The sequence below is a fragment of the Castor canadensis genome, chromosome 12, assembly GCF_047511655.1.
Source record: "Castor canadensis chromosome 12, mCasCan1.hap1v2, whole genome shotgun sequence".
NCBI classification, from domain to species: domain Eukaryota; kingdom Metazoa; phylum Chordata; class Mammalia; order Rodentia; family Castoridae; genus Castor; species Castor canadensis.
In genome coordinates this window covers 3,627,105-3,699,193 of record NC_133397.1, presented here as the reverse complement: position 1 = coordinate 3,699,193, position 72,089 = coordinate 3,627,105, and the positions used below count along the sequence as shown (strand labels likewise).

Here is a 72,089-nt window from a genome sequence, read left to right as displayed (position 1 = left end):
TCTGAAAAACAGTAAAGGTAAAAGGTCTGGGGGTGTGGCACAAGTGGTGGAATGCTTACAAGCTTGCAAGGACCTGAGTTCAAACCTCAGGACCACCAAAAAAATACAATAATACAAAGAAAGAAAGAAAAAGAACTACCCTAGTTAATAAGTTAGGAATCCACTTTTTAAAAGTAGGACAAGTAACAATGATAGCAATGGTTATGGTGATGGCAGTAACGATGACAGCTGTGTGGTGACAGTTGTGTACTTCTATGTTCTGAGCCTGTTCATAAACTCATTGTACTTACCTATTGCTGAGTCTTCATGGCAACCTAAGGATAGGGGTTTTATTGTCTCCATTTCATAGATGAAGGAACCTGAACTTAGAAAGTGTAGATGACTTGTCCAAAGCTACATGTGTATTCAGAGGTAAAAGCTGGCTGAGGTTTATGCCCAGCTCTAACTCTAGAGTCATGGTCTCCCTTTTTTTTGATGGCAGTGGGGTTTGAACTCAAGGCCTCATGCTTATGTGGAAGACACTCTTACTGCTTCAGCCATTCTGCCAGACCAAGAGTCACAGTCTCAACTGCTGAAGTTCTTACAAAATCCCTACAAGTGAAGGTTTCCATCTCAACAGGACATTTATCCAGTGATTCTAAGAATACCAGAGCAGACTATTACATGTCTTTTTAACAATCAACACATATTATGTTTTTCAGATATGCATATAACTTTTATTTTTTCATTACTATCCCCACATATACACAAGATTCATGGATTAGTCTAGAATGCTTTGCCAAGTACATACAGACACTGAACAGGACCTCACCTCGCTTCTGACTAGCAAGTGATAGCTTCATTGAAACATCAACTGAAAATCCTGTGTGTGCACTGATTGCTAAGGTAGAATGTCATGAAGGATGTCAGGGCTGAGATGGCCGGGGCACTTGAGAGCAATGAGAAGGTTACGTAATTCCATGACAAATCAAAGAGAAAAAACAGCTCTAACAACAGAAAGCAAACAGAAATGAATGGACATGTGAGTAAATCAAGCAAAGAGCATATTTAGAAAATTATTAAGGAATTTTAAAACCCAAGAATATCAGAGGACAAAAACAAATACAAACAAATATCACACTGTATTTGGTAGTCTATAACTTGGTTTTATCATATTAGTTCTACAACCAACACTTACTGCTCCTTACTATTCTATATTTTGAGTTTACTATTCTTATATTTTGAGACTATGATATGTAACCATGATAGTTCCAATAGAATAAAGAAAATAAATGTTTATGTTAACATAATTAAAAATAAAAATTATCATACAATAAAAGAAATTCAAAAAGAACACAAAATTTAAATAAGAATCAAATCATGCAATCTACATGAATTACAAAATTATTATGAATGCATGATTTTTCTTTTCTATGAAATACATCATACTAATTACAAGTCAGTACCAATCAGCCATCTATGGAATCTAATTCTACTTCCCATTGCAAGGAAGCAAGGCTCCTTAGACAAACAACTGGTTCCAGATTGAGGCTGAGTATGTGATATTTTGAGCTGTGTGAAACTGGCTCTTTGTAGGTCTAAAATGGTTGAATATTGGCAATTTTAAAAGGTTTCACTGAATATAGAATGAGCCTGTGGCATTTGTTCATGTTGGAAGCAAAGAACTTATCACAGACTAACTTGAAGCTGTCCATGTGAGAGACATCATGAAAAACTGGATTCCCACTGGCCTATGATGAGAAAATGTGAGCCACCCAGAGAATGGTAACCTCACAAGATTGAGCTATACTGTCAAAACATCAGCATATACACACACCCCCGTGTCCATTCATTCATAATGAGAAGTTTTTTAAAGGAATGACCTTATGGATCAACTGTGGAGGTTTCTAGGGCATCCACTCAAAATTCTCAACATGGTTAAATAAAAGAAAGTGTGACCATTTACCCTGCCCTGAAGTTATATTTGTTATAAAACATTATCACTAATAATTGTAGGTCTTTCATAGTTTAGAAGTGACTCTCTGGCCACTCCCCACAAAGCGCTTGTTTTAGATGACGTGTACCTGGGAAAACACACTGGGAAGACAGGCAGGGAAGCCTACCATGAACGGAGGAGGTGGACAACACCTGAACCCAGGAGTGACTTCACTGTCTCTAATCCCGCCGTGTGACTGTGCGGGGCTCTTTGCTATGGCATCGTATCTAATGCGTCCTTATATACCTGCTGCATTTAATCAGGCATCTAGACTTAGCTGTATTGTTCTTATGGAATAGGTTATTAAAGGGACAAGTTAAATAACACCATACGTGCTGAGGCTGAATCCAGACTTTGGAAAATTCTAGAAGTGCTTCAAGAAAGAAAAAGCATGCTGAAAAATGTGTGGGAGAGGGTGGAGGCTTGAATATCAGAGGAAACTTAGGTCCTAACCAAGCAACAGCATAAGAACCTTGTCCTAGCCTCACTGGAACAAACCTGAAAAGAGAAGGTGAAGAATAAAAAGTGACCAAATATTGACAAAGGCTGAGAAGCTGGACATGTCCATAAATACAGGTCTTAAACACTCAGAGGTGTCTGAGTGTTACCCAGGAGAAGGTGACTGTGGAATCTTCCGGGACCAAGGGGAGCTTTATGGCTTGTCATCGGGAGGATTACGAGCAAGGGGACCCATGTGGGCTGCACGGGCATCTGGAATTGCCCGGTGAGCAGGTGGACAGTGGCCTGTCAGAACTGCTGGGACTTCAGCTGCTGGGTGAGGAAGGTCCCGGAAAGGAGCAGGTGTGGCGAGCAGAGAGGCACTTGTCACATGGAAAAGGCAGCATATCAGCCTGGTACCCCTTCGCTGTGAAGTTCACCCCGCCTCTCAGACTCCAGTTGTCATTTGGAAAATGGACAGACCATGTCTACCTTGCAGCATTGTCAGGGTGACCAGAGGAGAAAGGGGAAGTCATTTCTACCTCCAGGTGCAGTGCTGTTAGACTTGTACACACGCTGACCACTGCACCCGGAAACAGCTGCTGATGTTAGTAAAGACTTGATTCAGATCAGCTTTGGTTGCTGTTCTCCGATGGGAAAATCACTTCTGAATACTCTAATACTCTCTGAATAATCATGAAATTGGAATGACCAAATAACATTTTCTTTCTTTCACTAAATACCAAATGTAAAGAGTTTGAACATATTCAGAATTAAGAAACTACTTTACAAGAAACTGAATTTCACCATTGTACCCTGAAATAAAGTTCACTCAGTATTGGGGTAAGTTCATCTGAAAAGTACTTATAATTCATTTATAAAATTGTTAATTAGATTTTCAAACAAAACACTATCCTTATTACAAAGGATTATGGGAGACACATAGGAAGCAACTGAGCTCGGAATCATGAAGAGAATGTTAAATACCTTTATCTGTTACTGTTATTACATTTTGCATTAAATTGACTATAATATTTTCTTATGCATGAATCTGTGTGGATGGGTGGGCAGCCATTCTCTCCACAGAGGCTCCTTGGTTTGGGTCCCAGCTTAGGGACATGTGGTGAGTTCTGATATCCACCACAGTGGCTGTTCAAATCCAGCTGTCTTTACCTTCTTAGCAGGCCCTGAGGGTCACAGGCAGCCCCCATTAAGTCAGCCTTCTCTTTTTTTTCACGTTTCACATAATCATGACAATGAACCAGGAAGTTGCTATTTGAGAAAGGTACAATAGGCTGAATCAATTTATCAAGTTCTGTTAAACGAAGAGTCACAGTCAAAACAAAACTGCCCAAGATGGTCCAGCCTCCTGGGGGTTAAGAAGAGCCACAGTAGCCAGACAGGATGACCAGCTGTGGCCTTTGCCCAGAGCACAGGACAGTTCTGGAAAAGGCTCTGACTACGTCATGGGCTTTGAACAACCATGGACAAGGCATGCCCTCCCTCACATAAGCACAGGCACTGTGACTTGATCTCTGGGACACAGGGCCCCTGGAAATAGATCTGAGAGCCTTGGTGATAACCAGAGGAGGAGGGAGATGGTCCTGACCTGGCCTGAGCTGCAGGTGTCAATCAGTGACCAGCTTCAGAGAGCACCAGAAGACCAGCACCCCATCTTACAACACAGAGCTGGAAAGACACTCCTCCCTAAAACACGCTTGGCTGGACTACAAGATGCGTCTCAGTCTACCTTTGGATGCTGATGAGAGTTAATTTTCTGTACTGAGACCTGATTCTGTCTAATTTCCATACATCGGCATTAATTTTACTCTCTGGGATCAAACAGAAAAATTCTATATACACCTTAAATATTCGGAGACATAAGTCAAATCCTGTTTTTTTATTCTTCTAGCTAACTATCTGCCGTTTTTCCCCTTCAGAGCACTTGCTGCCTTACTACATCATCTTGACTAGGTTCACCTTAATTTAGTGTTATTTGCCACGACAGTGTGTGTAATTTTTGTGATAGGAGTCGGCTATGAGCCTTCAGGACACCAAAGGAAAGTGGGAGACAGTCAGAAACATAAACTTTGTGTCCTGAGAGACGCGATGCCAGGGATCCTGGTCGCTGGGATTGAGAATATGTCCTCATGTGGAGCTTGCACCAGGAGAAATAGAAGAGAGGCAATAAAGGTTTTCTTCTGCAAAACTATTCCCACAGTTAAAAAAAGAATGCCGGCCAAATTTACCCCTTAACTATAAGTGTACAGTTAAATATATGCACATTTCTGTGACCCAATCTCTATGACTCTCATCCCCTAAAATTAAAACTCCACACCCATTCAGTCAGGACTCCTAGCCCCCTGTGTTGAATTTCGTTTTTCTAGGAATTCAATTACTGCAGACACCTCATAGAATTGCAGTCATATAGTATTTGTCTTTTTGCAAGTGGCTTATTTCACTTAAAATGACATCTTTTGGGGGTGAGCCATATTTCAACATGTGTCCGAATTTTCTTCCTTTTCTTTCAAAGACTAAGTAGTCTTCTGTTTTTTATATACTTATATCTGTATGTATGTGTTCATATATGCATTTTGTTCATCCACTCATCCATGCGTGGGCATTTGGGCTGCTTTGGCCTCCTGGCTTCTGTGAATAGTCGTTACTGGAGCTGCTTGAGCAAAGGGCTGTACCTCCATCATCTGGGTCCTGCTTTCAATCTTCTGATGCACAGAGAGGAATTGCTTGATCCCCCAGTGGTTATTATTCTGCGTTTATCCACATGGCTGCACGGGTATCATGACTGTCGGCAGTGTAGATCACCCCTGCCAGCACTCATGATTTTCTTTTTTTAATAGTAGCCATACTAAAGGCTATGAGGTGGCATCTGTCTTGCTTTTCCATAATAATTAATGACATCCTTTTATTTTCTCCCTGGGTATTCACATGTTTTCTTTGGAGAAATTTCTATGTGAGCCCTTTGCCCATTTTCAAAACCAGGTTATGTATTTTGGTTTTTGGCTTGTAGAAGTTCTTTCTAATGTGAAAATCTAATGCTGCATTTCTTATGATAGTAACTTAGAACACATAAAGGAGAAGTTGGGTAATTACAAGTCTTCTGATATGCCTGATTTTATGTTTGTCTCTCTGTTCTACAAGACTTTCATTTGAGCAAAGAGGTGCTTTTCTTTTCTATCACTTTATATTAACTGTGTGAAATGGAGGTTTCATATGCTGCTTTCATACATGTGCACATACATGTCCCACATCATATATGCTCTCCCACATATTACCCTGTCCTCCTCCCACTGGTCCCTTCCAATTTCCTAATAGCTCCCATTCTACTTTCATGCTTTTTCTTAGATTCTACATGAGAGTCTAAAAACACACAAGGCTCATCTTTCTGAATCTAGCTTATTTTGCCTAACATGATACTCTCCAGTTCCATTCATTTTTACTGCAAATGGCCTAATGTTATTCTTCTTCATGGCTTCATAAAGCTCCATTGTGTGTATTTGCCACTTTTCTTTTTCCTTTCACCCATTGGGGGGCAACAAGGCTAATTTTATGTCTTGGCTATTTGTCTATGTGCCACAGTCGCAGGTATGTCTCTTGTAGGCTCACTTAGATTCCTTCAGGTATTTCCAGCAGACCTATAGCTAGATCACATGGTAACTCTTCCATGGATTTTTTTGAGGAACCTATGTGCTGATATCCATAGCGACTGTGCAAATTTACATTCCTGCCCACAGTGCAGGAGGGTTTCTATTTCCCGACCTCATCACTGACCCTTGTTTTGTTATTTTCTCAATGACGGCCATTCTGACTAAGGTAAGAAGGAATCACAATGTAGTTTCATTTTGAATTTCCCCAATGGCTGGAGAGGTTGAGCGTTTTTATGTATTTCTTCATTGGAAGAATGTCTGTTCATTACATTTGCCCATTTATTGATTGGACTGCTTTTTCCTCAGTTTTCAATTTTTTGAATTTGTGGTGTATTCTGGATGTTAATACTGCATGGAATGAATAACTGACAAGGCTTTCACCATTCTGCAGGCTGCATGTTCACTTTCCAATTCTTTCCTTGTGCAGATGGTACTTTAATTTCATGCAATCTCCCTGTCAATTCTTATTATTTCTTGAGCTATTGGAGGACTGTTTAAAGTTATTGCCTGTGCCTGGATCTTGAAGAATTTCCTCTATGGGTTCTTCTGTTGTTTCAAAGTTATATTAAGGTCTTTGATGGATTTTGTGTTTATTTTGGTACACAGTGGGAAGTAGGAATCAAGCTTCAGTCTTCTACATTTGGATATGTAGTTTTCCTAGCACCACTTGTTAAAGAGGCTGCCTTTTCTCTACTGTATTTTTTGGGCATCTTTGTTAAAAATCAGATGGCTGTAGTTTCTTGGGTTTATCTCTGGGTCTCTATTCTATCCCATTGGTCTTTATGTTTGTTTTTGTGCAAGTACCATGCTAGTTTTGTTACTGTGTCTCTGTAGTACAATTTGAGGTCAGATATTGTGAGACCTCCATCATTGATTTTATCATTATCATTCAAGTTTGCTTTGGCTAGTCACAGTCTTCTGTATCTATTATGAATTTTAGAATTCTTATTTTCTAGCTCATTAAAGAATGTCATTGGTGCATTGATGGGGATGGCATTGAATCTGTAGATAGCTTTCAGTGATATGGCCTTTTTCACAATATTAACTCTACCAATCCATGAACTTGGGGTGCCTTCTTCAATTTATTTCTTCAGGGTTTTATAATTTTCACTGTAGATGACTTTCATATCTTTGGTTAGGTTTATTCCCAAGTATTTTATGTTTTGTGTGTGGTAATGAAATGGAGTTGTTTTCCTGATTTCTTTCTCATCAAATTTGTTGTTGGTGTGTAGAAAAGCTAGTGATGTTGACTGTATTCTCCTACTTTGCTAAAAGCATGTATCAAATCTATAAGTCTTCTGGTGGAAACTTTAGAGTCTTAGGATACTATCATATCACCTGCAAATAGGAATGGTTTGTCTTCTTCCTTTCCTATTTCGATCATTTCTATTTCTTTCTCTTGCCTTATTGCTCTGGCTAAGATTTCAAGCACTATATTAAATAAGCGTGGTGATAGTGGAAATGCTTTTCTCATTCTTGATTTAGAGGAAATACTTTTAGATCTTTCTATATTTGGTACAATGTTGGCTGTAGCTTATCCACATGTAGACTATCACATTGAGTTACACTCCTTCTATCCCTAGCTTCTTCAGGGATTTTACCATGAAGGGAAGCTGAATTTGTCATGGATTTTTTTCTGCATCTCCTGGCATGTTTGTGACTTTTGTCCTTGTGTGCCCTCGTGTGCTTATCTCTTGGCACGTGTTGCACCATCCTTGCTCTCCTGTGAAGAAGGCAACTTGATCACAGTGAATAATCTCAGCAACGCATTGCTAAATTCATTTTTCAAGTATTTTATTGAGGATTTTTGCACCTGTGTTCATCAAGATTATTGGCTATGGTTCTCATTTTTGTTGTGTCCTCATGTGGTTTTGGTATCAGGGTAATATTAGTTTTGTAGAATGAGTTTGGAAGAATTCCTTCCCTTTCTACTTTGTGGAATAATTTGCAGATCATCATTATTTCTTCTTTAAAGCTCTGCTAGAATTCAGCAGTGAATCCATCTGGTCCTGAGCTTTTCTTGTTGGAAGACTTTTCTTTGCTGCTTCAACCTCATTGCTCATTATTGATTCAATTGGTTCAATTTTGGTAGGTCATTTGGTAGAAATGTATCCATTTCTTTCACATTTTCCAATTTATTCAAATATAAGTATTCCAATTATTCTTTAACAATTCTCTAGATTTTGGTGGTGTGGTATTTATTGTGACATCAACTTTTTTATTTATTATATTATCAGTTTGTGTCTTCTCTTTCTTTTGCTTAGTTTGGTTAAGGGTTTGTCAATACTATTTCTATTTTAAAGAATCAGTTTCTTGTTTCATTCACATCTGTAATATTTCTCTTGTTTCCATGTCATTTAATCTCAGCTATGTTCTTTATTATTTCTTTTATTATTCATATGTGCATACAAGGCTTGGGTCATTTCTTCCCCCTGCCCCCACCCCCTCCCTTACCACCCACTCGGCCCCCTTCCTCTCCCCCCACCCCCCTCAATACCCAGCAGAAACTATTTTGCCCTTATTTCTAATTTTGTTGTAGAGAGAGTATAAGCAATAATAGGAAGGAACAAGAGTTTTTGCTGGTTGAGATAAGGATAGCTATACAGGGAGTTGACTCACATTAATTTCCTGTGCGTGGGTGTTACCTTCTAGGTTAATTCTTTTTGATTTAACCTTTTCTCTAGTTCCTGGTCCCCTTCTCCTATTGGCCTCAGTTGCTTTTAAGGTATCTGCTTTAGTTTCTCTGCATTAAGGGCAACAAACGCTAGCTAATTTTTTAGGTGTCTTACCTATCCTCACCCCTCCCTTGTATTATTTCTTTCTTTGTATGAGTCTTTGGATTGACTTGTTTTGTTTTTCTAAAATTCATCATTAGGTTATTTCTTTCATATGTCTCTGATTTTTCAAAGAAGGCATTTATAGGTGCAAACTTCCCTCTTAGAACTGTTCTCATCATACCCCACAGGTGCTAGTGTATTGTGTTTTCAGTTTTTGTTTTACTTGAAAGAATTTTTTCACTTGCCCCTATTTTTTTCAGTGAGTCACTGATTACTCATAGGTCTGTTGTTCAATCTCCATGTGTTTACATTTTTTGTAGTTTCTTTGATTTCTGCTTTTATTTCATTATTATCTGATAAAATACAAGAAGTTGTTTCAATTTCTTGGTATTTTTTAAGGCTGGCTTATAACCTAAAACACAATCAGTTTTGGAGAAAGCATCATGGACTGCTAAGAAGAATATGTATTCTGCATTTGTTGGGAGACATAGTCTGTAGATGTCTGTTAAGATCTTTTGATCTATAGTATTGTTTAATTCTGATGTTTCTTTGTTAATTTTTTTGTGGTACTAAGGTTTGAGTTTAGGACTATACACTTGCTCAACAGGCAATTTGCCACTTGAGTGATGCCCTCAGCCCTTTTTTGCTTTAATTTCTTGCACAAATATCCTTCTATTTGTGTCTTTAATCTGGTTCATCAATGTTTTCTGATCTTCATTGTACAAGTTGTTGTCTCCTTAGTTAAGCTTATTCTAAAATATTTTGATTGTTTTCTTAATTTCCTCTCTGAATAAATGTTACTCTGTAGAAATATAATTGATAATTGCATCTCAGTGTAGAATTCATTTGCATCTCTGTAATTATTAAGTCTTTTGATGTGAAGTATTCCTCGGCAAGTGCAGTATCAGACATCTGAGGCTTGGTAGAATAAACCATAAAGGGAAGATCAACTTTGACTTCAGCATCTTTTCAACTGTGTTATTTTAAGCATTTGCCAATATGTTCCAAGACCAAAGCTGTCCAATAAAACACTGTGACACTAAGACATTTACAGAAGTGGTTCTCATACCACATCATTGCAACTAGTGATTGATGGGTTGATATTTTATAGTTCACTTTATCTGAAATGCTAAGGCAGAACTCCAAATGTAGCATAAATAGTGAATTCTGTCAAAAGGGCTCAGGGAAGAGCATAAATTAATGTAATCTAAGCTAAGTGTTCTGGTTGTGCAGCCAATCTCACTGACTTGTTTGCAAAAAGTACTAGTAGATGGCCCATTGTAAAACATGCTCCTTGGCCAAATATTTCTGGTAAATACTGAGCGTATGGAAAAAAAACTCCAACTTCTCACTGCCAATAGAAATCACTATAAATCACAATACATTGCTTAATTTTGTCATTCAGTAAACCAATATTTATTTAATACCAGCTATGTGTTCGACATGCAAGAACTGTTGATAGACGTAGAAAACTGATCGGTAGTAAACATTAGGAAAGTCTAGAGGGAGCAGAGGGACCATGGTGAAACTAATGGAAGAACGGCTCATTAAGTACTGACGATGCTTTGAGGAAGGGAGGCAAGGCCTGGGAAGCCTCACTGCACGGGAGCCCTCAGGATCTGTTCTGAAGCCCAGCACAAGCAAAATCATGGGACCAAATGACTGGAGGAGTGGCTCAAGTGGTATAGTGCTTTCCTAACAAACACAAAGCCCTGAATCCACACCTCAGCACTGATAATAATTATACTATTACTACTAATAGGCCTTCCTTTTCCTCTTCCTTTTCCTCTTCCCCTCTTTCTCCTCCTTTTCCATCTCCACTCCCTTTTATTCTTTCCCTTCTATTTCTGTGCAAGATTCATTAAGTGGGCAAAGTGAGGTAGTCTTCTCTACCAGGCAAGGTGTGGAGGGAGCAGGGAGCCTGGGCAAAGTTTTGGCTCCTGATGAGGGTGAAGGGGATGTCTGTCCTTTTAGGGTGGTGGCCTGCTGTAAGGTATGACATGTGGATAGGGGAACAAGGGTGTCCATGTAAGGGAGGATGGGCTGGCATTCAGAGCTTGAGGGGGTGAGGAGACAGCAGACACAGACAGGACTCTGGGGCAGGGTGGAGTAGTCCACACAGGACAGGAGCACCTCTGTGAGCTGGCAGCTAGGCGACAAGGGCTTCTAAGGAGGGGAGAGCTGTGCCCTGGGGTGATGGAATGCTGGTGACATACAGAAGATCATGGAGAGAAACAGGACTCAGTGATCTCAGCAAATATGAAACAAGGGAGAAATTACACATTGAATTGGAAATGGACTGTGAAGTCATGATGGGATGGAGAGGCAGGGTGAGAGATGAAAATTCATGTGTGGGGTTTGACCTTAACTTCTGCATCTCTAAATTGTGTGCATGGACTCAGATGTGACTCACTGCTCAGTTCCCCATGGAGCCATGAATCCCTTTGTCTGTTTACTTGTGGGCACCGTATGCTCGTGTTGACTGCTCTGGAAGAGAAGACTGTCGAGGGAGAAAGTGAGGTGGCAGACTGCACACTTTCATTCCGCTTTGTCTTTTCTTTCAGGGCCTTGAGGTAGAATAGAGGCCTTTAAACTGCTGCTGACAGATAGCATGCCATTCTTACTTCATCTTGACACTACCAATCTTATTTCAGCGACCTCCACAAGTCTGAGCACACCTTCACAACCGCAGTGGAGACATGCACATAGTCTTTACACTGGTTCCAAAATGCAGCCCTTTCTCTGGGTGCATGATAGGCTGGTGTAATCTAATCCACCCTTTCTTCTTTCTTCCCAGGACAAGGAGAAACACTGGTGGTTTTGCAAGTGGACAATCACATGTAGGTGAGAAGCAATCAATTTCCTGGGCTTTTGGGAAGAGTGATATCTCCTGTGCCAGGTTACAAGGTTGCATGCCACACTTCTCCTTTTGCTGTGACAGTCACTGTGACAGCATGTGACAGCTGCAGATGCCTCACTCAGGTTCTCATTCATAGGGCTCCCCATGCTAAGGACAGAAACATTTCAGGAAGAAAAGTCTTATACATCAGTGTCACTTGATTCCTCTGCTAACTCCTCCTCTGCCGGCTAACAGACTCAATGAAAAATCTCCGTGTATATCTTTCAGTTGCACTTTTTGTTTGTCTGAATTCTGTGTTCAAATGCTATTTCAATAATATTCACTTCTGTTAACACCCAGAGCCAGCTCAGACAAATTTTCTTGGTCATCACCAGTCCGATCACTCATGTTGTCAGAAGGCATCAGGAACACATGGTCCAGAACCTCTACCCAGTAGCACTCCGTGTTGACAATTAATTGTGCAATTGGACACTAAACTAATTGTGCACTAAGTAAGCCAATTGTACTCTCAGAAATGAAGGAAATTATGGCCACATTTAGGAAATTATAGCGTAATTCTCCCTATGTGCAATTCATTCCCTCAATTAAAGGTGGGCATAAAAGTGAGGCAGCAAAGATGAAAATGCAGTTTTTCGCTCCTTTTGCTTGCTGCAGGGCTATATGAACTCACACTTTTTCATCTTAGTAATCTTTATTTTTAGACTGTCATCAATTGCCAATGGAAGAAAATGGAACCTTTCTGCAACTTCCACATTGTCTGAGGTTTTCAGGGTGGAGTAAAGATACCGGTTTTAGTTTAGTTGAGTCACAGTTGTTTTTATGATATAGATAAAAGCACTTTGATGCTAAAAATTTACATTTATATCCTGTGACTAATAGGACATTTATTTTATCATGTAATTAAGCCTTATCTATCCAAAAGCAATTGGTCTGCTTGATCTCAACTATTAAGGGAACAGTTGAAAAAGTAGGCATAGATATTTGTTTTTAAAAAGCGAGCTGTGGGGTTCTATTTAGCAAAAATAGATACTGCAAATTCCACAAAATATATTTCATAACTCATATTTCTTTTGCTTAAGAAATCTACTCAGTACCTCTTTTGACTGTTTTCCACCCACAGAAGATTAAGTTCAGCAAGTTGCAACAAGGGTACCTAGAAATAGAACAACTGAGAACAAAAAGCAAATATAGATGACAGTCTGACAACGAGGAGACAAATAATAAAATCAAACCCAACATCAGACATTTGAAAAGCTTGGGAACCTGGCAAGCGTTCTACAAAGCTGCAGCCTCAGCAAGCAACACTCTACTGCGTCAAATCTTCACATCTTATTGCACTCTGCAACTTACAGTCAGAAGTTTGCAAAGAGCATTTCTGCATATTTGGTGGGTTGGTCCTGTGGGGTAAGCAGGGCAGAGCTGTAGCACTCCCTGGGAATGATATTGTGCTTTGTGTAGAACTTAATAACAAAGACATTGGAGTGAAATTGTCTACGTAAAACTGTGGATCACCACCTAGCTTGTTGTGTGCTCTTAGACTGCTATTCAACGCTTCTGAGTCTATTGCAAATGGTGATAATACTACTTGCCTACCATGCCTCTGCAACAAGCTACACGAGGTAGTACTCACACAGCATGTGGAAACACTTGGTAAGTGGGAGCCATTGCTATTTCAGGATGCAACAAGTGGAACCTTACTCCTGGTAGTGTGGCAAGGAGAGATGGAGTGGATCCAAGGGTCTGTGATTCTCCATTGTTTAAGTATTTATTACTGGTTAGCATCTACCAACACCTACCTGTGGAAGGCAAACTCATGTAGTGAACTTTAGTGGAAACAAGAAGTATAATGGAATTAATTGGTTTATTATAAGCATGATAGAGAGAAAATAAAAGATGGGATCTTAGATATAATTCTCAATTCAGGTCCAGAATGGCCTGGAAGTCCAGGATATCTCTAAAATCACTTGATCTCCTCTAGCCACAAAATTGAGATTTATACAAACCAAACTCAATGTCTAAATTGATGGATGACTACCATGCAAATGGATTTGTTGATACAAATTGAACACAGCTAAAGGTAGAAATATTTGTGCAGATGTCTCTGGGGATGACAACTTTGAGCACCTAAATTCTGCTGGGCCTCAGAGCTCTGCCCATGGAAATAGCCTTCCTTCACCTCATATAAATAGCCTTCCTTCAGTTGGGCTTCCCCTGCTGAAAACGTAGAATGGCCTCATTCATAATCCTTCTTAAAACTCAGGCTCAGCAAATATCATTACTTCTAGTAAAGAAATTTCTAAATTTTCTCAATTATTGGGTACCTTAGCTTCTCAATAACTTTCCATGGTGCACTGAGGTCAAAGAATTATCCAACAATTGTGCTTAAAGTTTTATCACTTAATAATTATTTATTTTATCATTCATCACTACTTTTTGTAAATTATATATACATGGAGAAAGTAAATATTTTTATTTCATTCTTAAGTATCCATTGTTACTTACTAAGGCACATGCATTCCTGATGGGTACTGCACAATTTCTCACACCTTAGAATCAGATTGGGCAACCAAGCCTCACTTTTGTATGGCACATTGACTGTCACATGGACACTTGCTTTTTGTCCCAGAAGCTTCCCAAACTCTGTTTAAAAAGATGACATCATTGAAAAAATTGTGATGTGATCTAATGTGGAACTTGGCAGACATCAAGTTAGGAGTCCACAGAGTGCCTGACGGAAGCTGAGCGTCCACGTTTCCTTTAAAATAACTTTTGTCACACTTGTGAACTTAGTGTGGCATCCTCTGTAGAAAGTTTGCCTCTGTGAACTGTAGTTCTAAACCTGTGACCAGAGTCAAGTCCAGGCAGTCCCCAAAGAAACAGGAACAAAGTGTTACCATATACATATATATATAAAGGATTTCTGGGATTGTGTATGTGTACCATATTTTCTGTGTGTTTATCATTTATGGGTACATAGGATGATCTGATGACTATTGTGAGCAATTCCTCAGTACACATGGATATGCAAGTGTCTGTTGTATGCTGATAGCTTAATATTTTGGGAATACACCCAGAAGTGGTATAGCTGGGACACATGCTAGTTTAGCTTCCATTTTTTTGAGAACCCCCCATGCTGATTTGCATAGTAACTGCACTAATTTACATTCTTGCCAGCAGTGAACAGGGTTCTTTGTTCCCTACTTCCTTGTCAACAGTTTCTTGGTTTTGTTTTGTTAATCATGGCCATTCTGACCGGGATGAGATGAGATCTCAGTGTAGTTTTGATTGCATTTCCCTGATGGCAATGGATGTTAAATATTTTTTTCATGTATTTATTTATCATTTTGACTTCTTCATTTGGAAAGTGCTTAATGCCATTATTTGCTCTTTTGTTGTTTGAGTTTTTTGAGTTTGATTCAATTATAAAGAAGAATGCAATTATGTCACTTGCTGAAATGTGGTTGGAACTGGAGATCATCATGTTAAATGAAAAAAGCCAGTCTCACAAACACAGGTGTCACATGTTTTCTCTTATGTGTATTCTAGGGGGAATAAATGGACATGAAAGTAACAAGGGGGCCTTTAGGGATATGGAAGAGGAAGGGAGAAAAGGAGGGGATAAAAAGGTTAACAGAGGGGTGAATACAATCAAAGTGTATTGCAAGCATTATAGAAATGTCATAATGACACTCCTTATTCTGTACCATGATATGTGTTTATCAAAACACAGCAACAGGATTTCATCCATTTACTGTGACAGAAGGGGAAGTATGCAGGAGACTGGATCCAAGGTGTGCTAAGTTAACCCTGCCCACACAGCAGAGTCACATGCAAAATCAACTGCTGTTACTGCCTTTGACCACTACGTTTTGGAGTATTTTATTACATTTTAATCCTTCACCAGAGGCATTACTAGGAGCAGTAGTCTATTAAACTGTTTGTTTTGCACCAAACACATTGCCTTTAGTAAGGAAACCACACTGCAGTGAGAGGCAGGATGGGGCACATGGGAATCAGTCAAGTCTCTGATAGACACCATGAAGGGCATAGCTGTGTAACACTCAGCAAATATTTGTCATAGCAGAAAGTCACCTGCCAAAATGTGAGGCAGTCCTTTTGGGCTGCTGTAACAAAACATCTCTGACTGGGTAACTTAGAGACAGAAACTGTCACTCATAGTTCTGGAGGCTGGCAAGTCCAAGACCAAGGTACCAGCAGATTTGGAGATTGAAGGGCTGGTTCTTCCTAGAGGCGGGCACCTTCTGTGTCCTCACGTAGTGGGAGATCTAGTGGGCTTTCTTTGGTTCCTTTTATAAGATAACTAATCGCATTCACAAGGTTGGAGTTTCATGAACTATTCACCCCCTAAAGACCCTACCTCTTAATACTACCACACTGGGGATTAACATATGAATATTTTCAACACTTGGACCACAGCAATGATGCACAAAATAGTCTCAAACTTTACATCACCTAGTAAAATCAGGTGCTTAGAAAGGCCATTCAATTCAGGTGTGAGTCACTTTTTATGGAAAACCTGGGTATTGAACTAGTCTAGAAGTCAGTCTTAATTAGTGATGCCTCCTAATTAAGATCCTAGGAACTGACAGTGAACCTGAGATCTTCAGGATTCAGGAGTGTGCAGAATGGGCCCAACGAAACATGGCACTGGGCGTGGGAAGGACCAGAGATGCTCCCATCTCAGGAGGAGGGTGCAGCCCAGGTGGTGGGGTGAGTGATGCAGACATGTTGCAAAGCACAGAGAAAGGGTGTCCATTTCTGAAAACCACTTTTATCGGCATATGCTGCACACTGTAAGTTTCGTCATTCCATACATACCCGTAATGAACTTTGACCACATTCGCCCCTCTAAGAGCAATGAAACTCTTGTGGAAACCTCCTGTTCCCAAAGAGTTTGTCCTTGATTTGCAATGTTCCATTAGTAGGCAGACTCAGAATGACTGCAGTGTGTTTGGTATTGGCTTCTTCTCCCTGTCTAAATGAGTACAGGAATATCTTCTGCATCCCCACCCATATGCCTTCTTGTCATATGAAAAAACACTGGCAGTTGTTTATATGTCTCATCAGTCTCCCCCATTAATTCACTCAGAGCTAGTGCTAGACAGCAGATGGGAGAAAATGTGCTCCTTCAGCCCGTCACTCCCTGAGGACGGTGGTGAGCACATCCTGGTCCCACGGCCCGCTTCTTACTGTCCCTGGCCCGAGCCTTTTTAATTACTCAGCGCTGATGGTAGATCGGGGTCTGCTTAGGAGGTGGGAGGTTCTGGATGTCTCAGTTCACATGGCGTGGAAAGGCAGTGCGCAGTTCCTCTGGTTCAGTCTCCTCCAGCTTCTGCTGACGCTTCAGGTAGTACAAAGGGCGGGTGTGGCATCACCTGTGGTGGCAGGGACACTTTCCCGGGTGTTCAACATTCCGGGTCCCATGCACACTCAGTGACACATTGTCTTAGTCCTCATGGAGTCAGTGTTGTAGCTAAATAGGGCTGTGGCTGTGGAGTAGGTCCTCCTCCCTTTCCATCTGGTCACATAGCTGATAGGATACAGAGTTCTCACGTGACGTGGATTAGCATCACCTCAAACTTTCCAGGCTAAAATGCTGAACAATAGAGTCACGTTTGGGAAAGCAAATGGCAGTGCTTCTGTGTAATAATCTTGTTTATCCAAGACCAGGATGGAGACTGCCCCAGAAGGGAGCCTTATCCTGTTCATTTAGTATACCCTTTGAGCTGAGATCAGGTCAATACTATAAAATGCTGCCACATTTGCATCCTCTAGCTCCCTAAATGCGCCTCCATTTTCTTTCCAGGGTCAATCCAAATTAGGAGAATGAACCAGCTGACCCTAGTGGTGTCAGTGTCTAGCCGCAGCAATGAGAATATAAGCAGTTTTCAGCCAGGTTCCTCTGCCCCTTCTTGCAGCAAGTATTTACAGAAGGCTTCTTGCCAGCCCTGCATTCTGACCTGATCACTGAAAGTACAAGTATAAATGGAGCAGCTTGAAGACCCCATACCTCAGGAGGAGCAATGACCTCACAGTCGGCCAGTGCTATGTAGTCAGAGCTGCAGCTTAAGCCTAAGCAATGGAGCCAGAGGATGGGTGCAGAGCACTGCCCAGTGCCAGACAGATGTTTCCAGGGAGGCTGTGTTTGAACTGAGTTCTGAGAGGTGTCAGCATGTGGCCAGTAAATAAGGGAAGTGTCACAAAAGACTCAGAAAAGTGAAGATCATGTCTTGTCACACCGCACAAGTACTTTCATATAACATGAGTGTCTGGTGTGGAAAAGAAGCAGAAAACGCCATGATGGCTGGCCTGGTCACAAGGCCCTGGAACACTGAGTGTCCAAACTTTATCTGTGTCCAGTGCTGGCAGGGTGCTCCTAATGATGGTGAGCAATGGGAAGTGTGAACAGCTGTACCCGTGTGGGTATTGGGAGTAGCATCCCAGGCTCATCTGACATAAAACCTGGTATAATTGTTATATCAAACAGCAGCCAAAGCTAATGGTGGTCTCAGCCGTGTCGTGTCAAGCTTTTAAGAGTTTTCTTATGCCCACGGCTTGTGGAGGGCTGTCCATAGGGGACTTGTGACCACTCACTGTTCTCAGTCTGGGCTACCTTCCTTCCTGTGTGACCAGTGTCCTCTGTGTTTTCTATTCCTTGTGTCTGAGGAAAGAAAGAGATACACATCCTACAGATTCACCAACAACATGGGGCAGAAATTCACAGTGCTGTGTCTGTGCGATTTTGCAAAATTCCCCATATATGCTTCCCTTCTATTCTTGTACTGCACAGTGGAGATAACACAACACTTATGTCATAGGTCTGTGCTGGACAGTGAATGGGATGGTGACATGAAGGGCCTATCACAGACAGGAGCACTGGCAAACTCCAGCATAGATGCTGGTGTCAGTCTGCTACAGACCATGCAAAGCTCGGTATGGTCACAATGTCTGTTCTCATTACACCTGTGAAATGGGCCACATCTTTTGTGCTGTCCTACAAAGTGTGTAAGCAGAAGGGTTCTAACTACTAAGTCAGCTCCAAAAGTCTCCCTGAATGAGAAGGTAAGAATTAGCAACAAAGAATATGAATCCTGAGTATATAATGCTTTAAAAAAGAGATACTTAGAGAACACACCATGGATTTCCAAGTTTTCTCTTGGCTCCAGTGTAAAAGAAGAAGAAATAGTTGCTCTAAACAGTTGGGCACACTTCTACAACAGAAATGAAGTCTGTCAAATGTCTGGAAAGAACATGGCTGCCTTCAAGTTTAGTTTTCTCTTATCTTCCTTCTTTCATTCTTTCTTCCTTATGCTTTTCTTACTTTCCCTTTTCCTTTTTTGGGAATTCTGTCAGTTTCCTGTTAGACTGTTCTCCTACCAAGTAGTCATGTGGCCTGGCCTGTCCATGACACCGTCCTTCCAGGTTATAGCCAATGAGGGTGGGGGAAAAATAGCAGTGATGCAATAACTACAGTTGCATCAGTCTTGGAGCAGAAGGGATAGGACACAGGTCAGTGTCACACAGTCCCAGCCACCCAACTCGGCTGCTTCTTTCTCTGCATTCCTGCTTCTTCCTGTGATACCGATTGAGTCCCCCCATTCCAACCAACGCAACCTTCCAAGTATGGCATTTTTACAGGGATTCCTTTCTCTAACTCAAAGTTTCATGTATCTGTTTTACCTTCTTCTCCAAGTTTTCAGGAGCACCCGGCCTTGTAGACATCACAGCAGGAGGGTGGGTTGGGTTTCCCTTGGAGACATGTGACAAGCAGGTAAGTCAGATGGTGTCTATAAATGACAGCTCTTGGGAGGTTTAGGATCAAAGAATAGATAACCACCAAGGCTTGGGGTTTGGATTAAAAGAGGAGGCAGAAAAGCAGCACTTGTTTCATCCTTTGACTCTGACTGGCCACCCAGAAGGACAGGTGCTTTTTAATAAACAAGCACCTCACAAGAAAGTAGCCAGGAGCATTGTCCTGACCTTGTTGTGATTCTGGTCACCCAACGTGGGTCCAGGAAAAGCAACGGAGTCACAAAACAATATTGTGCAAAAGGGGCTGGTAAATGAATCTCCTATGCATACAAGGTGTGCCAAGTGAAATAAAATAGTATAGCTTAATAATCATCAGTAACTCTTGCATACTGGGAAGTGCTATGGCTTTAGCCTTTACCCTGTGAGCACTCTCCGTGTATAGGTCTTCTGCATTTCCTGAACAAGTGGACAGACAACCTGATCTCTCTTGAGGTCCATCACAGCCACTGGAGTGGTCCTAGTCAGTAAAATGCAAGGTGAGGAGTTGTGTGTAATTTCTGGTCAGAGACAGGTAGTAAGTGCACAAGCACTATTTTCATGTAATCGGCAAGGATTGATTTTAAAGGTTACTAAGTCTCTAAGTCACCCTGTGAAAGGCAGCTACTAAAGGAGAATTTTGATCCACTGTGAACTTTATAAGAGCAAAAAAAATAATTATTTAAAAAACTCTTTACGGTGTTAGGTCTCTGAGATTAGTTCATCACAGCAGCAGAGCTTATCCAATCTTGACTGACACAAATGGAAGAAGCTTACTGTACAGAGTGAGTAACTTATCCTCAGTCACACAGTGGGCAGAACAAGGAGAGGACTGGCTTTGGAAGATGTCAGTCAGACCTCCCAGGCATGGTCATACTAGATGCAGTCTCCCAGCTTCACTGAGAGTAGGGACCAGCTCAGTGCCCAGGAAGCAAACCAGAGTGAGAGCTCTCCAGCAAGCAGATTTGAGATGGACAGCTGGCTTCCCTTGCTTTTATGCTTAAGCCCTCTGGGAAGAAGCTGTTGCAACACCTCACTCCAATTTTGTGACTTCCAGCATTGATTTAAGCCCTTGGTGTTTTTTAAAATATGAATTTTTAAAACATCCTTTGCTGGACCAATAGATTATGAAGAATATGAACAGCTATTTGCACATTTATTGTAGCTTAGAAGCAGAAATAACAGTCAAGATATTTAAAAACCAGTAAAGCATACACATAACGTGTGTGTGCGTGTCTGAATATAAATACATATATTTTGGAGACATATATTTATAACAAGATTGTAATGATGCAATAATTTTCATTTATCCATTTCAGAATAATCTCTAAGTTATCAAATGAGAATAACACTTCAACAGTTGAAGCACAGCTTGGCTTTCTCTCTATGACAAACTGTGGCCATCTCTCAGGATCAGCTTAATCACAAAAATCTCTTTGGAACATGCAGTGCCACCCATGACTAGCCATATGACCTTTGTCATGTACTCAGACCGGCAACAGATCTGGCCAGGCAGGTGGCAAAGGTTTGGCATGATTATCTGTGCAAACCTAATGCTCACTGGGGAGGGCAAAGAGAGCGCTTGCTTTCACTATCACTGGATCACATTACGTAAACAGAATTTGGCTGCCTTCTTCCACAGGAGCATCTGTTCCCCCGATGGTCCCTCGTGTACGCATTTTGTTTTGTCCAAGACGGTGATCATGAGGAATGGATTGGGCTGAGCCTGCTAGAGCATGATGTAATTATCAGAGGGATTCAATTATCAGCACATTTCATGTGGGATTACTGTGCAATGCTGTCTCCGCATCACTCTCGGGCAAATTAGAAATGATGTGAGTCACAGCAATGGAGTCCTCCAAAAGTCACTAGGAGTGCACTTGCTCTTGATTTGCCTGTCTAAGAGCTTAGGGTAACCATGGCTCATTTTACTTGCTAATTTCATAGAAAATCTGTAACAGAGCAGTGGTTCCTTATGCATCATCTCAATGCTGCTTAAGGACCATTCAGGTATCAGGCAAGGCTTTTCGAAAGACACTACTGACATTCACTCACTGAGTGCTAGCTACTTAAAACACAAATTCCATGAAGGGAATAAGTACCAGACATACTTTCACTCCTCCAGCAACAGACTAAGTAGATAAGGCAGCATGACTCTGGTTTTAACATGAATTAAAGGGAGACAGAGTGAAGTAGTCAAATGATATACTTTCCCTAACTAAAACAGTTACCAATACCAATAATTACCAATGCACAGTAGGCAAAATGCTATGTTTATTGCAACTGAAGATTTTTTAATTGAGTGCTAAATACTTAGGTAGAAAGAGCAGATAGTTACATGGCATTGTAAATACAATAAGCTCTTTACAGTGAAAATGGTTAAGTGAATTACAGAGATGATTGTGAGCTTGAATATGAAATGGCCCCCACAGGCTCCGTGTTGAATGCTTGGTTGATCCCAGGTGGTGATGCTATTTTGGGGATGATCTGGAAACTTTGGGAGTAGGTCAAGGAGGTGTCTTTCTGCTTCTTGTCTGGCAAGAGTTGAGCAGCCTCCTCCCCACAGAATCCTGCAGTAGTGATGGGTTCCTCATCAAGGGCCCAGAATCCATGCAATCAGTGACTATAGACAGAAATCTCTGAAACCAGGGCTGAAATACACAATTCCTCCCTAAGTTGTTTCCAGCTACTTGGTCATGGTGAAGAGAAGTCTAACTAATAAAGAAAATCGGAGCCAGGTGCCAGTGGACCATGCCTGTAATCCTAGCTACTCAGGAGGCAGAGATCAGGAGAATCCTGGTTTGAAGCCAGCGCAGGCCAAATAGTTCCTGAGATCCTATCTCAAAAAAGAAAATTGGTACCAGGAGTGGGGTCATTTCTGTGACGAAACTGGTTCATGGGTGGAATTTGGAAGAGTTTGGAGATAACATATGCCTAAAATTTTGCAGGCTCAGCTGGATGGAGATTCTGGTGGGAGCCCAGATCACCAGATGTGAACAGAAGCGTGGGCAGTAAGGCTGTGCTTGTGGGGATTCAGATGGGAACAAGGACTCCACTGGGAAGTGGACTGAAGGTATTTGTGCTGCATTCTGACAAAGAACCACATCTATATTTTGTCTGTGCCCTGAGATCATATATGAGGCTGAGTCTAAAGGAGAAAGTCTAGAGGCAGTCCTCTATTCAGGCTGTGGCATGTTAAAGGTCTATAATGAGCAAAAATTCAGAGCAGAAAAACTTTAAAAACCTGCAGTTTGGTCAGAAAAGCCTCTGTGAACTCAGGGCTAAGGAAGGATGGTTTCTGAAGAGACTGGCACCAGTAAGAAGAAGAAGCTAAGTATTTTGTATCAGGAAAGAGGAAAATATTCCTTGAGGCAACTCAGGAACTGACCAGATCCCATCTGTAACAGAGCAAAGGTATAAAGAGGAAACTCATTTGAAAACCTTCCCTGGAGAAGAGAGCACCTCCTGGGTGCCTGACTCACACCAAGCTGCCCAGGAAACAGTTTTCCCAGCATTTGTTTTACTGTGTTCAGCCACCCAGGCACTCAGAGGCAAAAATGGCTGAGGTCCAAGGAGGCCTTGCCAGTGCTTGAGCTGACAGCAGACCTCATGTCATACACTTGATGTTGGTTTTGCAGGCATGCAGAAAGCAAGAATTATGGGTTCATGGTGATTTCCACCATGATTTAAAAAATAAAGCATGCCTGGGAGGCTAGGCAATGGGCAACAGGGTTGGAGTCCCTCAAGGCAGCCACCAAGAGGGCAATGTGTGTGTGAAGCTCTGAGTGCAGCCTAAGCTACAATGGAGACCCAAGAAAGTTGGAAATGCCAGGAATGTGGAACATTTGCTAAGGAAATCCTCAGGCAATGATTAGGACCAGGATTGAGCTGCAAGCAGCAAGGCTGTCCCGGAAGGACTGCCCAAGTCTGTTGGCACTTGTACCACACCATCACGTGCCTTCCATGCTGGATTTAATGTTTGCGCTACTGGGTTTTGCTCTTGCTCTATCTGGTCCTTCCTCACTACTTTAGTGTCAGGGACGTTTAGAATATGAGTGTTTTCTCTATGTCATTGTTATAGAGAGTACGTGTCAGGGACTCACAGCTAAGAGTTGCTTCAAGTCCTAGTAGACTCGGAGTAAGCTTTTGAACAATGTTAGAACTCTTAAGATTTGAGGACCTTGGAGAGGGACCAAGTCTTTGTACCATGAGGTCGCTGTGGGCTTTGGCGGGCTGTGTGGAACTTTATAGTCTGAATATGAAGTGCCCTCCCATGGGCTTATGTGTTCACACTTGGTCCTTAGCTGTTGACAGTTTTTGGAAGGTGGTAGAAATTTGGGAGTGGTGTCTAGATGGGAAGAGTAGGTCCTGGGGGCACACGTTTGAAAATTATGACTTGCAAGTCCTTTCTTCTCTGCTGTCTGTCTGACAAGAGGTAACAGCCTCCTCCTTCACAGGGTCCTGTCACCTTGACGTCCTGCCTCTGCCACAGGCCCAGAACTAAAGAAGTCAAAGACTCTGGCTTGAAATCTCTGAAATCATGAGGTAAAATAAACAATTTCTTCCTTAAGTTACTGGTCAGCCACTCCATGTCTGAATAATACAGTGCTGGGATAGATTCAGGGTCCTGGGAAAACTGTCAAGGACTGGGCATGGAAGGATTTGTGTGGAAAAACAGTCAACAATTGAGATTAAAGACAGAGGGAAATAAAATGTACAAAACTTAGAAAAAGCTTTAACTGAGCTGATTAACAATTATCAATTAATGCTTGGTATCCAAGTTCCTGCCTGAGGTTCTATAGGGTTTTCGGCCGTTTGCGTGGTACAGTGGCTTGCATAATGCAGCCATTTTCGTTTGTCCTGCTCCCTGGCCCTCCTGTGTCCACACTTTGTGCCTGTCTTGACTCGTCTCTCACCTGACACCGTCCACATTCGTCTTTCCACCCCAGCTTGCCAAGACCCTTCTCACACTGTTGGGACCCGCTGTTTGCTAGGAAGAGAGGAGCGCTGGTAATGACTCTATTTATTAACCCCACTGCATTCAACTTTTGCGATATCATCCCTAAAATTACAAAATCACATCTTCAAAAGGATATCTAATTCTGTGGGAGTACAGTTTATAAACTTGAATTTAAAAAGCACTATATTCAGGTTTTCACTTAAAATGACTGCAAATATGTGCAGAGAAAAGAAGTTAATTTTTAGCTGTTCTTTGCTGTTATCTACATATCTAAAATGAATATGAACTATTTTATAAGAAGTAAACTTGCTAATTGGCTTCAATATTTAATAAAACTAGAAAGTAAACTATTTTCATTCCTCATAATTATGAGGACCACCTCATAATTTTTATATTTTTCTGATATGTATACATATATGTGTATATCAGATACACACATACATACACACCTATATACATATATAGGTATATATATATATAAAATAACATGCATATGTTGGGTGTGTTTGTGTGTATAAACTATAGTCCGTGGATATCTGTGTGAAAGCAATCTAATATCTAATTTGCCTCAAATCAGAAACTCCAGCTCGACACCAGTGGCTCATGCCTGCATTTGTAGCTAATCGAAAACCTGGGTCTTGAGAACCAAGGTTCCAGACCAGCCCAGGCAAAAGAAATTGTGAGACCCATTTTAAAGGAATAAAGCTAGGTGCTGGGTATGCCTATCATCCCAGCGATGGGCAGGAAGCTTAAAATAGGAGTGTCCAGGCTCCTTGGGCAAAAAACAAGACCCTATCTCCAAAATAACCTGAGCAAAACAGGGCTGGGGCACAGCTCAAATCATAGAACTCCTGTCTTACATGTGCCAAGCCCTGCATTCAAACACCAGAACTGCTGGGAAAAATATTTTAAAAAAGAAACTCCTTGATCAGATCTTTAATTATAAATTTCCTATATCATTTATCAGTCAAATATTCAAACAATCATTTAGATTTGTGTAAAATTAACTCTTTACTCTTAAAAAATAAGATTTAATTAATGACAATTGACATTTTTGACATACCAATATCTTACAGAGTTCTTTGAATAAATTTAGCACTGACCTGATACTCACTTTTGCTTCGTTGAAGGTATGCAATGTTTACAATCTGCCCTCTTCAGCCCTATGCAGAGTTCCCCGTTCTGTTGTTTGTAAGCACTGGGAAGCAAGTCTGTGCTTTATGTTTTTTTAGAGTACAGGTGGAATTCCACATTTGGGTTAAACAAGGGTCAGTCTGGATTTTGGTTCCTCGTCACTGAGTTAGTGCGTGTGAATATATTGAGCTGTAATCCTCTTGCTCATCTTCAGTTGTCACTTATCTCCAACTTTTATACTCATGTCTTTTTTCACATTTTAATGTGACATCATTCCTCAACCCATGTCTTCAACATGGTTGTATCTTCTGGAAACCCCAGGGTCCGTGTTAACAGGGCTGCATTCAATTCAGAGCCAGCTGCAGATGAAGCCTCACATCATTCTGTTTGTGTGATTTGGAGTGTGTCAGTCCCCCTGATCTGTAGATTCCTCTGGGAAGGTGACATCAAAATGTCCCCTATTGGAACGCTCTGAAGAACATCCAGGCAGTCATTGTTGTGGGCACATACCATAAACTGAAATAAACGTATTCCTGCACATTTTACCTGCTTTTGGTGGTTCTGGGTTTTGAACTCAAGGCTTCACACTTACTAGGCAGGCCCTCTACCTCTCTAACACACCCCCAGTCTGGTCTCTTTTCTTTTACAAATAGGTACTTATTTTGCCTTTTGAGTGTTGATATTATTCATTTAATGTATTATGTATTTATGTTATTTTATTTCATCTAAAAACAAATCACACCATTTTTATGATTAGTTTTAATGTTTTTTTTACTGTTTTCTCTTCTACTATATAATTATAGCATAAATTTTCTCAGAGATAAAATGCTATTAGCCAATTTTTTAAGCATGTTCCAGTTTTTGTTAATAAAGATATATGTGCATATATTCTTCTTCTTTTCTTCAACCTTAGAATAATTTTCTTTAGCAACTATAAACAAGGAGTTTCATATTTAAAGAAATCAGTTTTCCAACTCCAGAAAGTATGTTTTGTTGAACCAGAGGTGGGATGTATCATTTTGTTTCAATTTATAAATCTTTTATAAATTTTCTAGAGCCCCAATCAAAATTTCCACATTTGACCTTGAACAAGTGGTCTGTTCTCAGTGGTTTATTTTTTGCCTGTAGAACAGGGAGAGAAGTTCTTTTCTCCCCTCACTCTTTCTGAGCAGACACTTGAGTCAGCTCATTTTAGTACAATAAGGTCTGAAAGCACAGTGAAGAAGGCCAGGGTGGGTCCTTTCCCTCCCATCTCCTGCTCAGCCTCAGCTCTGCACCGCCATGAGCAAGGTCAAAGCAAATGCCTGGTGCTGGGCTTGCTAGTTCAACACATATGTAGTTGAGCACTTTCCACACTCCAGGTACCATGTTGGTGATGAAGTTAGATGTCTCTCCCTCTAGGTCATAAAAGCACAAATATATAGCCTTCAAACTCATATCCAATTTCATAGTCTCAACCAAGCACTTAGCCTTATACAGACTATCTCATAAAACAATAATTTGGTGGTAGGCATCTCTAAAAGGTTCTAACTAGTTGGAGACATACATCCAGAAAGAAAATAAGGGAACTGTAATTTCTAAAATGTGTTACAAATCAGTGGGAACTGAGAGAGGAATTGGAAATAAGACAAACAAAAATCAACAAGACTTCCTTCAGATGGTGCCAGCTGGCCTATGGTGGGGCTCAGTACTCCTTTGTCTTTTCTCTTGCTCTTTGAAGGAAGAGTTTAAGAAATGTTGGTGAGACCAACAATATCACAGAAAGTTGTAGTCTTGGGATCTAGGTATTATTTTGAAACATAATTCCCAGTGGGACAGGAAGGTAGAGAATAAAAACCAACATTTATTGTTCTTATTTTTATACTCCCCTATAGAAGCTTAATTATCAAAGATGCCATTATTTATTGGATACTGATGCAGCTTGAGGAAAACCTTTATTATGACAAGTGCTGAGTCACTTAGTCAGAGGTGATAAACATGTGGACTCCATGATCTGGAGGTATGCTTGGATGACCTCGTTTTGTGCTGGCACAATTTTATGCGGTCAGACCTGCCTCTGTCACCATTACCATTTTACAAAGAAAGACCACTGAAGGAGGAAAACTAACTTACACCTGATAAACCAGCAGTGACAGCAAAGGGATTCAAACTTAGAACTCCATCCAGTCCTATCACTGAACATCTGCCCTGTCTCTCTGGAGTCCCAGTTTGCTCACTGGGTCTGGTTTTACCATGGTTTCCCTGCTTCTCCATCCTGCAGGGGATCTGGAGTTCAGGGTGTTTAGCCACAGTGGAGTCTTCTTCCCGTACGCTAGAGAAGTGCCAGGCATCAGAAGCTGCTCTATCCCTAAGAAGAGTGTAGGACATGGGTGAGTCAGTCACTCAGTGAACATTGGGATGACACTAATAATTGAAGAGGCTGGAGATATGTACTCTTATGAAAAGAATCTGAAATTTGGCTTTCCTGGTCCAGGTCATCCTGAATTAAAAAGAAGACAAAACATGGAATTAAGGTCAACAAGAGGCAAATGCCTTTTACTGTGTGTTGATGGTGTGCGTCAATATGCACGTCAGTCTTCAGGCTAATTCCTTCAGCTGGCTATGAATTCCCATGCTTAGCTGTAAGAAGCACCTGCAAACATACACATGGTCAGGACAAGGGTTTTAAACCACAGAGCTCAGACTTGGAGCCCCGCTTGGTCTCTTCCTACCAGCGTGATGTAATACTGCTCAGTCATTCACCTCAGTGTCAGAATACCACAGAAGAAAATGCAGGCTGCCGTTTGTAATTGTAACATTTCTGTCTCGATATCCTCTTCCTTTACCCCAATATCAGCATCGAAAATCCTATGCATTCACTGTGTTGAACCTACATTTTCTAAAACAGATAAAGAAGAATATTACTTCACTCTCTTTGTAAATACAGAGCTTCTAAGCTGGGCTGGGAGGTGCACTGGTGAGTGGGGTCAGTGATGGACAGCCAGTCTGGCATGATTTCTGACCTCAGAATGACCTGTCCACTACTTCACTTCATATAGTTTATTCCCCAAATAAGCTGCAAGCTTAAGAGACCTGACGAAGGTATGGATTGATGAATGAATGAGTGATGGAAGGTTCAGAGGAAAAAGGAATAGGAGAAGGCAAGAGGACTGAGAGGGTGGGTCTTGGGCAATGCCCTGTTCACTTGTGACAGGTTACGAAAGTCTGTGAAAGAACTCAGTATGTTCATTACACTGAGAAGTTTGTGCTTGTTGTTTTCACTGTTTTTCTATTTTGGTTAGAAAATTAGGGCTTAGAGAATGGTAAAATGAAAGTGCATTCTCATGGGGAAAGTCATTCTCTTTCATTTATCTTGTTTATTTTTCTTTCTATTCACTCTCACAGTTTTTTCAGTACCTTACCATTTTCTAATGGTGAAAAGGGTGTGGAGTTTGGAATCAGATACAGATCTACCTCGTGGTAGTTCTGAGACTTTCGGTAAATTACTTACCTTTCTAAGCATTGGTTTCTAGTTTAGATAATTGGTATCCATCTCAATTCACAGTTTCAGGAACAGTTAAGTGATATAATTTGTGAATTTATCAGATGCTGCATTGCAGTGAATAGTTGATTATTGTTCAGAAAGATTTGATATGTGGTCAATATAGTTTCTGTCAACATCAATAAGAGATTGGCCTTGTCTTCCAGCAGTACACGGGGGCAGACGTGGAAAGTCATTCAATGTCACAGGGGCCAGTGACCTCCCAGGCTTCTGCCCTACTTGACTTTTCAGTATAGCATCATAGACTCAGAGTGATAGGGAAGAGCATGACATCCAGAGGCATGTAAGCAATGACACGGGTCTAGCTCTCGTTGAAAGACGAGTTCTCTGGGATGCAGCTTGTCTTGGTTTTGGTCACCTGGAGTCCCAGCCTTTCCAGCAGCTCACCCTGTTATACGCCTCCCCACTCCCCACCCTGTTTACTGTTATGGTGACTGACCCAAGTTCACAGACTTGATCTCTTGCCACTGCTCAAAATGTCCCCTCTTATTATTGCAAAGTGCTATCTCAGTGGCTTCAGGGTGTGCACATCAGCCTAATTGAGTGTTGAGTGATGCAACACAGCTCGCGCTGCTGGAAGCATGGTTTGTACTCTAAGTTCTTCCCTAGAGTTTGGATGTCTTGCTGCTGTTTTCCCACGGTACGGATGGATTTGGCTCTTGCCCCTTCATCCCCCAAGATGGCTGTGGTCCAGCACGAGCTCCAGGATTCCTCCATGCCCTGACGATATTTGTATTTCTAATTTGAGGTCAAAGTATCAGTATTTTAATGCCAAATTTATGATGTATTTCACATAAGCTAGATTACCAAATTACTTTGTAAACCAGGTAGCTCAGAGGAAATCAATAAAGTGCTTTTGCAGTTGATCAAAACATACCATTTCTGTCTCTCTTGTTCCTGTTTTCTTTCCTATAAATATCCCAGTACTGTAATTGAATATTTGCGTTAGAAAATGGAAGAAGTCTCTCAAAATTTGAAAATAGTTCGATTAGGTCTAGCCCTAATTGAAAGATGAGTTCGCTGAGATATCTAGTAACTTGGTCTTGAACGCTTGGAGTCCCAGGCTTTCCAGCAGCCTGGAAACACGAGGCTCACTGAGGTAGCTAAAAACATGAGTTATTGTGCTGCTGTCTTATTTCAGAATTGTTAAGAGTAGCTTGTCTTTAGTGAAAGAAAACATTCCTTTTTTGTCTCATATATCAATCAAGACACTATACCAGAATCAGTAACCACTCATAATTAGGTTCTCAACTTATTTTTCAAAGAAAACTTTGTTGCTATTTCACTATCTTTCTTTGAGGATTCAAATGTAAGTTCTAATCTTTAAACATAAACATTATTGAATTTCTACTATGCGGAGGTTGTCTATAGCATTTGAATCTGTGCAACTTATAGAAAGGCAGCTCACGACTTGATCTAGGTCAGACTTCTAAACTCTAGTACCACATTTTCTTGCTTACGGAAAAGTTTTAAGTTTTCAGCAAAATCATGATTCCCAGTTATGAATTCTTAAATTGCTTGCACTGCACTACGGTGGCAGCCCGTGTTTCTTGCTGGCCTGTATGGTACGATGAGAGTGAATAGCAGGTCCTCTTGTGCAGGCCCATGAGAGTGGGCCCAGGGACCAAGAGGGGCTGTGATTTTGAAGACTTCACTCAAAGAGTTTCTTTCTTCATAAGTCACAAATCCAGTTTCACAAATTGGGAAGGTATTAGCTCAAAGCCAGTTAATGGAGAAAATGTCTTCTTTATGCAAACCATTCCCAGGGATTTTTTTTAAAAGTAGATTCATGTGAGATAGTGCAGGTTTTTAGTCCTTGGGTTAATTACGAAGTTTTTCCCATCCTGGGAAGTGCTAGGTTTTATCCCTATTGCTGTATTATCAACTATAGAGGGGGAGAAGTCACCTCCTACATTCTTCTAAACTGACATCCTCAAGACTGAGCCAGGAACAGGTTGACAATTTTGCACAGCCCTGAAGCCCTCAGTCAGCTCCAGCTGCCTCCAGGCATTCTAACAAGGGAGGTGACTCTCAGAGGCATAGCCACCCTTGCCATGAGGTCAACCCGCAAGTTCTTTTTATTTTTACTTATTTATTTGTTTCCTTTGGTTTTGCCCTCATGGTGCCTCTTGGTGCTCTGTGATGGGTGAGGAGGACACTCTGGGCAATCAAGCCTAGGATTTCCTAGACAGCTGAACTGCTGGGGTCACACGTCCTCTGCAGGCTCCAGGGACCCAGTTCTGCTGGCTGCTGGCGCCATCGTGGCCGCTCACTGGCTTCAGCTGCTCTCAGGTGGCCAAGCTTCCCCAGCTGGTTCCACAGGAGCAGGAAGGAGAAACAGGAGTGAATCCCAGATGGCTGGAGCCTCTCTTGGAACATCTCAAATTGATTTGTACAGCTTTGTTCCCCGAAAGTCAGTCCAAGGAGGGAACAGAGTGGGCTCAAGGAGTGACTTGTCACAAGGGTGGTTGGGTCACAGAGAAAGGAGCAGCGCTGCAGCCACTGCCACCTACAGGCCAAACACTGCTCCTGGCCCTGCTCAGTCTCTCTCACCTCAGCATTGTTGACAGGACAACCCAGGTGGCTCTGTGTGGCATGGAGAGACAAGCTTTGTAGGATGCTTACCCTCTCCCTGCTAGGAGCCAGAGCATCCATCAATGTTGTCAAATTCCTCTTGGAGGGCAGGAGCCTGCCACATTAGAAATCAGGCTTCCTCTGTGGGCTGACCCAATGGGCTGGCCATCCTGTTCCCATCCCATGCATCATGACTAAGTAGGAGTGGTGGGAGCAGTAATAACAAAAGTGCAGCACAGGGAATGTCCTAGCAGCACGTGGTCAAGGCACCAAGGTACAGAGGTGGAAGGCGAGATGATAGGAGAGCCAGGACTCAGCCCCTAGGCTAGAACTGTCCAGCAGGTCACTGGTGAGCTACATGGTGGTCTCTTACTCCATTGCTTCAAGAATGCTTTTGTATCCCTCACTGCAACCCCCCCACTGTTAGAAGCATTCACTTACTTACCTCTGAAGTGGTGTACTCATCCAGAAAAGAAAAGGGCCTCAGTGTCCTGGGTTCCATGTATTCCATCACCACTGCTTCCTCCCTACAGTCCTGCAACCACCCACATGGCTCAGGTGTGAAAGCTGTCTGACTCCACTCCAGGTCCTGCTCACCACATGGCACAGTTAGCATTGGGAAGACAATCACATTTATCAGCTGAGTGAGTCAACTGCATACAAGAGGGCACTGGGGTACCTGGAGGCTTCCGCAGGATCCATCTGAATCCATGTGAATTCAGCTTTTCTACTCCTGCTCAGATGTCTCCTGTCATGCATGGAGCTAGAAAAGTGTGCAACACAGAATGAAGAACTGACACATCTCCAACATGTGATATATCAAGGTTTCAGAAGATCCTTTTGCTGATGTCAGATCAACACATAGCTCCGACTCCATCCTTCCCATGAACTGGTTTCTGGCTGCCCGACTACAAACAGCGTAGTTCCTCTGTACACTGGGTGGCTTGGCACCACTTCTTTGAGATCTCATTGTCTGTTGAGCACCTGGATATTTACAAACATGTCTAGCTTCCCAGTGGAGAAGTACACTGAGGCACAGTAAGCTCTCCTGGTACCCTTCTTTCTCTCAGCCTGTGCTCTCTCCAGCTCCACATTTACAAAGAACTGTTGACTCAGGGCCTGGAAATGTGTGTAGCTGGTCCAGGTGCAAAGTCTAAGTTCTGCTTGTTTTCCAAAGCACTTTAATATGGAAGGTAAGTAAAATCCTTGCTCACTTCACTACCCTGCCTCCTGCATTCTTGATTAGAAGGTGTCATTTCTGTAAGGAAAAAATACCCACATACATTCTTAGTTACTGCTCTTGAGAATTGGGTGGGTGGGTTTCAGAGAAAACCTGCATTTAAATCACACGGTGAATTTGTTTATTCTGTGCGTTTCCTAGCCATAGGGAACCAGGCAGAGTTTTGTTTCTAGGGTAAGATGTGGCCACTTGTAGGAGTAGGCCAAATCTTCTGGGACCCACCTGTTGCTCAGTGAGGGGCAGGCACAATCTTGTCACCCTCCACATCTAGATGGCTGGGCTGAGAGGTCAGTGATTAATGACGAAATGATGGTGCACATTATTACTGCTCCAAGAAGACCAAGGAGCACGGGACCAATCTTTGCAGCAGGTAAAACTAGAATGAAGTCCTGACAGATAATGCGGTGTGAAATTGGAAACAAAAGAGGAAAAAGACATTGCTTGAAGAAAGAGCACGTGCCAACACATGGAGGTAAAAAAGTGCACAGTGCACTGGGGCCATGCCGACGGGTAAGGCACTTCCTGCAGGTTAGAGAAGACCTGGGGAGGGAGCAGCAAGAGAGACCACAAGGTAGGGAAGGCCAGGTCACAGAGGGTGTGCCCACTGTGTTCGCTGATCATCTGCTAGTTGTCAGGCAGGGTTAGCCATTGAAGAGAAATGACAGGTCTAGCAAAGCATGGTGGGCGACCAAATGTGGGGAGGTTAAGAAGAAAGTCAGGTGCACTTTTTAGTGTAGTCTTGTTCCAAGAATGTTTTCATTATTTTAGGGCTGTGTTTAGAGTTAGACAAAAGAAGGTGATTTCAGCCAATCCCACACTGTCTGTTATAGGACCACTCCTAAAGTATCATTTCTGCCTCTCAAATATCACCTCCTGCTTCAGAGGGTCTTCAAGGTGCCATGCAAGAGAAATTACATGTCGTGGTAGGGTCAGCAGGTGAGGGACATGCTCAGGACAGTGTCAGCTGGGTCCTCTGGTTTTGTTTTAGAAAACACTGATTGTGGATCTATGCCCAATGATGATCTGCATGTGCTGATGGCACACGATGTCACTGTCCTCTCAGGATTCATTAGAGTTGAGCACACAGAGGCTCAGAGTGTTGAGGGCTATGTAACTTACATAAGAACTTGACTTAGGGGACACAGACAGCTATGAATAGAGACACAGACCTGAGCTCCTCAACTGGGGTGCCCCTGGCTGTGAGGATGGATGATGATGTGGATTAGGGGTTGTTGGTTGCTTTCAGGTACCCCTGGCTTTCACTGCCCCAGGAAAATAGTATCTTCTCATCACCACCAGAATGTGTCAACCTAAAGTGTCTTCATATCTTGTCCAGTGTCCCCCAGTGGACAGAACTGCTGCTGGTGGCATGTGATCACAGTCAAGGTATAGCCGTGCATAAATCTGCATGACAAACTTGAGTGCAATGGTCATGGGGAGGGCGAGCCAAGTTCCTTTCCTCTGCGGGCCCCAGAAATCCTTGTTCCTCCTGAGCAGGGGTGAAGGTGCTGATTATTCATCTTAAAGGAGTCAAAACAACGCATTGCAGCAAAGCAAAAAGCCCTAGTCTCTCGCTGGATTCAGTTTTAATTGTCATTGAGAAAATCAAAAGAACAAGATGAGAAGAGGTAAAACACATGGAGAGAAGATGCCTGGGAAAAGCAGACGGAGAGAAAACAAGCCCTGGATTTCACAAACCACAGGTGCCAGAGCGCCTGTACTCGAATATCGACTATGCTGATAACTCCAGATTAGTTGTGTACTGAGAACCAAGAATATGCTTTTGAAATAGATTAATTTTTATAATAGTGGAATAATTTCTGTGTCTTTAAGAAAAATGCCATTCTAAAATATTTAATAAGCTTTTATCTTACCTAGCACCAAAAGCCTTTAACTGCTTTTAGATACTTTGTATCTTTCAAAAGTAATCATTCCACAGCTTTGCCTTGTACTTTCCAGCTATGAAGTAGAAATCTAATGCACACTTAAAAGTAAAGTAAAGCAGGACACTAGATGGTTCTTTACGGAACAAGCTGCCCACGTGCTATAATTTGTATGAAAGAGAAAGGCTTGCTAACAAATGTCTCACCCACACGCCTTCCACAGCAGGGAAGGGTTAAGTCATTATCTGGAGATGTCCCCTAGAAATGCAAATAGGTTGCTCAGCACACAGTAATACATTAATCAACACCTCGTCACCAAGTTATTATTGAGGGAAGCCAATTAGGACATCCCCTCAACGTTTATGGCAGGGTCACCACACGCAACTGCTGGGAAGTGCTGGGAAGCGAGGAAGGCAGCCCCAGCCTTTCTGCAGGAGGATGTAGTTTGTGGAGAAAGATAAACTCCTCTGCATTTAAGGGCAGCTGTGGTGTTACCTGCTGCAGCTGACTCCATTCGGGTTGTCCATCCCCTGCTCAAATGATCAGGAAGGAACTGCCGCCCACCCCCTTCTCAGCAGGACGTCTTCCCGGCTGGGTATTGGAAGCCCCTGGGCATGCTGTAAGCCCCCAGCTGCCCGGACGGTCTCCCTGCCCAGGCTGGTTCTGTCCCAATGTCAGGAAGGGCCTCTCAGCAAAGGAAATTTAAACTTCCCTAAGTGACCATGTCCCCGGGCGAGGCCTGGAAATCACCATTCTGCTTACTTTGCCTTAAAGAACGAGTCTCACCGCAAACCTTCGGTGTCCATGTCCCAGGCTTGTGGAGTCAATAGGGTGACAGTGGCTGGAAGATGATTTCTCAAGATTTTGTTGGGAGGATCTGAGCTCAGCTTGGGATAAACCAAGAAATCTTCATGTCTATAATTTCTGCGTGGTTCTTTGGGCAAAAAAGATTACAAATAACTCAGAAATATAACTTCAATATGACTTCACCCGCTCAACGTGCCTATCAGCCTTCCTACCTGCAAATAACAATTCCCTGCTGTGAACTTACCCAGAATGCTCAGCAGAGTCCAAAGCACCTTAGAAGACACCCTCTCTCCTCCAGATGCGGGCGAGATGCCCTCTCCCTCAGTCTGGACTTCTTGTCCAGTTCCCGTCCCCCCGTGAACTTGACAGCTGGGTTAGAATTCAGGAAAGGTGGGAGTCCAGGTGGAGGATTTACACCGTGAAAACGACAAATTACGACTCCTCCTCTTTTCCTTTTGAATAGCTGGTTGCTCACACATTTATTAACAAACCACAGTCATCCGTCCACTTCCCAAGGGAGCAGGGAGGCTAGGGGAGTCACAGAGGAGCTGAATCTCGGGAAAAGAGGCAGAGGCGCGGGCAAACGCCCGCACAGAAATAGAAAGACAAGATGCCAGCACTGGGGATGGACTAGGAAACATAAACCATCAACTTACAATCACTACTTCAGGGTTTTTCAGTTACTTCTGAGCAACTTCAGTGCATTTCACATAATCAGCCTCTTGTTTTACTTTGTAAAAAAATGCCACTAGAAAATTTCACAGTTAGATTGGCTTGCATCTGCAAAGTGTTCACTTTGTGGACAAGTTGTGAATTTTCCTCCTCTTGAAGGATTAATTTATACATTCTTTTGGCAAAATAGACTATATGAGGTGTTTAGATACCAATTTCATGAGTATCTTCCCAGAATTTCTTGTACTTTCATCACTATGTTATTATTCAGTAATGATATTACTTTGTCATTGGACTGTTTCATTTTGGTAACTTAGCTTCTGAAAATGTCATTTTATCCAGAAGGAGAAACCCCACCCACAAGGCTCTGAGACCAGCAGGACCTGCACCTGGGGTTACACATGCTTCAGGTGCCTTCTGTGCTGTGAGGCTGGAGAGAGACAGGGTCCTTGGGTCTCACCATTTCACTCCGAGAATTAGTAAAGTCCTTTGTCATCTCCATTCTCTGTGACAGTAAGTAAACTAATTTCATCAGTCTTCTGTAAAATATATAGTGAATATTATTGTTAGAGGTTTTCAAAACAAAACAAAAGGAATAATAGTTAAGATGGAACATGGGAAAATTTACGGTAGACAAAAGAACTGCTTGAATATTGATGTCCTATCAATAGCGTAAAAAGCTATAATAGCTGGCTTGGGAGCTATCGGACATGTTTAAAACAATCAAGTCATCGATGCAAAGTAAAATGTGCTGGCCTCCAAAGCAAAAGAAAGAAAGAAAGGAAGAGAAGGGGAAGGAGGGAGGGGCAGGAAGGAAGGGAGGGAGAAGGGAGGGAGGGAGGGAAGGAGGGAGGAGAGAGGGAGGGAGGAGGGAGGGAGAAAGATGAGAGAATTTCTTGGCAGACCAAAAAATCAGTAAAATCTTGAAAAAATTAAACTTGAGAAAATATATTTACAGTACCTCTATAATTCATAAATTTATGGGTAAAATAATAATTTTCCTTTTAAAATATGTAGGGATTCTCTTTAAATGTAATGTTTATTTGCATTTCAGAAAAAGCACCATGAAAAGAAAGCAGGAACATTGAGTTCCTTGCTCTGCAAAAATAACCCAGAAAATCCACTGAGTCTAAGGTGTCTCCTCAAGGAAAGACTCCAAGGCAGAATTAATCATGGTCAAAACAAACTTCACTTAGCCACTCTCATTTATGAACATGAAATGTCAACACCATCCTTGAACTAAAACTGGTAAAATGATCCATCCTTGCCTTCTTAAAGTCAGGTAGTCAAAATACTTCGGCAATAATGATTAAATTCAGACAACAGAAAATATTGAAATATTTTCAAAAAATATACTGCAGCATGCCCATAAGCTTTGGCATGGGGACGATGGCCCTTTCTGCCTGCTAATAGAACTCCGTTCCTGATTTCTGTGGTTCATAGGACAGCAATAGCTGTGTGGCTTGGTGGCACCTGATCCACAATGGCAAAGGGACGGACACTCCTGGAGACAGATTCATGAACAAAGTGAGACACCTGGCCCTCACGACTCTTGGTGGGACTAGGGAACAGGAGGTGACTGCCTTCTTGTCATAGCAGAGCACATATGTTACAGCAGATGCAAGTGGGGGTCTCTCACAATGAAAGCTGAGTTATTACTAAAGTGACTCACAATACTCAGTGCTGGCAGAAACTCAGAGGCAAGTGTGAAAAAAGCAGAGACAGTGCTATGTTATCACAGGTCCTAATAGTCCTTTAAGTAAGAAATATGGACCCTAAATGTTTTGTTGTAGAAAATGAGAAAGCAAGGGAACTGAGTGAAGAATGAACTGAGGAGAATGGTTAAAATTAAGGAATTACCCAGTTAGGAGAAGAAGCAAAAAGACTAGGGGAAGGTTGAGGGGTGGGGGAGGAGAGAGGTAACAAAAAGTAGGAGCCCTGGCAGTGCATATGGGACCCCCAGCACTGGCCCTCACCCCCACCTCCATACATTATCATGAACAAATTAGTCAGTTCTCCAAACCAGTGAATACTCTGGGGAATGTATGTACACACACACACATGCATAGGCATGTCTCTACATGTGTATGTGTGCACATGTTAGATGTGTAAATGTGAAAACTATGAATGGGATGGGCTTCTTCCTAGCTTTCTCTTTCTCAAGGAAGAAGTTTAGAAACCTGTAGCAATGGCAAGGAAGGCTTCTATTCTTAGCAGTCCACTGAGGCAGTTTATGTCAAGTTTAACCACAGTGCTAATGGGCAAAGGCCCTCCTCAGTGTCTGTGCTCTGTCCCATTGCACTGGACCCTTGAGGTGGCTAAACAAGTCATGGAGGAGGAACTTTCATGGCCCATCTTTGAAGGTCACATCTACTCAGCAGCAGCAAGTAGTGACGTGGTATCTATAAGATAGACTGCTCTTTCTGGGCACTGCAGGAACAATACAGATAGACCAACTTCCTGGCCTCAGGGAGTTACATTCCAGTGGATGTTGGTATTAAACAGAAAGTTAGCTCTGTCCTCTACATTGAAGCAGGAAATTGAGTTACTGAATGGTAGGGGGTTTCGAGCTGAAATAGTAAGACTGGATCTACAAAAAACACCTTCATGGGCCAAAAAAGGACATGTGTTGACTGTGCTCCCCCATCTTGGTCTTAATCTTCACTCCCTTCTCTTTTCTTTTCCAGAAGGGGTCCACTGTGTGTGGGGCCCTGTACTCTTACAATAGTCACACAGATCCCATGTCATGGTCATTTTCTGTAGTTGCTCCCCTTGAGAGTAGAGACAGAGTCTTCTCCTACATTGTCTACCTTCTCCTTTAGCCTCTGATCCATAATGACAACCTGGATCCTCTTCTCAACAGAGAATTTGTCTCAGATTCTTGCGACACGATCTTCTTTTCTTTGGCTTTTCTTTCTGGGTTTCAGTGCTCACACAGGCACCATTCCCACTCCACTTGCAGTCTGGGTGCTTCCTTCTTTCTTGCTGTTTCTCGTTGACTTGGCTTTCTGTATTATCCACACAGACCCATTCTTTTATTGGAATTTTGTCATGTCAAAGAGAGCTATAACATTCAAATATCAAATATCGCTGTTACTATATGTGGTCCAAACACCCAGAATTTGATCTCAAAATTGCTTGTAAGCAGTTTATAATTTCATTGTTTAAGGAAAGATTTGTATTTTGGGAGCTTTGATCTTTTGGGTCTTTGAAGCTACATATCTCTGATATTTTAAAAGATTACTATATTTATTTTGATAATTGAATATCTGACACTCCCTGAACAAACAGCAAGTTGAAATTACTAAATGCTAGACTTGTATTGATCTGATTAATTTTCACCTTAAACTGTAAGAAAGGAATGTACTATTTGCTAAATTTGTGGCTATTCCTCAGTAGACTGTTCTCAATGTGCCACATTCCAGAAATTACACTTCACAAAATTACCTAATTCCTTCCATTAAACACTAAATTCTAATCTTCATCCCCTTCTAAATTGAGAAGCAATTTATACTGATATTAAACTAAGTATGATCCCTTTACCAGATCTATCTACCCTTTGCCCTGGGATCCTGGGGAAGAAAATAATCCAGAGGAATTGTGTTTATTTGTGTGTTCATGTTTGCAGAAAGCTTACCACCGCTCTTTCTTCTTACCAATTGAGCAGAAAAAGCAGCTGACTGGTTAGGGTGGGGATCATTAATTAAATTTCTTCTCTAAGCACCCGGAAACTTCTGTCATCTGTATCAAAATTATGAGAGTAAGAATCTTACTCTGTGCCCAACTAATCCTCAGTTATTGGCAGAGCCTCGAGGGATGATATTGTATGGTAAAGTGGGATAAATTTGACTCATACACTGTGGTATATAAACGTAATGTTATCTATTATAAGAAAATGTGGATCACCTTACTCTTTTTAATATCACACAATTAGAGTGATAAAGCGATGATTTTTCCTTAAAGTTTATTCTTTTGAGAGTTTTTATCTAGATGTGTATGTGTGTGTGCACACACATACATTTGGTTTATTTCTTCATTTTTCTTTCCTTAAACAATTCAAGTGATCCTGGGCCCTGGTTCTCTAAGCTCATTTGTCACTCTGTCCCTCAGTCCTCACAGTCTGGGACAAGGTAGACGTTGAACAAGCCAACTGAGATCCTGGGTTGCTGGATTCTAATTTGCCACCTACTTACCTGATTGAGTAATAAATAACTCTACAAGTGAACGGATAGGTAAGTGAATTCAAGGTAAATAAACTTGAGAAATTAAAGAGATTCTTTCTAATAATATATTCTGTATTGGATGGATATGTATACCTTAATTAACAAAGAAATTTAAATTAATGCATATAAACACAAAACATTTACTAGCAAAAACATTAATTGGGTTACCTTGGCACTGATGTAAAGGACTGTCACTCTTTCAGATTAAGATTCTGGATTTACTGGAACTCTGCCACTGGGTGAGAACACTGTGTCAAGCGTACTTATGATACCCAAGAGCTTCCTTTACTGATAAACCACAGTGGCTCCATAGACTAAGGACTCCAGTCCTAGAACCTAGTGCAGACAGGTAAGTGAAGTGTATTTAGTAAAGCAATTTGGAACCTGAGTTAGTAAGATCTGTGCCACGAGTTCTTTTTCTTTGAGCCAGTAAGGACCTACTGAGTGTCAGGTGGTTGTCTGGTGAGGACACATGGACACTTTGCCTGCTACTAAGTGTGCAGGCCCCAGGTCTACCTCTTGCAATTTTGTAACTTCGGACGAGGTATTTACTAACTCTTTTATATGCAAAATGGATTTCATTTGGCTGCATAGTTCCTGTACAGGGCTTGGCATTAGGCTTTCTACACTGCACAGTTCCTATGAAGCTGAGTTACTAGATTAAAATGATAATGATAGAAAACCTTATATAACCACATTTTCTATGTATACCAAATTTTAAAGAATAGCATTTTAGATACTGCAAGAAGTGATTAACAACAGTGGGCTCATGCTCTCACTCATTTGGGGAAACTGATACATCCATCCCATAGAGAATGGAAAGGAACAGTGGTCACTGGAAACTGGGAAGGGCAGGGGTGGTGGGGGCAGAAATAAGTTAAAAAAGGGGCACCAAAACAGAGTAGAGGAATTAGCTCTGTATTCTCTATAGCACAGTAAGATAATTATCTGTTATAACAATCTATGACATATCAAAATGAATACAGAAGAATACAAAATTCCCAACACATAAAAATGCTTGAAGAGGTGGAGATGTTCTTACACTCACTCGACTGCTGCACATCCCATACATGTATCAAATTACAATAATTGTACCCCTTAAAGATATACAACTATTGAGCCTCAGTTAAAAAAAGGACTGAGGAGAAAAAATTACAAGGGGCTAAAATAATCTAAGTGACAATGTCCTCGAACCCCAGTGACTGACATTGTGAAAAGTCAATTGCCATCCTGGGGGTAGATCCTAACCTGGCATCCTGAGTGACATTAAATACTTGAGAAGGGAATGTGCAGACATCTACAAGGCCTAGAAAAAGAGAAAAGTAGAGTGAAGTTTTTCACACCAATCCAGTGGTGAAGACTGGTAGACCTAGGTTGGCATCCGTGTGTTGCTATGGAGAACAGAGATGGTCCAAGGTAAGACGTTTGTAGAAAAGAAACCAAACATGAGGGGAGTTGAAAGGCTGGAGTCACATGGAAGACCCAGAGCAGAGCCAGAAACACAGGAATCAAAGAAGTACTGTGGAAGATAAAAGACCCTGACATCGAGGGCCTGCTCCTCCCAGAAGTAGCAAGTAACACTCCACCCAGCCCCCAAAATTAGAGCCAGCAAGACGTCTGGGAGTAGGCTTGCAGGATATAGAAGATGAAACTGCAGGGCATCCAGTTTCACTTGAATTTCAGCTGAGGGACAGATTTTTTAAATTGTATATATGTCCCAAAGAGAGATGTGGCAAATGAAGAGAAAAGAAAAACAACCAAAGTGATGACAGTGTTCTAGATGAAGCACAGAAGCTGAGGGAAACAAGATATATCTTAACAGGGAAATGGGGAGCTTTGGTAACCCAGAGCAGAGGTGCTGTGTACCAGAAATGATACCAGCCCTAGGGACCTATATGTGCCTATATCTGACATAGCTCCCTTGGATTTCTCAAGTAGCTCTTGGCAAATGCTTTATGCTTCACCCAACATCACAGCTATCCAGTTCAGGTCGGCCATTCTGAATTCAATTCTCACCTTGTGGCAGGTGCTAACTTCTAAATCCCTGATGAAATACAACTGTTAATTAAGAATAGTCAATATAATTCTCACCTCCAGCACGTGCTAACTCCAAACTCCCTGATCAAACTGAAATCTGGTATGATCACCCAATGGCTGTTTTACTTGTCACGATCTCACCCTCTTCTGGTGAGATAGACAAGTACTTCACTGTCTCCATTTGGGGGTAATTGCATTAGTTGTTGTGAAATTCACCATAACAGACTGTAGAGAGATCAATTTTATGGGAAATATAATGATCAAAAAGCCGTGAAGAACAGATTTAGGCAAAATGTACAGCAAGATGAGAGTCTATTGTTCCCTCAATTGCTCCTCTCCTGTTCTCCATAGCATATCAAATGATAGCCAGGGGGAACTGACCGGCATTGAACAGGGTTCAACTGTGGAAAAGCAAGCCTACAATTACAAGATAGCCATGGTATTTTATTGCTGTTGAAGTTCCAAAAATAGACAACGGAGCATGAATCACAGCTTTGAGAAACCCAGTTGATTTGGAGAAAACTCAAGTGGGAAATAGTTTCTGGCACTAGTCACGTGGGACTGCCCCACCTGTTTGGGTGGAGTTTGGAGAATTGAATGCAGTGGGAATGCAATCATAGAACGACTCACAGGAATTTTCTGATGGACATTTAGAAAACCTGTTAGGAAGAACACAGGATTTGGAATAAGGCAATCTGCAGCTTGCACCCCAATTTCATCTTGTGTTAAGATGTATCAATACTGGTAATTACTACTTTTCTTCATTGGATCAAGTTCTGCCTTATGGTATGAAAACACATAGGCCCAAATGAGCAGGCAACTTGTTAAGTGCTAAGTTCGGTAGTTACTCTGCATTAATTCGAGATGAATTTTTCATTCACTTGGAAGTCATGCCTTACTTTAGTGCTACCGTTAGGCTTTTATAAACAACTTGAAAATGCAAGTCATCTCCTCTGCATGGGCCACATGACTGGGCTAGAGCCAACTGTCTCTTCATGAGACTTGTGTGTCCTTGCCTTCCAAATGCCGCTTGACTTCTAACTCACCTCCTTGATCCCAAATTCTTCACTTGTGCCCATTGTTCTTCCTTGTCTGCGCACACACAGGTCACAGAGGCCCTGAAAACTATCTGTCTGCTTTGCCTATGTCTTTGCTAATATGCCTTTCTAAAGTCATAGCCCCTTCCTGGGAAATGTGTAAATGTTGGCAGGAAAAGACAAATATGAGAGGGTTAAAAAGTCACACGTGTTTTTTCTTAATTACGGATTGCCAGATGTATTATTCTAGAAGAGTCATCAGATTTTGTACTTACTACTGTCACTAGGACACGTGATTCAAAACTTCTGTCCTCAAAAGTGATCAAACTAACACACCAGCTTGTAAGGTTTTTTCCTCGTTTACTTTTATTGACTGCTATGTTCACTCTTCTGGATTTGATAGTGAAGTTTGGTATATGAGGTTAGACACAAGAACTAGTATTTTAATTTCTGTGTCCAAAGTTATAATTTGCTATTCAGCACAGGAAAGACTTTATCCAATCACTGAAATTTCAAGTCTTCAGATATTTAGAGAGATATCTGTATATCTCTGTTTCCCGTTTGATTTCTTGGAATACAAAGGAGTGCTTTTTTTCTTAATATTTGGAAAAACATCTGTAATTTATTTTTATTACATTCTATTGACTTAAATTTGTTTCCCCATTCAGTCATGTATCAAAAGAGAAGTGCTAATCAGAGCTTCTTGTCACCATATTGAAATCAAACCCACCACCACGGAGCTGGGCCAGCAGAGGGCTCCAGCTCAGGAATATCAAGTGTAAACCAGCAAGAGACGACAGAGATGGATGACTCTTGAGGAAACACGAAGGAATAAATGCCTGGCTTTCAGTTGTATCCAGGAGACCAAATATCATGGGCTGAAAGAGCGAGGCTGGGGTTTTGAACCCTAATCAATGAAAGAGAAGGAAGGGATCACGCATGGAGTATCTGGGACAATAACTTGAAGAGTTGCTTCTTATAGTGAATGCCATAATGGGACAGTCAATGTGACAAGAGAATATGTGTTTCCACACCAAGAGTGAGAGAGAAGATGGAAGGAGGAAGAGAGGGAGAGAGGAAGGAGGGAGGAAAGAAAGGAGAAACAGAAGGAAGGAAGGAAGGAAGGAAAGAAACAAAATTGATCACTGAGCCATCTTTTGTGACTCCATGATGAATGTAAGTACACAATTGCCAATTTTGGTTAAGTAGAACACACACACACACACACAAACACTAACGTTCTACTTAACTCTACGTAGAGTTAGCCCTGTCCGACATATCTCCAACACACACACATATTATAAAGAAATTCAGCCATATTTTCTAGGGACAATTAAAGAGAACCTTAATGTAAAGACATATGGAATTCTCTAAATCAAGACACGAAGAAACATCCAGGGAAAAGTGAATTAGTTAATCTAGTGAACTTAAAGCAACAGTATCTGAAAGTAATTTTAGATCTCAATAAATTTAGCAAAGTAGAGGCCCACTTTTTTGTGCACAAGGATCCACCGCAAAGGGAGAGGCAGTCATTTCAACACCACTTGGAATGAAGTTTCTGCACTAGAAGGATGTGCTTAGGAAAGAGTTGCCCCAGAAATATGTGTGGAGAGTACAGCCTCAGAAAATAAGCCGTGCCAGTCCCTCTGTGCACCAAGTTCGAGAACCCAAGGGCTGGCTCCACACATTTCAGGCCTCCCCTTCTTCAAGCTGCTTCTTCCACAGACAAGTATGTATCATGTGCTTCAAAGGAAGGAAAAGACACACATGAAGCAAACATTTTCTTTCGTTATACTTGGGGGGGGATGTTGATAAATTTTGAGTTGTTTTCATCTCTGTTTATTAGTAAACTCCAAAGTGGTGCTTCAAGAATATATTTGCATTCTAAACAATAAAATATTAGTCAGTATAAAACACCTGAAAAAGAAGCATTCAGGCAAGAGAAGGGAAGTCCAAAGGCTAGAAGGAAAGCCAGGAGGGCCCTCATCTAAGATGGGTTGCACATAGTTGCCTCCAGCAGAGGACAGACATACACTGAGTTGGTGGTTTCAGGCATGGGGCAGGGTGAAGGCCTGTGCATGTGGGAGAAATGAAACTATGAGAGAAGTCCAAGTTTCAAATGAGATAGTCTGGAGAAGCAGAACGATGAGTCTGTCATGGCCTGAAAAGAAAGCCAGGAGAGAAATGTCTCTGAAGAAACACTGCTGGCCAGGCTTAGTGAACAGGCCTTGCTCCTGAGGGTGTTGAGCTAGTGTGGAGTGCCAGGTATGATTCCAGGGCTAAGAAGCAGTAAGTTAAACAATAAAGGGAAGGAAAACTGAGGAGATAACTCTCCAATGCTGAACCACTTGCAGCAATCAGCCATTCTCAAGCTGGCCTTCCCAGCCAACACAGACACCCCGGCAGGCAGTTTGATGACCCCATAGCCCAGCATCCAGGCCACGCTAGCCCAGAGCCTTTCCAACTGACTCCACTAAAGGGCATTTTTCTTTCCTAGACTTAACCTTTTCTACATTCTGTTCCTTCTAAACTCTTCATTGTAGGCCAAATATGTGACACAAACGTGATTATTTCTGCTTCTGCCACCAGTGCCCCACTCTGCCCTCCCACTTAAATTGTGGTTTCTAGAGAAAGTCTCTGTCCCCAACAAACAAACAAGGATACCACAGAAAGAGATGCATAGGAGCACCTTGGGAGGAATACCTAATGGCTCTAGAATTTTGTAGCACTGACTTTAATATGCTTTACCTACTGGCATGGGAATGTTGGTAAAGAATTAGTAAAGAGAAAAATTAAACTAACAGAAAGTCCCAGTGTTACATATTCAGCTATAGTACTGTCATCAGTATTTCACTGAAAAAATGTATCTTTTTTATCCCAAAGCATCAATAAATTAAATGATTTTTTCTAGTCATCAGAGGACCAAGTGACCTCAAGCTTGAGGTTTGAAACTCCACAGAGCACTTTTGTTACTTTGCAGGTAGTATTGCTAGGTCGTGCTTTGGAATGAGAGCCCAACATTGGGTTAGGACCATCTTGTCTGAAGCAGACCTTCTTCCCCTCCTTACACACCTGCAATCTTTACTTTTTGCTTTCTTGTTGTAAGGCAGTGATCATGATGAAAGTGAACTTTTGAAGCTGTTGTGAATATTACCTTGAGAAAAATAATTAAAAAGTCTTAGCATAGCACACACCTCTTTAGGAGTTCAGTACATGTTACTTATTATTATCACTGCTCAGTAAACAATCCTAAGATCAACAGGTAATTGATGCAAATGTCTTTGGGGACATTTGGCAAAACCTGGAGACAACCTTGGCTCCACAACCAGGGAGATGGGGTGTCGTTGGTACTTAGTGGGTAGAGGCCAGGGCTGGTGATAACACTCATACACTGTGCAGGAAGGACCTTCCAATAAAGAACCCCCCAAGTCCATGCTTTTAATAGTGATGACATTGGTATTAAGGATGGATGTCACCTCTCAATCATATAAAGGGATGTAAGCATTCATTTCCTCATTAAAAATCACTCTTTATGAAAACAGGCATATGTCATGTCCTAGAGGTGCAAAGGTCAATTAAACCAATTGTTGCCTTAATAAAAGCAGGTATATTAGATTATAGAGGGAAACACATAGCTCCCATGCACTGAGATGCATAGTTCATGATGACACAGATGGTGCTTATGATGAGGGGTTGCTTAAAGATGTGGAATGATGGGGTAGGGTACACCATGTATATCCTTGTTACTGTGCAAAATACTGTCTACCGACAGAGTTGGAGGATTTTAATCTGGGGGTCAGCATGAAAACACGTGTTTTAGAAAGCTTTCTAGAGTTAGGACCTATGAGAGATTGAAAAGCGAACGGGAGAGAAATCCAACCCAAGCAGGGTTCAATTGTTAAAATGCATGCTAGAGACAGGGACTTTCTAACACCGGCCAGGGACCAGGTCGCGGAGAGAAGGGACAATTCGGTGGGGATGCACATTTATCCTTGAATGAGGAGACTGAGATAAAAGAGGAGACCTGTACAAATTCCCACTTGCTGTGTTGGCGACTGTATTGACATAAGAACACGTGGAAATAGAGAGAGGGAGAAATAAATGAGGTGATTTTAGACATGTTGAGATGTGGAGTCTTATGTTTATGGAATTTGTGACAGGATTACTTTGAATCCAAAAGAATAGAAATTTACCAAAACCCAAATTTAGCTCCTGGAACTGGGCAGCAGCCAATGCAGTAAAAAGTTAAGGCTCATTGTATTGTGTTCAACTCACTTAAGGTGAAAAAAAAAAAAACCCTCAGGTTTTGATGCACGGGTCTGGAAACCTTCCTGAGAGACACCTGGGCTGCACACAGATCAGACACATTGGAGCTCAGGGGAAGTGGCAGCTAAAAGGTGAGTGACAGAATATTTTTCTGCTTGTTTTTATGTTATCTGAACCCATCACAAATGTCACCGATAAATGAAAACACAGGACTCATATGTGGTAAGTGATACTACAAACGAGTATGAAAGATGTTAATAGTAATTTTAATATCTTTAATGTATTTATTAAATAAATAAGTAAATAATTTAACATAGGGGCCAGATTTGACCAATACACACACACGTATGTTATCTATATATTTTTGCACACATATATGTCATATATATGCACAAATGCACACAGATAAACATGTATGCATGTTCATACTCCCAAAGTACTCATGGCATATACACACATACACAGACCTACTTTTTTGAGAAGATGTTAAATTAAAATTAAGGTGTATTCAATCAAATGTTGTCAAGTGAAAGTACGTTTTAAAGCCAAAGATGTAAAGAAAGAATTATGCAGAGTCTATGTCCATAGTTCGATGAAATTACATGAATTAGGGGAGAAAGAGGCATAGCTAGCCTTCGTGGTCATCAGCTCATTGAGGATTAACTCAGCTGAGGAACAAATGGGAATATGAGTTCCTGTTTCCTGTTGGGCCACTGGGGAGAGGCTGGCCTGAGTTGGCAGCCCTAGAGAGGGTGGCCCATCCTCCAGATGCCTAGTGATGCCCTACACCTCAGCCAGACCATGCTGATGGTTTCTTTATGCAAGAGCAGAGTTCTAGAAAATCCATACAGCATGGTGTACTGGAACTATTGGGTGGTGCTTTCAGACTGAGAAGAACAACAGTGCACAACCTTGTGTCCACACAAACAGGAAACTCATGTTAGTATACAAAAAAGTAACATCTCCTGATGAGTTTTAGCATTTGACCAACAGGTTTTACATGCAAAAATATTTTTGGTGTTGATTTTTGGAACACGGCTGTGCCTTGTGAATTCTTTCAGTATTTCCAGTCTCCACATTTTCAGTTCATGAACTAAGTGTCAAAGCCAAGTTTCCCTGATAGATACAGAGAACCACTCAGTTCCTTGATCCCTGAGCTGGCATTGGGTAAATGCCTCCTCATCACAAAATGCTGTGCTTCCTCAAATTCTTTTTCAGAATGGAACCAATACAATGGGGCTTGGACGATGCTGTAGCTGTCTTCTTTTCATCCTCCCTGGGGACTGGATGGATTGTTCTGTGTGACCAGCTGAGGCAGGACGTGGAGAGAGTCCCTTTTAGTGTCCCTGTCTTCTCTACAGCCTTGGTAGCTCATTTGATTACTTAGAAAAAATAACCACTTGGCTTCACAGGTGTGAAATATGAATAATAACAGCAATAAATATTTATTGGAATATCTCTGATGGCTGCTGGTATCTCAGGGTTAGAGTAACAGGTCTGAGAGCATAAAGAGCCTCATTCCCCATTCATCATCCAAGGATGCATGCCCTGCTCACTGCCGCCATGACAGAACCCAAAAAGTGAGCAGAGAGACCACACAAGCAAAGGGCAAACCCTAGCTGTTTTCCAACGATCATTTAGAAAATGTCAAGGTTTTGGATTTTGAGGCCAGAGAGGTGGTTCATGGCCCCTGAGACACACGACCAGTCTTGATGTTTCTTGGAGCTTCAGTTGTCTTATCAACGCAAGGAAGAGGGAGAGAGGACCTTGCCTTCCTCGTGATTTCATAGGAAGATTAGTGGAGGTCATGGAAAACTAGAAAAGCTCCCTCTTCATAAACCAGTGACAACTGAGCCTCCCTGAGACCTGTCACTGCTATCAGGAAGGAGAGCAGGCCCTGGGGTTAGATTCACTGAGCTCTCCCTCTGCTCAGCCATGAGGGCCAGCAAGTCACAGAGCCTCTGTGCCTCAGCTTGCATGGGCACACTATGGCGGAACTGTAACGTCCCTGACAGTGCCATCCTGGGTATCATTTGGGTTAGAGTTGCAAAGACCTTAAATTACGGCGTGGTGCCCAGTGAGCTCCCAGTAAACATGGATGAGCATGGCTGCTTTGACTTGTGAGCAGGTTGCCACTGACAACCAGGACCTTTTTTCTCCTCCTCACAGCTAATTCACACTGCTCTGGAAGAAGTCACAGGACTAGTTAGAAAAGATGAATCTTCCATTGTCTCATCTCTCCACATCTCTGCTTCCTCTCCAAGGCTCATGGCTCTGGTCAGTGTCCCCTACAGTGTGCTCTTTGCTGAAGCCCCTTGGTTCTGTCTGTTCTCATGGGAAGACCCAGGAAGAGAGGGAAGAAAGGAGAGCTTTCATCCCTCAGAAGCTCTCATTCACTGGCTGATGCAGCAAGACACTCAGGGACCCACAGAAACACCTCCATGTTTTTAAGGTCCAGAAGCAGAAGTGACAGAATGCATATGTCTCTGTTTCAAGTAAACTATTTGCAGCAAAGATTTGACAGCTTGAACATTTACTAATTAATATATTATCTTGTTTGGAACAATATGATATGAACAGTATCTTCCCCAAGAACCTATGCTCATTAAATGCAATCATATAAATAAAACCTCCATCAGATTTGGGACTTTATGGGAAAATATATAGGTCTGTGATCTTTTTACAAATTGAAATTTGTATGGATTTAAGCCATAGAATTTTCACACTCACTCTGAATGCTCAATAACAATCTTTGACCCTACTCACCATTTTCTCTGCTAAGGTCAATAATTAATGGATGAACAAAAAGGGGTCCCTACAAGGTTACTCTAAAGGTCAGTGGACAGCAAGGTGACAAGGAGCATAGACACCCCTCCCCCCCCAGGCTGTGCCTTAGATCTGCAGCTGTGGCCCCAATGCTCAGTGCACAGTTCTGCCCTGATTTCCTATGATTTGCATCTGTGACCTCATCTGGAGTTTGGGAAGTGAGGGCTGTATTTGGGGGTACACGTGTCTGTGTACATAAGTACGTACATGCATCCTCCTACAAAGAACATGAAAGTGCTTCGTTTCCTGTTACTACAAAAATCTGTTCAAGGTAGTTAACAAAATTAATTTACTAATGCAATCTAAATGTCTGTCACTAATTTACTTGAATGTTTTATGTAGTGGTGGAAGTACAGTGAAAATGTTATAAATTTGCATTGTAAAATATAGAATAAATATTTATAATACCAACTCTCTGCGTGCTTGTGAATATATATTTATGTATATAATCAACACGTATAAATACTCTACTTAGAACTGCTTTTATCTTTTCTAATTTGTCTAAAATTATTTATGCGTTGGGGAAAAATTCATGTAGAATTGACAATAACTTATCTTCATAATGCATATTACATTAGCATAAATACATTTGGATGGGGTATTACAGTCCCATAAATACACATGGGCATATTTCACCGTTTATATCGTAATACACGCACAAGTTCTACAAGAACGGAATTATGTATATCCACACATCATTCATCCAAAACCTCAGCACAAGGTTGTTTATCACAGAAGTGAATTTTTCAGATCATTGAACCTTCATACTTCAAGTACAAGTGTTTAATTTTTAGTATCTGCAAGGAATTTTCTGTAGGTTCTTCCCTTGAATTCTTAGGAAGACGGCACACAGCACAACAGTAATGATAAAAATAGGACTGCTTCTGCAGATGGAGTGTGACGACGATACGCCACCCACTTTGGCATACTTACAAAATCCTCGAGACTTAGTGAACTGGGTCTCTCTTTCATATATTACTCTTGACCAAGTGACATTTGACCAATCTAAATGACAAGATCAAGTCCCAACACTAGGAAGCAGAGTTAGGTCAAAGCTGAGTTTTTCTTGCTCAAGCTTCCCTGGTATTTTCAGAGCCATTGTGTCTTCTCTGGAGGGAGCTCTCTGGTCCATACTCACACTGTCCTGCAGTTGTAACACTGTATGTGGTTTTGTACCTGCTGGTTAGTTTTTCTGTGGTTCCTTTGATGCATGGCGTCTGCTAGGAAGTCTACTGCCACACATGTCTTTCTGCTACATCCATACCAGATCTTGGTTTTGTTTCTGGGCACATGCTTTATGCTGTTAAATGGAAAAAAATGGCTGCTACATTCTCTATATGGTTTGACAGCATTCCCCAGAGGCTCACATGTGGGGAGCTTGGTCCTTCGTGTGGTATGGACACCTTCGAGAGGATGACCTGCTTTGGGAAGGGATCAAGGTAGCTGTCCTGGGAACCCAGAGCTATCCTGAGAGCCCAGCTCCTGACTCTCTCTTGGGCTTCCTGCGTGTTGTTGTGAGGTCTTCCTCTTCTTCATAGTCCTGCCATCTGCCATGAGGTCCTCACCAGAGCCCAGCTAATACCAGAGGCATGCTCTTGACTCTTCACAAATGCTAATTAAATGAATCTTTTTTCTTAGCAAACTTATCCTGCTTCAGGTGTTTCACTATAGTTACTAAAAAAGACTAATATCATGGGTTGGAGAAAAACTGCAAGTTAAATCTTATTTAGTGATTTTTCTGTTTCCTTTTTTTTTTTAAGTTATGTCAGTTTTTGTTTTCCTAGCAGTAAAGCTGCTGCAAAGAATGACTAAAGGAAGCAGGGTTTTTCTGTGTGGATATAGCTACTTGCTAGATAGATTTTATTAAAACGAATGTTTGGAAAGAAATACAAATCCAAGATGATGAAAACATCTCAAAAGCAGACACATTTAAAAACATTCCTGAATACCATTGGTCACTTTGAGTTCTAATTCCACTCCTACTGTCATCATCATCCCCGAAGGGAATCCCAGCTGTGCTTTCCAGCTCATAGATAAAGTAGAGAAACAGTGCTGCCTATAGTTTTAGCTTGGTTTTGGTTTTTTTTTTTTTTTTTTTTTTGGATGTTTTAGTTTGGTTTTTTTGTGTGGGTGTTGTTTGGAGCCTTTTCTCTGAACTTCAAGGACTGATTCCAAGCCTCTCATCTTCCGCCAACACCAGCTCTAGGTATGCCTGCCCGGGACTCTCAGAAGGCAGAGTTTATGGGAACAGGGCCTTCTCCATTCTCTTTCCTGGGTTGCTGCTGTGGGGCTCGCTTGCCAAGGCCACCACAGAGTTGGCCTCTACCAGATGCTGCATCAGAGGTGCATACCTGACAGAGTCCAGCCTCTCCTCCAAATGGGAAGAATTTGCCCTGCCCAATCCTCCACCTTCCTCTGCAAGGCAGACCTGAGCTGCAACCCAACCTGCCGTTAGCACTGCATGGTCCACCCACCACTGCATCCACCTCATGGTGTACAAAGTAAGCCAGATGTTTTATGTTTCGGGTTCCAGGTGACATACAGTAGAGTGCTCAAGGCTTCCATGTTGATGTGCTCTTTGTGGAAACCTTCTTGCTTTCAGATCTAGTGATGGATCATGGAGTCCTGAGCAAAATGAGTCTAAGTGCAGTGGACATTTTTCTATATTTAGGATCAATCTTCCTTATACCCCTAGATTTTGGAGCCAAATGCTGACAATTTTCTCTCTTTCCATTAACAAATTATTCCTTGGGAAATACCAAGGTTGAAGGTATAAATATGTATCTGTAGTGGATTGCTCACAAAATTCATGAGTGTACTCTGACCCTCACACACACTCTAAAGAACCAGCAATGGGTCTTGTCTAGAAGTCCCTTGCCTTAAATTTGCCTTTCAGACTTTGTTTCCACTATGCATTTTGAGGGGATCCCATTGCCAGGCATTCAGCTTAGGGGTTCAGTTGGAAGCCAGGCTGTTTGGAGGTGATTAAAGCTGTGCCTCTGAGCAAACACTAGAAATATGGCCACCAGGGACTGAAGGAGAGGCAAAGGGATAGCTAATGCACAACGTGCAAGTTAAGCACGGTGAGTGAATTCTAAACATAAAACATCAGGCCTATAAATAACAATGGTGTGCTGTACATTTTAAAGAATACTAAGATGGAATAAGCCAGGCAATTGTTCTTATCAAAAAAGAAAATATGTAAGCAAATAACCTTTGCCTGTTATAACTGAGTAACTTTGGGCAAGTGTCCTGACCAGGCAAGGTCCTTTGCTCACCTGTAATTTGGAAAGACAGTTGATAATATCTATATAAAGTTTTTGTGAGGGCAAAATAAAATTATGTAAGTAAACCACTCAGCATGGATAAAATAAAACAAACCAGAAAGTCATCAGCATTGTTATCATTCAGTCCATTTGTTCTTGTATTGAAATAAAAAAATGCACAACTTAAATTGCTTTTTCATTGGATATTATTAAATAACTCTTTGAAATTTGAACTATGTTACCTTTTCACATTTTTAAGAGATTCAGTAAAAAGATATACTGCCTAGTATGTAATTAATACCCATAAGTGTATGAACTTATTAAACTGTTGGCAAAGTTGACATTTAGAATTGGAATTGAGATCATGATCAATGAATTAGACATAAAATTACTTTGTAGGTCATGACCTGAAGAGCCCTGGGAGGGTAGGTGTGGTGTGGCCAGGTGAGTCACAGAGAACATGGAGGAAAGCTCTGAGCTGCAGAGACACACTCACCTTATGGTCAAGGAGGGTGAAAAAGTTGGTAAAAGTCTTTTGGGTAGTTCATGGACTCAAAGAAAACATTTCTTCACATTTATGACTTTTGATGATACTCATCTCTGGATCTTTCATTTCAGCCATAAAAATATATCTCCATCCATGCACTTTATTAAAACATTGAGTCATTGATTTCAATACCTGCGTAAGAGGTTGGGCTTCTCAGCTCATCTGTCCATCCGGACAACCCATCTTCTTCCTCACCATCTAGCTGGCTATGACCCTGGCAGGTCAGTGATCTAGGAGATCAGCATTTATAGTCACAATAAGGGAATGACCCAGGACTAGTCTCCACTCCTTCCACTGAAGTGCCCAGGAAGTAGAATCCCAAATGAATATCCGGGTCTTTCTGACCACACTGAATTCACCACTATTGACATGGTTGGAAAACATTTCCATTCATTAATTTGAATGAATTTGAGAATGGAGGATGCCCCACTGGCACTCTGCTTGGGAACAGCCCAGGTTCTGTGTGACTCTTGGAAGCTTGGGGTTGATTTTACTTATGTAAGCCAGTTGTTTTCTCTAGTTAATTATGATCTTTGAATACAAAGCTCAGGGGGCAAATGCTATGGGGAATTAATATGGAAAAGTAGTGTATCTCCAGCATTTTGCAAGTTGAACATAGACTTCTTCATATATATATATGCACATATATACATATATATATGTGCATATATATACATATATATACACACACGTATACATATACATACATACATTAACCTGAAAGAACTGGTTACTCAATAACAGGCATCTGAATTAGCAGATACTTTGTTACTTTAATATATTGAACGCATGATTTTTCTGAATCTATGATGAAAGTGAGGGCCATTCAGTTAACTTTTGCTTTCCTTTCTCTGTCTCTCTCAGCAGTAATTGGGCTTGAACTCAGGGCATCATGCTTGCTAGGCAGGTGCTCTACCACTTGAGCCATGCCTCCTCCACCCTTTTTGGACCAAGAAGCTTATTTTAGGCTTCTTGAAGCAGCTGGGGTAATAGGAGAAGGCCACTATTCCCAACTTTTTCTCTGTTGAGATGTGACCTCATGGGCTTTCTTTCTTTCTTTCTTTTGCCCATTGTTTCGTGGACCACAATCCTCCCTCGTTCAGCCTCCTGTGTAAGTTGGGATGACAGGCACTCACCACTGCATCCAGCTATTGTAGACAGGAGGGCTCAAGGACTTTTTTACCCAGGATGGCCTTGACCCGCAGTTCTTCTGATCTCAACTTCCCAAGTAGTTAGGGTTATAGGCATGAGCTCCAGGGTCCAGCATTACTTCACTCCCTTTTTACTTCAGTGTCAGCATCCTAGGTGAGTTTGAGCTTCCCCACGGCGACATACTAAAAGCATACACCCTACAAGACTGTCAAGATGAATATTATCTTTATGACTTTTCATAATGGCTGGCAAATAATTATTCTTTAAAAAGTTAATTATCCTCAGAATGATGTTCTTGCCCTTAACACAGAGAAACTGCGTTTAAGCAGATACCTTAAAAGCAACTGAGGCCAATAGGAGAAGGGGACCAGGAACTAGAGAAAAGGTTAGATCAAAAAGAATTAACCTAGAAGGTAACACACACGCACAGGAAATCAATGTGAGTCAACTCCCTGTATAGCTATCCTTATCTCAACCAGCAAAAACCCTTGTTCCTTCCTATTATTGCTTATACTCTCTCTACAACAAAATTAGAAATAAGGGCAAAATAGTTTCTGCTGGGTATTGAGGTGGGGGGGAGAGGGAGGGGGTGGAGTGGGTGGTAAGGGAGGGGGTGGGGCAGGGGGGAGAAATGACCCAAACCTTGTATGCACATATGAATAATAATAAAAAAAAGTAAAAAAAAAAAGTTAATTATCACCATTCTTACTATCACCACCTAATTTTTATAACATTTTTGACTTTGTTGTTTATATAAATCAATTTTATTTTTGATGTGATTATCTGTTGGTTTGTTAAGACTTGACACAGTCTTGATAATTTAAAATATCTTTGCTAAGAATAATATCAGAATGGGAGTAAAAGTTGAGCAAATGTCAATTTGGATATTTTGCTAAGTGCTTCCAGCTTTGGAGGCACATGAGGCTATTGGGTGTGGTTGGGGTGTAGCAATGGTTCTTAGCTAATGTCGTTCCGTGTTTGATTTGTGAAGAGTTGATGGAAGTAACACTGCCTATAAAGCATGTTTGACAGAAGTAGGAGGGGTAAGTTACTCTCTGAATAACTTCTAATTTGATTTAATTCTTTTTGTATTAGAAAGTAAGTTTATCCTTAGTAACTGATGATTCAAAATGTCATTCTCATTTTGCTATGAATTCTCACTGTTCTCATCTAACTTATGCTGTTCAATGAGTGAGATTACTCAGCAATACTTTCATTTGTTCTTATTGGAAATAAAAGACTTGTATTAATAACTGAAAGATTCTGGCTTTTGGAATTCAAGGCTTCCCATTATTTCAAGAGCTAGTGGGCAGACCTATCTAAACCAACTTGAAAACATAAAATTTTATCATGTTAAAAATGTCATTGGATCAAAGATATGAGTTAGTTAGAAAATAAACAAATTACTACCGATTTGTGTATAAACATTTTAGATGTCTGTGTTTTCATGTGGAGAATTCTTGAAAGAACTATAGATGAAGTAGAAGAAAAATGTTACTTTCTCCTTATGAAAAAGCAAAGCACAAGTACAGGAGAAAAATCAGAGAAAAGAGACATCACTACTGAATTACATCATATTTAAATGTTATTTCTTCAAAATCAAAAACAAAGAGTCAACTAGAAAATATTTTCCAGAAAAATATGACAATAAAGAGAGCCTAAGAATGGTATACACCACACTATAGGGTGGGAAGGAGGGAAGGAAGGTCAGCAGGGAGGGAGGGAAGGAGGAAGGAAGGAAGGGAGGAAAGAAGGAGGAAGGGAGGAAGGAAGGAAGGGAGGAAAGAACAGAGGGAAGGGAATGAAGGAAAGAAGGGAGGAAAGGGAAGGAACAGGGAAGGAAGGAAGTAGGGAAGGAAGGGAAAGGGGAAGGGAAGGAAGGAAGGAAAGAAGGAAGAAGGGAGGAAGGAAGGAAGGGAGGAAAGAATGGAGGGAAGGGAATGAAGGAAAGAAGGGAGGAAAAGGAAGGAAGAAGGAAGGAAGAAAGTAGGGAAGGAAGGGGGAAGGGAAGGAAGGAAGGAAAGAAGGAGGAAGGGAGGAAGGAAGGAAGGGAGGAAAGAATGGAGGGAAGGGAATGAAGGAAAGAAGGGAGGAAAGGGAAGGAAGAGGGAAGGAAGGAAGTAGGGAAGGAAGGGAAAGGGGAAGTAAGGAAGGAAGGAAAGAAGGAGGAAGGGAGGAAGGAAGGAAGGGAGGAAAGAAGGGAGGGAAGGGAATGAAGTAAAGAAGGGAGGAAAGGGAAGGAAGAGGGAAGGAAGGAAGTAGGGAAGGAAGGGAAAGGGGAAGGGAAGGAAGGAAGGAAAGAAGGAGGAAGGGAGGAAGGAAGGAAGGGAGGAAAGAATGGAGGGAAGGGAATGAAGGAAAGAAGGGAGGAAAAGGAAGGAAGAAGGAAGGAAGAAAGTAGGGAAGGAAGGGGGAAGGGAAGGAAGGAAGGAAAGAAGGAAGAAGGGAGGAAGGAAGGATGGAAAACACTTCCTTGACACAAAGTCAGCCACGTGGTATTGGCTCACACATAATACCTCATTTAAAACTACTTATTTGCTCAATTACGTGGGCTCTGTTCACTTGTCCTTTTTAATGACTTTCTGGTTTTATTTATGAATTTAACTTTTTCTTTATGACACAATAAGACTGCGGTCTAGGCTCACAGTTCCCTGGGCACTTCCCCATGAGCAGATGCTGGCCCTGAGGGTGGCGTGGCCTTGGGCACTAGTTCACATGAGGCACAGTGAGCAGACAGCAGAAGGCTTTTCAGGAACCAAAGCATCACAAATGAGCATGGGTGAAGACCAGAGCTGTGGCTTTCCAGTGATAAATGTCACCATCTATATATGGGGACCCTGGTAGGAACACAAGTGTCCTTAGAGCAACAGGGAGATGAACACTAACCCCTTGGGCCATTTTTACCCCTTCACAAAGACCAGGTTTACTAGTTTACACAGATCATTTTATTCCCTTCCTCTCTTCATCAACAGACAAAAGGGACAGAGAACTAAAGTGGCAGTGGGTGTTTGTACCATGGCAGTGATTTTATTCCCTCACACCAGCACCTATTAACCGCCACTTGGGATATCTCTGCTCTGGATTCACTAGCCAATCTAGAGAGGCCTTTCTTTGCTCTTGCCTTACCTGAGGTTATTCAGGGAATAGCCATGTCACTTGTCCATTCCTTCCTGGCCACAACCAGGGAACAGAGGCCACATGGAGAGACCTGTGGGATGGAGCAGGCTGACCCTGTGCTCTGTGCTTACATCCCATTTGCAAAGTCAAAAATGTGCCTTGGACCTGAGATTTGCACAGGCTCAGCCTGTTTTGGATGCTGTAGCAAAGCACCACAGGTGGAGCAGCTAATAGCCTCAGAAAATTGTTGTTCACAGTGCTACATTTGGGAAGGCCAAGACCAAGGTGCTGGCAGTGGGGGTCTGGTGGGGGACTGATTTCTGATTGGCAAAGTGAAATTTCCTGCTGTGTCTTCACACGGTGGAGGGGCAAGGCAGCTCCCTCAGATCTCTCTTTATAAAGACAGATCCCATTCCTAAGGGCTCTGTTGTACTTACCTTATCATGTCCCAAAGGTCACACCTAACACTGTCACCTTAGGGCTCAGGGATTTCAGCACAGCACGTTTGAGGGGAAACAAACACAAAGGCCATCATATGTAAGTACTCTGAAAATAAGTTTATGAGAATGTAAAACTACATTTGCATTTTAACTAGGCATTTTTGTTCATCTCACATCTAATTTGGAATTATCTAAAGTTTTACTTTGGATACCAGGCATAGGGGCTCATTCCTGTAATCCTAGCTAGTCAGGAGGTGAAGATCAGGAAAATCACAGTTCAAGGCTACCCAGCCCAGGCAAAAAGTTTGCAAGACCTCATCTCAACCAATGGTAGGGTGTGGTGACACATGCCTGTCAGCTCAGCTATATGGAGGAGGCACAAGAAGGAGGATCCTGGTCCAGTGGCCAGGGAATAAAGAGAGACCCTATCTCAAAAAAAGCCAGCACAAAAAGGACTGGGATTGTGGCTTGCCTTCCTAGCAGGCACAAAGCCCACAAGTTCAACACCTAGTACTGCCAAGAAAAAAGTGATGAAGTGTTAGTTTGCTGCTGTCTAGGACTTTTCCTAAAAGTAGAGTGCATTTGCTCACTGTGTAGATGGCTCTCAAGGGTAACATGAAGGTCACAGAGATCCCTGGCTGACAATGCCCTCTTAGGCTTCTCAGGTCCTCCAATTAAATCATTCCCATGGATGCAAAGTTTCTGGGGAAATCTTCACAGTGGTTCATAATGACCACTAGCTGCCAGTAGCCCTTTAATATGAGGCCTTCCGCAAGCTTGAGCTCCCAGTGTGGTCCACGTTCATGTGGGCACCTTCTTCATTCTGCACATGAAAGACAAGAGCAGCCTCACTTTCAGATGACAAATGAGGATAAGCACTGGGGGACAGTGAGGATGCAACCAGATCTGTCTCCTGCTTCTTGCCCAGGATGATATTTTGTGGAGGCACAATGCCGAAATTGTCAAGCAGAAAATCCACCTTATCCCGGGAACGTGGCACAGGGTCATGACTGTGCACTGAGGAAGAGGTAGAGAGAGAGAGAGAGAGAGAGAGAGCACTGTGGAAGGCAGTGCGGACACTGTGCACACAGAGGGCAGAAGGGGCTTTAAGCTCTCGGTGTGAGGTCACCTTCCTCAAGAAGACGCCATCTGGAGAACCAGAGAGGGAGTAGGACAGTCTGCTTGTGGGCACTCTTCCCCTGAGTGCAACTTAGTGTAATGACATTGACTGGTTACAGCCCTTACTGGACTGGTCTCAGCTCATGAGTGTGTTCAGGATGTCTTGTAGAGCAGTTGTCACCCCACATGCTACATGCCATGAATACATACTCGAGCACACAGACTCACACTATCCACTACTCACACACCGTCACTCACATGCACATGCAGCATCCTCATGTCACACATACCACACATGCCATGTCCGCCATAAGCACACAGCTACACATGCCAATACACACCCACCATGCCCACGTAACCAAGTGCACTACATATACACCTGCACACCATACGCACACATACCACAGAAACTCAAAACCCAAGCTCCATGGGTAGAGGATACACAGACATCATACACACAGCAACACCACAACATACACAAATACATGCATGCACACACAGCACACGAATACGCACCACATCCCATATACATGCACACGCAGCACATTTTACCCCACATGTTGTTGTAATGAACAAATGATAAACTATATGTGAACTAGGCTTAGTCACTCTGTAATTCCCCATGCTTCAAATATTCTATTCCCTGTGTTAATAATTGTTAGCATCAAGTGGAATAAAGAAACATGCATGATTCCATATTCACATCTGGGGTGGGGTGACTGTCCTGGACAGCAGAGTCTCAGCTCAAGAACTTCGATCCTGCCCCTACAAGCGCAGGAAGTGAGCTGGGCTTTGGACTGAGGCAGAACATGGGAGGAGGAAAAGCAGCAACGTCACCAAGGAGCATTCTGGGAAACAGTGCCTCTGCGGGTGACAGGTCCATGGAGCTGATGACAAGGATGTTGACAGCATGCTTTGCTAACGCTATGACAAGACCACTTCTGGTGCCTTCCTCCTGGACACCAGTAACCCTGGTGCAACCATGAGAAAAACATTGCACACCCCCATGGAGGGTCACTCTGCAAAACACCTGGTCAGAGGTGCTGAAACTGTCAAGCAAAATGTGAGAGATGTCAGTCTGCAGGATGCTGGGGGACAAGATGGCAAAAGTAATGTGGGATCCGGCTGAGACCCTGCAACAGAAAAAGACACTAAGAAATGCCTGAAGAGTAGACTTTAGTTTCCAGAGAAAACAAAGCAAGTGAGCGAAAACAACATTGGCTGTTGAGTGACAATGGTCACTCTCTCCTCAGCAGGTATTAACTGTGATTGCCACCAGGAGCTCCACACCACCGTGCGACATCCACACTCACTTCCTACAGGACTTGATTCCCACATGGACCTAATGTTCTGCCCCAGCCCTGCAGCACGATGGTGTGCAGGCTAGCAGACACATTCATGGAGTGCTGTGAGGATTTGCTCACCTGTCTATGTTCCCAGCTCCTATCACAGCTCGTAAGGGCACAATTGCTGCTCGAATGCACAGGCTGAAATAAAAACAGAGTGAAAGGAAGGGAGGTAGGAAGTGGGGTCAAAAGAGAGGGAGGGAAAGAAGAGGAAAGAAGGAATGAAAATAAGTCAGGTTCTCAAGACAAGCACACATGCTGTGACCTATACACTGCATCCAGTGAACGTACATAATCCCCGGCAGGGGAGCCCCAATCTGGATTAAACCAGCCATTTCTTACTTTATGTCGTGGGTTACCTGGTAAGGTTAGCATCTGTGGATGTTGCTCTCCAAATTTTGTCTTTTGCTACCCAGGGCTTGTTTTGTGAGCATCAACAGATCAGAAATCAAATGAATGAGGTGCTAATGAATATTAATAAAAAGCTTCAAACTTATTTTAAAAGATTTTACTCTATTTTTTTAATTCTACTAGCAAGTAAGATTTCTTGTTTGAGTGGCAGGATGAGATGTGTCAAGAACCACAGAATTTCACAAAGAAAAACTTTACTGGTCCTCAAATGAGCAAGTGTGAGCCAGCCACTGCTAAGACTTCCAGTGTGATTTCTGAGGCTCATGCCTGTAATCCCAATTAGTCAGGAGGCAGATATGGGGAGGACTATTTGAAAAATAACTAAAGCTAAAAGGGCTGGAGGTGTGGCTCAAGTGGTAGAGCACCTGACTAGCAAGTGTGAGATATATATACTCAGAGCCTCCAAATGTCTTTGACCAGAGTAGACATTAGTGCTGGGAGACAAATTAGACTTGGGGGATGGCCAGTGTGACAGTCAGGCAGCCTTGACAGAGCAAGGTTGACTGGAAAGGTAGTGTCCATAGCAATAGGGAGGGAGGGTTGTTTGGGAGAAACAAATGTATTAGACACAAACACACCAGGGGAAACCATAGAAATGGGTCCTGGGACTAATTCTGAGTCAAGCATCCTGCCAGGTGAGGAATTGGGTAAGACTCATTTTAGTTTAAAAAGAAAGGTAAGGCTTTCTTTCTTTCTTTTCCAGCACTATGGTGCAATAAATATCTGGAGATGCCTGTGTTTTACTCACTCATTATCTATGTGACTATCTACATACCTTTAGATCAATAGACAGATAGATGCATGCATACATACAAATATATTTAACTGAATTAGGTAGGTCTAGGAATGAGGGTACATTAGTGAAGAAAATGAGCAAAGTCCCTACTATCCTGAAGCTGTCTTTTTGGCAGAAGAAGATGAACAAAAAAGAGTGCGCTGAAAGTGGATCAAAGCTATTCAGAACAACATAAATTGGAATAAGGGAATTGACAGAGTGGCATTTTTAATGGGGGATTTGCAATTTAAACTGAATGCCTGAGGAGGATCCATCCTGGAGTTCATAGCAAGACCCTGAGGGTGGAGCAGCAGTGCGTTTTACTGGCGTAAGCATGTAAGAGACATCACATCTCTCTTCCAGGGAGAGCATGAGGCAAGAACATGTGGAGCAGGCAGAGGGTTTGGAAAATGAACCAAACTGTGGTCCTAGTACATCCTGCAAAGACCAACCAGGAAAAGCATGAGAGGGCATCGCATGGGAACTGTACACCGAGAACACTCTTAGAGAAAAGGCATGTTGACAGAAAGTTTTGGCACAGCAAGGGTGTGGAAGAAAGCCCACCAGGAGCCTACTGCAGCCTACAGGTAAGGGTCAGTGGTGGCTTGAGTAGATGGTAGTAATAAAAGTGGCAGTAAGTTATGAGAACAGGATGTCAAGGCCAATCTGATTCCCAGAGGAATGGGACCTGGCTTCTGAAAAAATGGGTTATAGTACATGTAAAAAGGCAGCTGAGCCTAGATAGTCCTCAGGGTAGGATGGAAGCGAAGAGAAGAAAGAGAGAAGCCAAGGGAGGATGGAGGCATCCAACATGCCTGATGAGCCATGAGGCTCAAGGGATAGGAATTAACTGCCAGACTGATGTCGTCACTGACTTCCATAGGAGCTGCGTCTTGGATGAGAACAAGTCATTAATACAAAATGGTAAGGGAAGGAATGAAAACAGCAATAACGAAAAACACTTTGAAAAGTTTTATTAGAAACTAGGTGACCTTAACAAGGGTAGTGAAACCAACTGTTTCAGTATACTAAACAATGCAATTTAAGATCATGTGCAGATTAGAAAGTATATTCTAGAAGGAAGTTAACATGTGTGGACTGGAGGATGCCTTGAGAAGAGAGATGGGATCTCCTGCAAAGGTGGAGGATCCACTTTGGGTACAAGTACAGCTGAGGGTTTGCAGTAAGAGAGTGTCAAGTGCAGTGGCCTTGCAAAGTAATTGCTGGTATGTAGTCCACTGGATGGATTTGGTTTTAAGAATGATAGAGATGACCTTAATGAATGCAATTCTTGGAAGAAAAGCAAGTTGAAGAAGACGAGGCAAATTTCAGAAAAAGGTAGAACAAGAGTAGATAATCTTGATAGACAGGACAACAGAAATTGAGGTAAAACATACATCACATAAAATCTGCTGTTTTATTAATTTTAAGTATACAATTCAAAGGCATTAAGTACATCCATTTATTATGGAGCCATCACCACCATCCATCTCCAGAACTTTTCATCTTCTTAAAGTGAGAGAGAATTCTGTATGGAGAGAGCCTTAGATGTGAAGGAAGTCAAGAGGGAAGCAACTTGTTAAGGAGGAGAGTTTGCAAATGAGAGATTGAGAGAGACGCGAAGAGAGTACAGATGGATAGAGGGAAGGAAGGAAGATGGACAAATGAATGGCTGAAGGGATGGACGATGGATGGATGGATGAAGGGTTGGACAGATGAGATAAGTTAGGTGAGATTCAAGCATAAAAGAAAAGGTTAGGGAAGAAAATGAAAAGGGAAAGTAATATTTTGAATCAACTCCTCCCTCCCAGACTGCCCAATACCTAATGTAATTCTCATAACAACTAATTATTGCACTCTTTTGTAAATGAGGAATCTGAGCTTGAACTTGAGCCCACATCTATGGAATCCTAAAGCCTTGATCATGAGGCATTGTCCGAGATATCAGTTATTCCTTTGTCCATCCATAAGCATCCACAATATGCAACATGAAGGCAGCTGGATGATCCAAGGTGAACATTATCACAGGAAGAACTTATTTATTTTTGGTGCTTTGAATTTATTCATAGTGGCCATATCTGATAAGATCACAGCTTATCAATTGGCTAAACTTGGCACTTAAATCCATCTGTACAGCTCATCCATTGAACCCATTGACTTAAATAGTTACTCATTTGTTCATTCCACCTGTTGTGGAATGTCAACAAATATCTTTACTGCAAGCTCTGTGCTAAGCATGAGGAACACACTTGTGACTCCTATCAGCATGTGTTGTATGGGCACAGTGTTGCATGGCTCCCTGTTTTGAATCAATCCAAGGAGGAAACTCAGGAGAGGGATGAGACAATGATAAGGAAGTAGAGCTAGAAGCCACCGTCTTCACATAGAAAAGCCATAGTAGTCATTGAGTTCAGAGGAACCTGGCAAACTGAACTCCTCTCTGTACCAAAAGAGCTCTACTTGAGAAGAGAAGCAACAGCCAATCATACGACTTCTAAGAAATAGTGGTTCTTAGTGCCAGGTAAGCATCTAAGAAGGAAATTTCAAAGTCTAAACTATAGTTATGGATTTAAATAAGAAGGGCCAAGCTAAAGAAAGGGTGACTGATTGTCCAGCTGCCCAGACTTGGTGGAAAGAAAATGCAGCAGAACCTAAGGGGCAGAGAGCAGTGCCTCTCAGGACACTTTTAAAGATGGAGACCAGAGTTTTACAGAGCTCCAGGGAGTTCAGTCTCTCCTGGAGTTGGAGGACTCCTTCAAAATGCCCTGTGGTTACTGGAAATGAGACATGATGTGCTTTCAAATTTGACTTTATCCAGGACCTGGTATTTTGGAGTCTGAAGGTAACAGCCACCATTTTGGAAAGCTCAGAGCTGTAGGTGGGCAGGGCAAGACAGGGCCCAGCACTGACACACATTGAGTCACAGTAGGAAGCAGCAGGTAAAAACATTCTTACCGTTTTAATGAATAAACAGATAATGTGAAGTGGCAGGACTCAATCAATAGTGATCTTTGAGGAGAAGACAGAACTAGAATCTCATTCATAGCTCTGCTTTCTAAAATAAAAGGTTTTACATTCAAAAATAGTTGTAAATATAAAACTGTCATCTTCAGTAAAACAAAGTTATTATTGTAAATGTGTAGCCCAATACCTTAAAATAATGCATCTACAGTCTGACATTGGTAATGTAAAATCAGTATCCTTAACATGGCAGTAGCCATGCTGTGTAGCAATAATTTAATGTTGCAGGTAGCAGGAGTTTGTAAATGCAAATCTAGACTTGTATGTTCCCCGTGTATAATGTATTCCTGTTAGAGTGGATCATGGCTGTGTACTAACTGCAAACAGGGGTTCGGCTGAAATTTATATCCATGACAAATGTTAGGTTTCATCACTGCAACCTGAGATAAGCAACTTGAGGGAGGAAGGATTGATTTTGGCTCACAGTTTCAAAGGTTTCAGTCCATTCGATAGCTCCATTGCTTTCAGATCTATGCCAAGGCAGAAACACCGTGATGGAGGAGAGCTACTCACCTCATGGGAGCCAGGAAGCAAAGACAGTACCAGAGGGGAAGGGAAAAGATATTTGTTTCAAAGGCAGGCCCCAAGTGACCTACTTCTTACATCTAGCCCACACTGGTAATGGCCAAGTCAACCACGAACTCGCAAATGAGTTAATTCACTGATGGAGTTAGTGCCCATTTGAACCAGATGCCTCTCAATAGCACCACCTGCTGGGAATCTGCACATGTGTGCCTTTCAGGGAGAACACTGTACTCAAACCTCAGAAACAGGGCTATAATGACTTACAACAAGTCAACAAATACAGAGGATGGATGCCAAGACTATAGACACACATGTCTCCAGAAGGCTCACCAGATGCCCAAACAGCTTTAAGCAGGTGCACGTTCACACAGCTGGTGAACCATTATGGTCAATAGAAAACGAAGCAACAGAATGGCTTCCTGTCCCAGGTGATGTGCTCCAGCATTTTGCCCGGTAGTCAGTGATGGAATCAGAGCCGAGGAGCCCAGGTCACACTGTGGGGACCCACTCTGCTTTCTCCTCCATTCTGTGCTCATGAGACCCTGCTGCTGAGTGTGACGGTTTCGTTTGATGCAGGAGCAGCCAGAGAGGTTGAACTCCATGCCTCATGCTTGCTAGGTAGGTGCTCTACCACTTCAGCCATGTACTCAGGACTTTTGTTTTCAGTTATTTTTCAGATAAAGTCTTGGGGGTTTTGTACATGGCCAGCCTTGGACTGTGAACCTCCTACCTATGCGTCCATGTAGCAGGGATTACAGTCATATACTACTACATCCAGCTTGCTGCTTGAGATAGATTCTTGTCACCAAACCCAGCCAAACAAGATGATCTTCATGGATATTTGAAATAATAATGATTCTAGCAATATACCCCTTTCTACTGCATGTCCGTGATTCAATAGGTGATTTTCTCTTGGCTTAGATGTAGGTCTCTCTCTTATAGTTGGGTGTGGCTAAAGACAGTGGACTTTCTATAAACCAGTTTTGTTCTCCTCACAAAAGGCAACCCAGACAGCTGCAAGGGACAGAGAAGAGACATGTAGGAGCTACACTACACACAACCATAAAGCAGGCTGCAGACCAATGCCGTAAATAGACCGTTTTACTCTGGAAATTTACAAGAAAAGCTTGGGTTCATGTGGTTTTTTTGTTAACTGAACAGAATGTTCATAAGTGAACTCCTGCCTGTATTCATCTGCAGAGTTTTGAAACTTGGAGGGCATTTCTTGGGAAACTGATTTTGTCACGTCAAAAGAGAGGGCTGCTTGGGAAGTTTGAAACAAATACTAATTTGTAAGGCTCCACACATCTCCAGCCTGGCTGGCAAAGCACTTACTCAGAACCTGTGAAATTAGAAACTGTAATTTCTTAACTTCAAAAAGAAGGGGTAAGGATAGTGATGGAAGGAGCTCATGGACATTTTGAGTCTTCTCATTTCACCTGGAGCTTGTATATTTCCCTTGGAATGAAAGCCACACTGACCACAGACACAAGGGTTCTTACTAGAAGAAGAGAAATCTCGCCAAACTTTGCATCTGAAAAGTGAGGTTGAGATTATTTGAAGCAATTAAATGCACACTGATTATACACTGATGTCAGTTTCTAGTAAGTGGAGTGTTTCCAAGGAAAGTCTGTTGGAGACAACAAGGTGTCTCTGGCTCCTTTTCCTATGGATGAAATTGTAACTGAAACAAGATTACTGTCGAATTAAAAGACCCCATAGCATGTGGCTCAGTGGTCCCCAATCTGTCACATTTTCATGTATGCATAAAAGATGGGCCAGTTCATCTCTGTGCATCTCCTGCGCAGGTGCCCAGTCCTACATCACAGGCACCATTGAACGGCACATCCTCCACCAGGAGGGACCATTAATGTCAGACAGGGCAAGCATCCTCTTGGTGCAGCCTGGGAATTGGCTCCTGAATTGAGAACACCAGCTTTTATCTTCTCACAGGGCATTGGTCTGCAGCAGCCTTGCATTACGACGCCTTTGCCTGTCAATTACTGGGGAATGAAGCAAGGTGTCAGCCGTGAACTTGGAGCTCTGTGCAGTTCGGTGCTTATACTTTGCAGAGGCTGGGCTATTATGGTCGCACATTGGATGCGCCTTGTCTGTGATTTGCTCCAACCTAGACAGACTCTGTGTTCAAATGCATTTTAAAGACTTTGGGTCTGGCATAAAACATGAAGGAAAAATAAAAGGGGTAGAAAGTGGCCATGATCAGTAAAGACCAAACAACACAGTTTTTAACTTAGGTGCAGTGTGGGCTGAGGCCTCTTCCTCGTTTGCATGGAGGCTTAAGGATTTGAAACGTGTTAGGATGGAGGGAAAATCTGTAATGCACAGATAATTTGAAGTAAGCTCCCCATTGCCCTTAGCCTTCCTTGCCTGGTTAACTAAGACTCCTCCACACTGTTCCAGCTACATACTTGTCAGGATCTTGGATCAACATCTGCTCATAGGCCAGAGGAGACAGGAGGAGGATAGGGGGCTTTGTAAAGTTTTCCTCAGAACCATGTCCCTGTTATGTGACACTTCGAACATCACAGGCCTACTGGCTTCCACACAGCACCAAGCAGTAAGTCATTGACCCTTGCTCAGACCTCAATTAGAGGCTTGGGCCTCCACGGCAACGATGCAAACCAGGTTCTCATTGCAACATTTTGGGAAATAGTTGGGAAGGCATCCTTTTGCTTAAGAGAATTTACTTTAAGAAGACACTTTAAAGAGACTGTGTCAGCTGGGTAGGACTAACAGGTGAACCAATTTGGGTTTTAATACACATATATTCATGGAAAAGTCACAATGAAACTCCCTGTGTAGCTATTTTAAACAAAAATGTGAAGCTACCGGCTTCCGGGCTCTGCTACTCTTCTCTAGCCGTAGCCTTTCCTTTCTCTCCAATAAATCCTACTTTATGTAAAAAAAGCCAAACAGAAATATCTTTTTTTTCAAAAACCAAGAACAGGAAGGCAAAACAGGTCCTGTCTGGGGGGGGTTGCACCAGTGGGAGGGGGAGGATATAAGGAAAGGGTGCAGGAGGGTGAAAATGGTGGAATATTATGCACTCATGTATGAAGATGGAAAAATGAGACCTGTTGAAACTGTTCCAGTAATGGGTGGGGGTGGTAAGGGGTTGGAGGAAAATGACGGAGGTGATGAATTCAACTATGATATATTGGAAGAACATTTGTAAATGTCACAATGTACTCCCAGTACAATAATAATAAAAACAAATTTTACAAAAGGAAAAAAAACCTACAGAAACAATAAGTCATTGCTTCTCTTATAAATTGAGTACAGAAAAATTAGGAAATACAAAAATCAATTATTTTACATGCAATTTAAAACTACAACCCACACAGGGACATCACTGCTGATAGTGTGATGTTTCCCTTTAAGAAAGACTAAATTAATATCACAATGGGTTTTTTGTAGCTGCTATATTTTTTCAAATTGCTATTAAAAAGACTAAATAGTTCTGTACTTCTTCCAGGACTGCATGGGTAGGTCCATTTTATTGCATAAATATTTATTGTGTATGTATGTGCACTTGTGATTGGGTATTAGCATGTTTTGATTTGATAGTAAAATTGTAATTCTCTGATTTCTAGTGAAGATAAGGTTTTATTTTGGCCAGTCTTGCTGATCCTCTAGGCGTCTCTCAAATACCCTGTACCAATTTCGAAGTCATCCGCAGTGGCCCACTGTTGCTTGGCCCTCACCAGTCTACAGTAAGAAGTGTGCAGTCTGCAGCCCACCAACGGACAGACACTGGCGTTCCCTCGTGTTCAGTAAGGTCCCTCGTCTCTTTCCCCTAGGTGTAGTCACCGCATCACAACATAACACAGCCATTCTGCTATGGGCCTCACAGGACCTTTGTTGATTTCAAATGGTTTGTCCTGTGACTGATGGACTTGTGCGATTCTCCCTGCAACTTCCTGTTAAAGAGTAAGATGTGCTTTTTAGGTAAAAGAAGAATTTGATGGGGCTTTACACTATGCCTCTGTTTTAGTTTTACTTTTGAACGACTATGACCTGAACTCAAGGCACTGAGGGGTCTGACTATCTCAAGAAGCAGGCTGCCACTGCCTCAGCCTAAAGCTTAGGCTAGCTGTCCAGTGATCCGCTCTGCCACCTGGGGAGCCCCGTATCTGTTTGTTCTGTTAAATGAGGCCTTGGAGTGACAGGCGATGGATAGAGATGAATCTGATCCTAGGTGTCCCGTTCTACTAATGTCTACATGTGTGCGTGGCACTGTGCTGGCCTCTCCCACCCCTTAAGTCACTGGATGTCATCTTTTGTCCATCTGCAAGTTCCCACCTTCTGTCCTCTTCACCCCCCATGATGTCAGCTCTGAGTTTCAGCTTCTTAACCCTGCTACCTTGACAAACTAACTTAAGGATCACCATGGAATACAGATGGAGGGTCCCCATGCTGTGGTCATTCCAACTCTTTAGATAGGAGGTGTGGGGCATGCATTTTAATCACACTCACTGTTGCCCTTCATAGAGCGGGTTTCTTTAATTTGTCTTCATCTAAAGAGGTCATGATGTGAAATTTCAGCACAGCACGGTATCAGCAGAGCTTGGAGGGGAGGTGGTGCTTCCAAGCGCTCAGTGAAGAAAATAAGGTGAGGAGCTTGTCATATGCAGCTTCTGCGTCCAGGGTCTCAATATCTTTTTTGGGGAGATTGGGGGGAGTGATGCCTGGGGTTTGAAATTAAGGCTTTGTGGCTGCAAAGCAGGCACTCTACTGCTTGAGCCACAGTCCAGTCCTATAGTTCTGCATTTCTAGCAGGTTCCCACGTGGTGTTAGCACAGCTGGGTGTGTGGGGGTCAACTCTGGGAATGGGAAAAAGAATGGTTGTGACTTTGGGTTCAAAATATTTCATCACTTATTAATTTTAACTGTAAGCAAGTCATTTAACCTTTCCAAACTATAGTGTGCTCTTATGCAATGTGTATTAGTCATGGTACCTACCTCCCAGGCACTGTGGAAGTAGACAAACATGTAAATATTTTCTTGATTTGGACCCTACTAATTCCTCAAATGTTTAGTGGAGGTCACTGTTTGAACCCAAGGGACCCACATCCTGTCCTCAGCAGACCGTGCAACCTAGACACTACAATGCCTCTCTACCAGACTTCCTAGGATTTCCTATTTTTTACGTGTTGGTATGCTTCTCTTGAAAGTTTCAATGTATGGAGCAAAAACAGACTCCAGGGCACCTGCCTGAGAAACTTAGATCAGTACAGAATACAGACATTTCTCTAGAAGTCTTGACAAATCCCCAAGTCAGGCATGGGTTTCACCAGAGTCCTCTTCCCTGTCTTCCTTAGTGTGGGAAGCAGTCCTCAAGTGTCAAGGAAAATGAGCACTGTGGAGCAATGGGTTCTCTTTGCCTTTTAAATAAGGAAAGTGGTCCAGACACCTTAATGCCCCATTGGTGCCATTAGGGCAACTCCCAGGTGGCAGAAGTTGGGACCAGCATCATGTGGAGGTGGACTGTACTCCCTCCCTCCTCATTTTGAGCACTCTTAGGTTTGCATAAGCACTTAGCTTGCTCTTCCCGAGGTTCTAAAATACTAATGCCAGTGTGTGAACGTGAGAATGAAGATGCATCTTCAGCTGAGAATTGTGTAA

General features: G+C 42.1%; 2 long non-coding RNA genes across 2 annotated transcripts; both read left to right on the top strand.

Annotated features, from left to right (window-relative positions):
• Positions 1 to 19,269: 19,269 nt before the first annotated feature.
• On the top strand, positions 19,270 to 36,842 carry LOC141414994 (uncharacterized). Its single transcript, XR_012440014.1, has 4 exons — positions 19,270 to 19,357; positions 22,473 to 22,597; positions 23,982 to 24,069; positions 36,678 to 36,842. It is a non-coding gene; the product is annotated as an uncharacterized lncRNA (long non-coding RNA).
• Positions 36,843 to 39,473: 2,631 nt separating this feature from the next.
• Positions 39,474 to 44,832, top strand: LOC141414993 (uncharacterized). Its single transcript, XR_012440013.1, has 3 exons — positions 39,474 to 40,567; positions 40,762 to 40,907; positions 44,301 to 44,832. It is a non-coding gene; the product is annotated as an uncharacterized lncRNA (long non-coding RNA).
• The last annotated feature ends 27,257 nt before the right edge of the window (positions 44,833 to 72,089 follow it).